At 38.9% G+C, this 72,089-nt stretch overlaps 7 protein-coding genes across 8 annotated transcripts in view; 2 read left to right on the top strand and 5 right to left on the bottom strand.

Moving 5' to 3' along the window:
* LOC130551013 (fucolectin-like) overlaps positions 1-7,851 on the bottom strand; it is a 41,068-nt gene extending 33,217 nt beyond the window's left edge. The window contains exons 1-5 of the mRNA XM_057328587.1: positions 7,815-7,851; positions 5,268-5,532; positions 4,178-4,317; positions 4,011-4,102; positions 3,779-3,859 (exon numbers count right to left, since the gene is read on the bottom strand). Of these exons, the coding sequence (XP_057184570.1) occupies positions 3,779-3,859; positions 4,011-4,102; positions 4,178-4,317; positions 5,268-5,532; positions 7,815-7,851 (615 nt within the window). The remainder of the gene's footprint in view (positions 1-3,778; positions 3,860-4,010; positions 4,103-4,177; positions 4,318-5,267; positions 5,533-7,814) is intronic.
* A 5,259-nt stretch (positions 7,852-13,110) lies between these two features.
* On the bottom strand, positions 13,111-15,988 carry slc35c1 (solute carrier family 35 member C1). Of its 2 annotated transcripts, none has more exons than XM_057336494.1 (3): positions 15,905-15,988; positions 14,621-15,126; positions 13,111-13,831 (listed from the first exon to the last, which is right to left on the bottom strand). In XM_057336494.1, exons 2-3 carry the CDS (start codon positions 15,093-15,095, stop codon positions 13,260-13,262), a joined length of 1,047 nt encoding a protein of 348 aa, XP_057192477.1. In that variant the 5' UTR covers positions 15,096-15,126; positions 15,905-15,988; the 3' UTR covers positions 13,111-13,259. The 2 variants fall into 2 exon arrangements, with proteins under 2 accessions (XP_057192477.1, XP_057192400.1); XM_057336417.1 differs by lacking the exon at positions 15,905-15,988 and adding an exon at positions 15,838-15,854.
* Positions 15,599-23,218, top strand: tollip (toll interacting protein). Its single transcript, XM_057337725.1, has 7 exons — positions 15,599-15,694; positions 16,554-16,616; positions 20,090-20,239; positions 20,803-20,985; positions 21,098-21,250; positions 22,404-22,494; positions 22,642-23,218. Exons 2-7 carry the CDS (start codon positions 16,584-16,586, stop codon positions 22,860-22,862), a joined length of 831 nt encoding a protein of 276 aa, XP_057193708.1. The 5' UTR covers positions 15,599-15,694; positions 16,554-16,583; the 3' UTR covers positions 22,863-23,218.
* A 5,521-nt stretch (positions 23,219-28,739) lies between these two features.
* LOC130553831 (mucin-2-like) lies at positions 28,740-38,722 on the bottom strand. Its single transcript, XM_057333041.1, has 11 exons — positions 36,991-38,722; positions 36,643-36,902; positions 36,283-36,451; positions 35,829-35,933; positions 35,699-35,739; positions 35,494-35,619; positions 35,196-35,291; positions 34,941-35,069; positions 34,812-34,851; positions 34,286-34,406; positions 28,740-29,118 (listed from the first exon to the last, which is right to left on the bottom strand). Exons 1-11 carry the CDS (start codon positions 37,244-37,246, stop codon positions 28,923-28,925), a joined length of 1,539 nt encoding a protein of 512 aa, XP_057189024.1. The 5' UTR covers positions 37,247-38,722; the 3' UTR covers positions 28,740-28,922.
* A 4,891-nt stretch (positions 38,723-43,613) lies between these two features.
* On the top strand, positions 43,614-48,328 carry LOC130550925 (mucin-2-like; the record flags this gene model as incomplete). The annotated part of the gene is made up of 2 exons (XM_057328489.1): positions 43,614-43,694; positions 45,572-48,328. Coding segments are annotated over exons 1-2 (2,838 nt in total), but the record flags the coding sequence as incomplete, so codon positions are not given.
* Positions 48,329-48,330: 2 nt separating this feature from the next.
* On the bottom strand, positions 48,331-60,811 carry LOC130550841 (mucin-5AC-like; the record flags this gene model as incomplete). The annotated part of the gene is made up of 30 exons (XM_057328384.1): positions 60,712-60,811; positions 60,191-60,244; positions 59,852-60,113; positions 59,163-59,277; positions 58,968-59,058; positions 58,775-58,881; positions 58,187-58,397; positions 57,887-58,012; positions 57,679-57,796; positions 57,438-57,576; positions 56,127-56,237; positions 55,876-55,945; positions 55,632-55,772; positions 55,369-55,533; positions 55,166-55,260; positions 54,959-55,085; positions 54,325-54,580; positions 54,115-54,164; positions 53,811-53,911; positions 53,250-53,401; positions 53,039-53,177; positions 52,563-52,673; positions 52,295-52,474; positions 51,968-52,204; positions 50,997-51,153; positions 50,786-50,914; positions 50,402-50,549; positions 50,232-50,275; positions 49,941-50,156; positions 48,331-48,782 (listed from the first exon to the last, which is right to left on the bottom strand). Coding segments are annotated over exons 1-30 (4,383 nt in total), but the record flags the coding sequence as incomplete, so codon positions are not given.
* Positions 60,812-65,609: 4,798 nt separating this feature from the next.
* LOC130550760 (mucin-5AC-like) overlaps positions 65,610-72,089 on the bottom strand; it is a 15,319-nt gene continuing 8,839 nt past the window's right edge. Inside the window, exons 20-38 of the mRNA XM_057328294.1 lie at positions 71,868-72,089; positions 71,570-71,751; positions 71,209-71,380; positions 70,882-71,126; positions 69,920-70,103; positions 69,597-69,780; positions 68,950-69,125; positions 68,800-68,869; positions 68,584-68,714; positions 68,355-68,389; positions 67,779-67,944; positions 67,484-67,582; positions 67,356-67,396; positions 67,134-67,256; positions 66,560-66,658; positions 66,335-66,463; positions 66,206-66,245; positions 65,991-66,114; positions 65,610-65,864 (exon numbers count right to left, since the gene is read on the bottom strand). The exon at positions 71,868-72,089 is cut by the window's right edge and continues 25 nt beyond it. Of these exons, the coding sequence (XP_057184277.1) occupies positions 65,654-65,864; positions 65,991-66,114; positions 66,206-66,245; positions 66,335-66,463; positions 66,560-66,658; positions 67,134-67,256; positions 67,356-67,396; positions 67,484-67,582; positions 67,779-67,944; positions 68,355-68,389; positions 68,584-68,714; positions 68,800-68,869; positions 68,950-69,125; positions 69,597-69,780; positions 69,920-70,103; positions 70,882-71,126; positions 71,209-71,380; positions 71,570-71,751; positions 71,868-72,089 (2,633 nt within the window). The 3' untranslated portion in view covers positions 65,610-65,653. The remainder of the gene's footprint in view (positions 65,865-65,990; positions 66,115-66,205; positions 66,246-66,334; positions 66,464-66,559; positions 66,659-67,133; positions 67,257-67,355; positions 67,397-67,483; positions 67,583-67,778; positions 67,945-68,354; positions 68,390-68,583; positions 68,715-68,799; positions 68,870-68,949; positions 69,126-69,596; positions 69,781-69,919; positions 70,104-70,881; positions 71,127-71,208; positions 71,381-71,569; positions 71,752-71,867) is intronic.

Here is a 72,089-nt window from a genome sequence, read left to right as displayed (position 1 = left end):
GATTTTTCCTCTGAGTTTTGCCTAAATTATTATTTTGTAGTATTATTCGGGGGACAGACACAGTCTCTATGCATTTGGAAGCAGTAACGTTTATAACAGATGAGTGGGAGGAACACATTATGGTTAAAGTTTTGACTTACCGCTGGGAGACGTAGTCAAGCGGTGCATAGCGTCTTTGAGATGTTGTCAGACAGAAGAACCGCTCCGATGCTGCTGGGGTGCAGGCCGTCAGGGCGGAAGAGCCTAGGTCGCTCCCAGAACAGATCAAAATTATTAACAAAGAGCAGCTTCTGTTCAATACACATTGTAGCAAAGTTTCATTTCTTCAGTGTTGTCACATGAAAAGATGTAATAAAATATTTACAAAAATGTGAGGGGTGTACTCACTTCTGTTACATACCATATACTTCAAATGCATATTCCAGACTTTCTTATTGCTTTTGGCTGAAAGTGCACGTTGTTTGTTTTCCAGAAATGACTATTTCACGATAAATATTCTTTCATGCAGTGGGAATGCTTTAGCTGATGTCGGACATAGCAAAAAGGGGCGGGCTTTACGAAGGGTCAATTGTTCCTTTAAATATATTTGAGGAATTTCTTTAAAAAAAACAGTCTAATCCGAATACATTTTGAAGATGTGTGTTTTATGTCTGTGTAATGATCCATATCTGCTCATCACATCTCTGTCTAACTTGTTTAGTTTCTCAAATTGAATAATAATCATCATAAAATTGACACATGTTAAGTTTTCAACACTAAAAGTGAGAGATTGTTTCATGTTTGCTTTGCTCCATGCTCTCAGTTTACTGTTTATTCATAACTTTGGATTTGCTGAATGTGCAGTTATGTTAATAAAATCAATTTCTTTAATAAACGTGAGGGGTATAAACAATACATTGTTCTCAATCTTGTGTTTGAATGTTGGATAAAATGTTAGATGTTTTGCACTTTTTACTAATCAAATGTTCAATGAACCATGTTCAACCACTTTTATTTAGTAAACATGCTGAATTAAAGGTCGACTTTGTGCATTAGAATATGGTCCCGTGGTTTGTGCTTTATGTTTTTAAATGAGTGCACATCAAATACACAAATAACCCAAAACACTGAAACTGGCAGCTCTTTATTATTTATAATGCAATGATTACTGTGAATGAGATACAACTGAGATTGTACAGTATCACAATAAACGAGTTGATATAAATGTGTTGTTTTTTACTCACTTGACTCTGGATGAAACAGTCTGCTAAATTAATAATGTGTAATTTTTTCTCAAAGTTATCGGAGGAATAAAATATCCTGTAGTCATTTATTCTTAATTTATTGAATAAATTAACATTGCCAGATCATCAGAAGCAGTGTTAAATTGTGTTGTATAATATAAAAAGAGCTCCTTCTGGTGGCAGAGAGTTATAAACAGAACACGTACATACATATGTTTATGATTAACAAAGTAATAAATTGCAATGAAAAGACTACCTATGCCTGACGGTGCATCGCTCTGGCCGCCATGCCAACAACGCTGTAGTAGAAAGATTTGTGGACGCTCTGACGATCGAATGTTTGGTCTTGTTAACTTTGTTTAAAGGGGCCGCAAAGCAAAAAAACATGTTGATCTTGTGCAGACAGACCACAAGTGGGGTATAAGTTATCCTCATGAAATATTTTAAATGTGAAAGAAATTAATCAATTGAACAAACTTAACAATTATAGTTACATGTTTGATAATGAAATAAACCAATTAAAAGCCATTGATGTGGTGTGGCTTTTGTGTTCATGGTTAAGTGAACATAAATTACTGGGAAACCCGTCACAGCAATGATTAACCTCTCCTCCATTTTGCTTGGGAACTAATGTTGTCGGAACCAAAGTTTACATGACTACGTTCTCTGGAATCCTCTCAAGCGAAGCACTTCTACTTTCTGATTGGTTGCGACTGAACCTCGTCATAGCTCATTACCATAAAGTTGACCTGACGTCAACTCTCCTCGACGCCCACACCTTCCAAGAGGCGCTGCGCCGCTTCTCACTGGATCTCACATTGAAAATGACTGACTTCCGGCGAATTTGATGCTCTCGCCGGCGTCTGATGCATAAGGCACACTTTCCTGAAAACACTTCAGCAAGTTCAAAGTCGTCATCTGATTGGTTGACTTTTACAGGATTTCCGGGAGACGTGCGTGTCGCGTTCTATAACCGTCTGATCTAAGAATTAAGCTGTCGTGTTTCCAACAGTTGCAATAAGAAACATTTCATTCTTAAAAGTATGCGAGGTTCACGGCATAATCTTACAATCATTGTTGTTGCTGTTCACTTTTGACACGTCCGTGAATGTACACCGGTCTGTAACTGCGGGGTCATTTCCACGCCTCTAGACATGACGCGGCACAAAACCAAACGTGATTGGTTGCTTCACCTGTCAGTCATATCGCCTCTTGGACAGGCCTATACCAGTTACCAGATGCCTCAATCTATATGACAAAACTTGAATGTATTATGAAATTCTTCTGCTAACAAGACAATTGGTTTGCTGTATGTTGTATTTTTCGGTGGACTCATTTTCTGAACATTTTATACAGTATGGCCAGACCCCAGGCTTCAGTGGGCCGTGAGTCTGAATATATGCCAGTGATGTAAAGAAATGAAATAAACAATCAGAAATGCATACCAAAAGCTCAGTGTATAATGAATGTTAATAACATAGTTATGTTGAAATTCTGATCATGTTTTTAACAAAGCTAAAGCATTTCATTTTGTGAAAAAGTTGAGGAGATTGTTACTGTGAGAATGCTCGGACAGCTTGAAATGATCGCAGAGACAAAGAAGGTGGGCAAATCCCAAAGTCTAAATACACAAACAATAAATAAAAAGATAAATACAATTACAGCATGTATAATGTTCTATAACGTGCATTAGAATGGGTTGTGAGCGTGTACACTTATGCTAAACACACTGGAACATCAAAAATACCAACATTTCTCATTCATCTTTTTTAAGCAATGCTGTTTGTAAATCATCCAAAGAAACAGAATCAGTGATGAGATACATTAGCATTGAGTCCTCAGTGTCTGTCTGATAAAGAAATAAAGAAATCAATATGATTCTGTTCTTATTTTTACCTAATGCGCTTTCTAATGATATGTTGACATTATAAAACAGCAAAAAGGTTTATAGTCATTATAGATCAATCTAAGCAGAAATATATTAAAAGTGAATAATTATTTTAATCATGAAGGCCAGAAGAATGTAAATAAAAATTGCATTGACCTTTTATAAATGTAGAGTGCTTATCTGCAGATTACTCATGTCCTTCACTGCAACCTGTAAATTAAACAATTTTGATAATGCCATCACACTGGTTTTCTAAAAGGGACAGTTCACCCAAAAAATTCAATTCTGTCTTTATTTACTCGCCCTCAGGTTGTTCCAAACCTGTATACATTTCTTTGTTCTGTTAAACACAAAGGAAGATATTTGGAAGAGTGTCAGTAACCAAACAGATCTCATCCGCTATTGACTCCTATAGCATTTATTTTCCCTCCTGGCAGTCAATGGGGGATGAGAAGTGTTTGGTTACCGAAATTCTTGCAAATATCTTCCTTTGTGTTGAGCAGAAAAGAAATTTATACAGTACATGTTTGAAACAATCCGAGGGTGAGTAAATGAAGACAGGATTTTGATTTTTGGGTGAACTAGCCCTTTCAGAAATATGTATACAAACTAAAATGACTAAGTGAAGTATATCACAGCATGCAGACTCACGTTTTACATTTTTCACCTCTTTCACTTCTTTTTCAGGGAGCTGAGACCACTGCACTGTCACATTTTTTAATCCTCTGTTATCCAGTGCAGTTCCCAGCTAAAATGAGCATAATAATATGATATTATTAACACAATATTTAAAAAGAATAAATTATTATTATTATTAATGAACATTATTATTCATTTAATGTTTAAGTTGACACAGTTTCACAGTCATTATAAGATATGAAATGACTTGTTTCTCTCACCTGTTTAAGAAGATTGTTTCTCACTGACGGGTCACTCAAATCAGCACTGGAGCTAAACTGCATCTTAACCATCGTCTTTGCAACAGAACGACCTAACAAACATAAAATTCATACATATACTTCACAACCCACTGAATTTTGAAATAACGTCAATATTACAGATTTACCTTTACCATAGACCTCCACCTCACACATAGTAAGAATCTTGTTCTCCCCAGCAATAAACAGATTTACATACTGTCCCTCCATTTCACCACAATAGTAGGTGTAGGACTCACCTGCAGGAATATAAGAAACAACAGCACATCTAAAGAGAGAAAGAGAGAGACACATGAATGAGAAATATAGAGCTGGTATCACTTAAGATGTCATTTAGAAGTAAAAAGTAGAACAAAGTTTATTTAGGATGATTGTTCTGCTTTTGAGAAATAAACTACAATCAACTACAGTTTTGTGCCTTCCTGACCCTAACAAAAGTGTACATACATCTGTCTGACACTAGATTAAGCTATAAATATAGAAATTATGTATTTAGAGTCACTATTATCAAAACAACTGTTATTCTTGCGAGAGCCATTTCTAAACTTTGTAATATAATATCTGACATTATCTTTAAATAAACATTTTAAAGGGGTGATATGACACGAATATTATGGTTTGTTTTAGATGTAATGCAATGTGTATACATGATTTAAGGTTGAAAAACGCTGTATTTTCCACACACCGTGCATGTTTGTATCTCCTCTCTGAAACGCGCTGATTGATAACAAAGCTCATGGCTCTGAAAAGCGAGGTGTGCTGTGATTGGCCAGTTCACCAGTGCGTAGTGATTGGTGGAATACTGCAAGCGTGTGAGGGAAATGTAACGCCTCTTACCATATTTGGAACATCAGGTTCCTCTTCAATTGTACTGACAGGTACGCCCACTTTACTTGAGTATACATTTGGGCGGTCTTAGTCAAATCAGACCACCAGCTGATGTAGATTTGTGGGGGTGTGGTTACACGAGGCGTTTCAGGCAGGTCTGGGTGAGCATTCGCTTTTACATAGAATGACTCTTTTGTTCCCACACTTTCATTTGAGCAATTTTACGTGTCTAATACATGCATGGGCAACTTATAACACACCAAAGACACAGAAAAACATGTGTTCACGCCATATGACCCCTTTAAAATATTTACATCGAGCATCAATTCAACTGCATCTGCCTGGACTCTAATGAACATAAACACCGATACGACTGAAAGAGACACTCACATGGGATTGTTGTTGCCGTCTTTCTCCAGAGATTTTCCGATGCGAATCTCTGCTCCGTTTATTTCACTTGAACAGCAGATAAATCTGTTGGTGATGACGACTTTGTTCACATGATATACATCACGCAGATCCAGTCTCCACCACGGGTTATTTCCAATAACGGTTTCTGCGCACTTCTTGTCTGGATTGCCATCGATAGCTTTGTCAGCAGTCTCGTCGGTGTAGGTCGATGACTGTGTAGCAGCTCCCCCTCTTGCCAAATTTACTGGAAATGGATGAAAGATGTAAGTGATGAGTTTGGAACGACAAGAGAGTGTAGTTAGACTCTCTCTTTCAGATTCATTTGCCAGTTCTTCACCTGATGAAAGTAATTCTAAAAACAGTAAACACTGAGGCCGTCACAGGTCTTTAAAGAGTACATAACATGAGATCATGAAAATGACATTTCATGCGGTGTTTAATGTTGCAATGTTTGAAAGTAAGCAGTCTGTCAAGTTGTATGAATGAATAATAAAGTTATGGGCTTGGAAAAAATGGACTCGACTCTGAATCACTCAAACGAGTCGTCCCTAGTCCGATTCGCGAACCGCCGCGGATTTACGTCACTACATATAGTCCCCGCTTACTTTTGCTAGGACTGCGCGCGAAAACTTCACTCTTCTCCCCAAACACTGTAGCTCGTGAGCTTCATTCACAGTAGACCAATCACAGCAGACTAGACCATCTGACCAATCACATCAGACTAGGCTAGCTGAAAGGAGGGGATTAGACTGATGAATTTCTTAACTAATCATTTGAGAGTCATTCAAGAAGTAAGGTAAAAGTAACTAGCTATTGTTATGAAATAATAGTGTTTTTACACCTTCTATGGACGTAAACTTGTTGTTGGACACTCCATAAACCAAAGTAGGACCTTAAAAATCCCTAGTTATGTACTCTTTAACTAAAATATTTATTGTCATCAAAGGGGCTGTTTGGTCACAGGCACATAGTTGCTAATTTAAGCTAACACAACAAAGTGTAAAAATGAAGTGAACCTAAAATAAAAGATTCCCACCTTGTAATCCATTTGTCACTTCATGAATTGATGATAATAACGCTGCAAAAAAAACACACACTGGTGAACACAGGATTCAAATGTGTAACACCGTGTCTACACCGGACCACATAACACCGCACTGCGCCACGTCCGGTGTGGATAAAATGTTACATTATATTGTCGCATCGCGCCGCATCCGGTGTAGACACAGTGTTAGAAATGTGCTTATCTTTAAAGGTGCAGTGTGTAATTTTTGGGATGATCTATCAACAGAAATGCAATATAATATACATAACTATGTCTTCAGAGGTGTGTCAAGATCTTACATAATGAAGCGTTATGTTTTATTACCTTAGAATGAGCTATTTCTATCTACATACACCGCGGTTCCTCTTACATGAATTCACCATGTTGTTTCTACAGTAGCCCTAAACAGACAAACTGCTCTACAGAACTTGTTTCGTAAATACATTATCTCCTTCGGCAAAGAAGTGAAAACAAGACAACATCTGTCCTGTGTCTGCCACTGTAGTTCTTTCGAAAGGGAGGGGTGAAGTGAGCCGTTGGTTGCAATTCGCAGCCTCACCGCTAGATGCCACTAAAATCTTCACCTTGCTCCTTTAATGCTTATTTGAATTGCAAAAACCTTACATTGAGTGGCACTTTCATTTATTATTTTTTTAAATTACCTAAGACCTTTTAATTAAACATATTTTTTTTCACATGTAAAATCTAATGAGCACACTTTGATATTGTTGGTATTTAATAAAATATCTACATGATGATGATGATTTGTGCCATGCTTGCTGGTTTTTGTGATCTTGAGATTAAATCAGTGTATTAAATTTTTCTATTGTCCTTGAATATTTAGGTCTGCAGATTGTCAAATCATGTACAAGCAAAGGTCCAAAAAGTATTTGGACACAGATTGCTCAGAAAAGTGAATTTAGTAAATTTGTGTAAATTTCTAATGTACCTTAACTTTCCAAAAGTTGAAAGTTAAAAAATTAATTTCTATCGGGGGGATTTTTGTGGACATTTGAAGGCAGTTCCCATCACACAAGTTTAACGAGTAGCTCACTTTAATCGAGTTATTGTCATGTTAAATTAGCGTACTTAAATTTAGCGCATTAAATTTGTTTGGAGAGGCCCGAAACGTTTTGAGGCACTTTAGTTGTCAAATGTTATATGAACTCTGATAGGAAAATCTGAATTGTAAAAATCACACAGCAACCAAGAAACACAGATTCAATGACATGCAAAAAGCGCAAATGTCAATCTGGCCAATAATCTGAGAAAAATAAAGCACATACAGTAAGACTTTTTCCCTGTATTGCAAGAAGTATTTCAGATATTCCAACCACATTCCAATGGGCTGTAAATCCACGAAAGAGAACTAAATAATAACTAAATTAGACATTTTACAAATTAATTTAAATTAAATATGAATTTGTAAACCAAGAGAAATGTAAAATAACAATTGAAGGATAATACATGTTGTACTTTACCCAGTAAGATGAGCAGACACCTGTAAAGCTTTACCATGTCTGACTAAAGCTGAGACTGTCTGTCTGTCTGTCTGTCTGTCTGTCTGTCTTTAACAATGAACACTGTGACTTTTATCAGTATGATGATGACACATTCAACTGTCTCCCCTCCTCCCTGTCTCCATCACACTCATCTGTCTCTCTGCATGAACATTAGACACGTTCAGTAATTTACAATGTAAATTGCCGAGTGCAAGCAACAATCAACATGCTTTTTTTCTCTGGGTCAAACCTCGTTCAGATGTGTAATTACAAGACTTTCACATTTTTCTTTTAGCTGGAATATATACTTTATGTAAATTTAAGGAATCTTACTGATATTCTTCTGGGCCACATTTATAAAACATGTGTACGTACGGATTTCATCGTAGAGTTTGCGTATGCAAAAATCCATGTGGAAAAGTACAGACGTACGCTTGTCTGTTTTTGGAAATATAACCCATTCTTGCCGCTCGTAAAGGATTTGGATGTTGACAGGTGCTCTGATATCTGTCAATGACATTAATTAGACATCATTATAAGGTGGAGATCTAAAACTGTTCAGCTGCGTGCAATTTCAAGATCGCGTATACACGTTTTCTGTGCGTACGTACATTCTATAAATCACACATAGGCTATACGCACTTTTAGAAATGAATCAAATTTAGGACGGTTTCTATGCAACATTTTATAAATGAGGCCCCAGTTTTTACAAATTTTACTAAACTCTTTTCCTCATGCTGCATGGTTGCATAAAGACACCCATAAAAACCTTTTGTGGGGAAAAACAGAAACACTCTTAAAAATAAAGGTACTTAAAAGGTTCTTCACAGCGATGCCAATGACCATTCAGTCAAAGGTTCTTAAGTTTAAAGAACCATCTCTTTCTTATTTTTTTATAATCTGAATAACCTTTTTCCACCACAAAGAATGTTTTGTGAAACAGAAAGGTTCTTCATGGAACCACAAGGTTCCTCTACGGCATCGAAGAACCTTTTGAAGCACCTTAAGAGTGTAGTAGAGGAAAAAGGTACTGACTTTAACACAGTAAGGCCGTGTTCAGACTTGATCTCTTTTTTGAAGCTGCTAGCGTCTGTTTTACATTATAATCCTATGGAGTAAACCGTGTTTTCAAACATGTCCTGAGCGCTTTTTTAAATGCCAGCGCCGGCGTCTTTTTCTGCAGCTCAGAGCGTCTTTTAAGGTTTAAAAAACTTTTCTGAAAAAACGCCGTACGTCAAGCTCATTTTTCACAGCTAACCAATGACAGAGACCTGTCGTTTCCATAACAACATGCGAGGAAGGTGATTGGTCGAGAAGGCTCAAGCTCGAAAAAATTAAATGGCGGCCGAAACGCCCGTTGGAGCATAGTTTTGTATAAATGTAAGTTTAATTTTCACTTTCAATGACTTTTGCATTTCTAGCGATAAATTAGTTTTATAGTTTTTAAATATGTGATTAGTTATTGCAAATACGCTCTCTGTTTATAATTCAAATTGACTTCCGTTACGCTGCCAGCGTTTTGTTTTACTAAAAAAGTGCCTTTGTCAACTTTTTCTTGTCAAATAAGAAGTCAAGTCTGATCACGGCCTAAGAAAGAAATGGTTCCTTACAAAACATTTGGCTTCAGCTTCCAACAAAAATGTTTCTTCTATATAGCATTTCTGCAAAAATCCCTCTTTAGCACTTTTATTTTGTGGTCAATGTGCTCTAGCTAATCGAGTCAAATCATTTATGTTGAAAGGATCTTTGTAGACCGCTGCTGGCCTGTGGTGTTTTGTTTGGTTTCTAAATCTCCTGTCATACAGTCTGCTTTATCTTCTCATTTGCTCAATAAACTTAACTACTTCAGAAATGAAGTTCAGGGCATAATGCAAAGCAGTATTAATAAGTCCTGACACAAAGCGTGCATACTCAAATATGCGGATCGGGGTCACAGAAATTACCTGCTCACAGGAAAAATGTGTAAAAATGGGTTGAACCAGCTTGTAAAGTACCACTGATGTTACAGTGAAATTGATGGTGGTGTTGACTGGTGACCTTCTTGCATTATTTTCTCATTCAAAACATCACACAATATTCATCTGTTTTAAAAACCAGACTCTTCAACGAACCCCTTAATGCAATATTTCACTGTCTATTATATGCAAACTTTTCCACAACATTTAGCCATAAGCGAGGTCAACAAAAATCAACAAGATGCCCTTTAAATGAACCTGTTGTACAACATTTATTAAACTCTTCTATTAACACTGTAATAACCGCAATGTTTAATCTCATTATGTATTAAATCTCATTATCAAGTTTATTATTAGTCAAGTTCATATTATCAGTATACGTGTAAATAATATATGGCAGCAACACGTATTGAAAGGATCTTTAGGTCTGTTTATTTGCTGTAAAAGGATGCACACGTTGAGCCTATATTCACAAGCTGATTATATGAAATCTAAATGGTTTGTTCAAAACTGCTTCTCCAAATATTAGGGCGAAGTCAGCTAAAATAGGTCACGTATGGTAAATGACTTATAATACCATCAAATAAGCTATGATCTAATGATATTTTTATAAATTAACTTGGGTCTCTTAAATATGTATATAGATAGATAGATAGATAGATAGATAGATAGATAGATAGATAGATAGATAGATAGATAGATAGATAGATAGATAGATAGATAGATAGATAGATAGATAGATAGATAGATAGATAGATAGATAGATATGAAAAAGTGCAATTGTTTTAAAATTTAAGTTAGAGTATCAACGGGTACCTTCTTGAGCCACAGCACAACATTCAGGTAAAATGGGCCAGCTGTTTAGTACAAATGTGCCAAAAAAAGAGAACAATACTGGTAATTTTGGCTAAAATCGTTTTATTTTTAACAGTAAATTGACACTACTGTCTTTAGTGTGCCAAAGCAACAACATCATAAATGTATTTCATAAAGTACAAAGTTAATCAAAAACTAATATTTCATTAAAGGGATAGTTCACCAAAAAATCTGTCATCATTTACTCTCTCAGTTTGTACTTTCAGGTTGTTCCAAACCTGTATACAGGTCTTTGTTCTGCTAAACACAAAGGCATTTATACAGGTTTGGAACAACCTGAGGGTGAGTAAATGATGACAGAATTTGTATTTTTGGGTGAACTACTATTCCTTTAAGCAATGCAATAAAGCTGTTTCCGTAAGAAAAGTTATTCTTCTGTTATAGGTTTAGACATTTCAAGTATGAATCATTTAATGCTTGCAAGCTTCAACTATTCCTCAACATCAGCCAGAGAGTCACAAACCCAGCTAAATTTGAGTATACCCAAGAATGGAATAAGAGCAACAATTCACGGGCAAATGTTCATTGTCAAGCGAGTAGTTCTGATACAGAAAGCTGTTTTTCAACCTGAAACTTTCTATCGCTTTGCTCGCCCTCTGAGGCGTGTCATCAATACGGGTGTGTTCGCCCATTCTGAAATATAAACTGCAATGACACGTTTGTCCTCTTTCTCTTTCGCAGCAGACATTGTAAAACAAAACCTGTGAAGAATAAAGACAGACGAGAAAAGCAGGAGGACACAAGCAAACTCATATTCTCGCTTATTGCATAACATATCACTGGAATCCCTCAGCTTTAAAACTCTACAAAAAGTGCCAAACCTTTAAAGGTGTCAAATTATGATGAATCTGGGACCATATATATCGCGATTCACACTAATTATACCTGTCCAGGGTGATTCTGTGTTTTATGCACAGCTCTTCTGTGAACTACGGCTCTTTGATCAGTAGAAAGTTGTGCTCGATCTAAAAGCAGTGCGAGATTGAGCCGTTTATAACGTGCATTTGAAAAAGCAACACTCGTCAAACATCATCATTATATATTTTATTATCATGAAAATAGCTGAAAAGGTTTGAAAAACAGCTATAGAATATGACCATTGGCATTTCCTGGAACTACGTGTGTAAATCGTGGATGTAATGAGTGCACCTTTGTGAAGCTGACATAGAGTCGTTGGAACATTTGTTTTATTTATGCAAATTCTCTACAAAACTCTGGGATGACCTTTATGGTTGGCAACGTTTGAAATATGTAATACCTGACTAAAATATTTATTTTTGTCGGAATTGTGATGTCGAACTTTTGGTTAATAATATTGTGATTTTGGCCAATTACTTTATTCATAAATGCCGATTCTTTAATACCCTCCCTACACACTTTCTTACTTTTTCAGAAAGATTTAACGATCTTCGTCAAATCTTTAAAACTCGTGCATCATAAAAAAGCCCTCAAACTATGTAATCTTTTGAATGTATTTTATGGTGATTAAGCCCCTTGTACTGTATTGTATTTTTGTATTTATTTGTGTTCATTTTTCTAATTTATGTTTATTTTGCTTATTTTTGTTTTGCTGCTATTTGGAGTTCTTGGAATGTTATTAAGATTTTTTTTGTTGTTCTTTTCAAGAATGTCCCAAATGACATACTATACACTATGCACTTGTACAGTACTATGCACTCAACCATGTAGTGTATGAATTTAAGAAGGGTATTATTAAAAGTGCATCGTCCTGTTACTTAAAGTGCACTTCTTTTTTAAGAATTTTCAATTTGAACGCACTACTCTCACTATTTATACTACAAAATGGCGTAAATGTGCGATTTCGGACACACCTAACCTGTGTAAATCGTTCTTCTTCTATGTCCAATATTCAGAGTTTCTGCTTCGAGAGCGCCCTCTGGCTTTCGGATGTGGCGGCATTTATCTGTAATTCTTTGAGAAACCGAGCATAAGAATTGCACGATATATCGTCCCATTCCTTTTGCATATGAAAGCTAACTTTCATCCCTCAAACATTCATTTAAACTTGGCTACACAAAACGACCCTTGCAATTTTAGAACTTTCAGACCACTTAAACACCATATGATAATATGACAATGGTGTGTATTAGTAAGTAAGTGAAAGTGACCTATTAGTCAGATATGGTGACCCATACCCGAAATGTGACCTCTGCTTTTAACCCATCCAGAGAGTAGTGAACACACGCACAGCAAGTGGTGAACACACGTACCCCCGGAGCAGTGGGCAGCTATCACTGCAGCACCTGGGGAGCAAGTAGGGGTAAGGTGCCTTGCTCAAGCACCTCAGTCGTTACCCGCCGGCCCTGGGAATCCAACCGGCAACTTTCTGGTCACGAGTCCGACTCTCTAACCATTAGGCCACGACTGCCCCAAATTATGCGACAAGTTTAACGTGTCAGGTAAAAAATGATATTAAACAAATGTTATGAATAAACGAGCTGCTTTAATATTTTCCAACCATTCATTTAAATACGTCAAATGATCAAACAACCATATAATAGTATAAAACAGGTAGATTCACAAAACAAACTGTCTCTAAAATAAAGGCATTTTAAAGGCTTTAAAAAAACTTCTACACCCCGGAGTCTTCTTTAGTCTTTAGAGGAGTTGTGCTTTCTGTGTCCACAGGTGCTTTAATTTTCTTCATCTCAAGTCCTTTGACCCACGTGTACGCAAATGATCCAGCCAGCACCATCATATTACTGGTCCACCAGAGCACGCTCTTACTGGAGGCGTCGTACGCTACTGCCAACACCGTCTGAGCACACGCTTTGGCCGTGCCTGACACATTGTGCGTCAACGGGCTGGTGAACTTGATCTGGAGTCCTGTTACGTAACCAATGGCAAAACCGAAGACTCCACCCAAAATCATCATGCCCCAAAAATGTAAGTGTGTCAGTCGGGTAAATTGAGACAAATTTCCCACTTCACCGAATACCACAATGAGCGGTATAAAAAGCACCGAGGCGTTGAGGTTGTTGTAGTAAGAGAGCTTCCATAGATTTCCGTCCACCACAGGCATCACTTTCTTTGTGAAGATGGCATTAAGACAGACACACAGACTGGCCAGGACACCGAAAATGACGCCCGTCCAGGACAGGGAGCCGGCCACCCCTTCCTGATCCACACCAAGCCAGAAACCACCTAAGGGAAAAAAAGCAATGTCAGGATAGATTTCTAATGTGTTGTGTTAATCAATGGGATGCTCAAGATCGCTAAATGTAAATACATTAGAAAGAATAGTGCCACCAGGTTTGCTGCTTTTACAAAACATGTCAAATGGCTGATGAATATGAACTTATCCTGTTGTGTGAAAGTCATGTCTAGTTCTTGTAATTCTCAGACAAACAAACAATTTAAGTTTCTAATCGTTCAGAGTCTTATCAAATAGAGATGATCTCTTAAAAACTCAAGGTTGGGTTGAGTATTCTGTGCTTTCGTTAAAAATCTTTTGGTAGGCCATCCAGGTATTTCATTATACAGAAAAAATCACACTCTACATATCAGCATACATGTATAGCCGAATGCAGAAATAGTCATTTTAGGAAATTCTGTTGAAATGTATTGAATTTGCTCTCTAAGGTCACAATTAAACAAAATATTTCTGATAAACAATTAGACATGGCACCAATTGTAACACAATGTCGTTTTTTAAGCTCAATTTGCGCATAAACACTTCCAGGTCGCTCCAGCGCTTCACAACTCTCCGTACAAAGCCCCTCCCCCACAGCGACTGTGAGTCTTTATCGATTGATGATTGGTTGTTTCCAGGAAGGCGGGACTTCTGCGCTAGTATGGCTGCATTTTTCTCCATTCATAAACTACACTGTCTTCATGACATGTTAATATCAATAATCTGTGACACGAAAGTATTTTCTTTTTACTTATGTACCCGGCTGCAGAGAAAATAGAGCTGATGCGAATGAAACTCACCCAGAATGAATCCACAACACAGCAACGCGTAAAAAGACGTGGTCTGTTTTAGAACGAAGTACGATAAAATGACGTTAAATACAGTGGTAAGCGATCGGCCAACGGTGTAGAAGGCAACTCCCACGTGCTTCAGGCACAGGTTGTTAAATGTGATCATGCTTATAAAGACCACAGACAAAGGCAGCAACTCCCTGGACACCCTCAGATCCAGTTTCAAAGAGGGGAAATCCACGCGCCCCGGACACAGCTTGGACAGAAAATGCATGAGCCAACAAAGTCCCACGCTGACCACACACTGGAAAAACGTGACGAATATAGGTGCATCCAGCTCCTTGCTGTCTAACAGAGCGTTATTGAGAAAGACCATAGTAATGGAGATGAACCAGTACAGAGCCACGACCATTGCGATCTTGAGCGCTCTCAGAACAAACGGCTCGTCTTTGTCCTCCGGTTGCATGGGGTCTGAAAGGGCCATTCTTAATATCCTGGATCGTTTTAGTTGGATCCTGTTCATAATTCAAAAGAAAAAGAGTTAAGTCCGGTGGATTCACGTTCATTATTTCATCACAACAACATTACGCGTCGGCAGCTTCCTGAGACGTTCTGGGCGGACTGCTAGAGTTGCCAGGTCTTCGTGAAAAAGTCCCTCATTACCATACTCAAGATATGCCACAGATTGTCATTAGTCGTTATGAATAATGTTATTTTTCGTCATTGCCATTTGTATGGCTGTTGTTCAATAATTCATATACTTTATAATTAGACTTAAACATTTACTGACAAAACGTTACCTGAAATTCACTGTATTATTTAAGCATAACCGTAGTGGGCCTGTTCCTATCGAAACTATTATTTATACTAGCCGGTTTGATATACGGTCACGATTTTCAAAAAAATTGTATTAATATAATACTTTGTTCAATGTCAAATTAGCTACATCCAACGGACCTGGCAACCCTGGGAGATGACAGCTTGGCTTTTGGGTTGGATTTCCTGGTTCTATGTTCAATTTGTTCTTTTCTCTTTTCGTGCGAAAGTGTAATCGACACTGATTCTCACAACACACCGTGAGAGGTAACGTCAAAATGATATCCTTTAAAATATTTTACCTGTAGGAGTAAATTACCAACTAAATATATATCACCACGCAATGCAGGTGTCTTGTGTCATTTAACCATATTTCCACATTGTTATCCAGGTAAACAATACTACATTACCTAAACATACAGCATTGCATCTAAGGTGAAGCTTTTTTCCAGAAAATGCTTAAATCAGCAGTCTTACCTTACTGCACATCAGAAAATTGGAGCTCCTAATATTGAATCAGGAAGTGAATTTAGATTTTAAACCCCTCCTTTAACTTTAAACGTGTTCCACAGGTAAAACCACCTCATTATCATGTCTATACAACCATAGCCGGTTTTGCAGAATAAAAAACACAAACGCTGATACGACAGAGGAAGATACTGAGTGGCAAAATGAACATGGATACACCAGTGAAGTAGTTTCATTAATCCAACACAACAAGAATATGCATAAAAACAGAGCATTTTATTTTGAATGGTTTCATGTCGTTTCCATTTTGAAATAGTGTTCTGCCACCATATAGTCCACAAAACGAGCAAATGTGATATATTGTTTACAGTAACTAAATATTTATGCCACTTCAAGCTTTGATTAATGATACATATAGAATATAGAATTTTTATTCTGATATTTTATTTTATTGAGAACTACATTTCTAACCTTTTATTTCAATGTAATTCTACTTTACTACTTGAAACATCATCTGTTCTGAATCGTCTAACAGCGACTTTTATTCTGAAGTTCTCGGTGGGGCGGGGCTGGTGTGGTCACTCGCTTCCTCATTTCTCGAGCTGAGCTGACACATCGCTGTGTAATATTTGTTTTAATTGTGTCTTTATTTGAACAGCAACACATCTATATCACATCTACGGTCAACATGGCAACAACGATGAGTACGCAAAGGGGGCAGGTGAGACCTTTTTCTTACTGTGCACTGTTATAACAAGAGATGCGCGTCATTTTCCCATAATGACAATAACCATTCGGAATTTGCGCAATATTAGATCATTATATTTACAAATAAACACATGACAATACAGATGATAGACGACAATGACGATTGAAATGACAATACAACTTCACGCTGTCACATCTCACAACAACGCAAGACATAAACAATAACATGTCTGTCAGCTTTTGGATTTGATGATGATGCGCTTATCTCTTGTTTTACAAAGTGACTTTTATGTAATGCTTCGTAAAATCAGTTCGTATAAATGTGTTCTTAGAAATAACTTAAAATATAGCGTCACAGAAATTCCAATGTTAATGGGTGTAATGAGAATTGTATTGGTTTTAATGGAAACCATAATGGTATGTGGTGCGTCTCTACTGGTAATGTGTCGGGTTCGATTGGTGACATGAATGTGGTGGATAGGAGCCAATAGATCAGAAAATAAAATCCTGTTGGAATGAGACCCAAAACACACTACATACAGAAATGATGTAATGGTTTCATTGGTAAACAGCTGATGGGTCATAATGGTATTTGTAATGGAAACTAGTGTTGTAGTACTCAAGACCATCTTTTGATGGTCTTGTCTCTGTCTTGACTGTCTTTGGTCTCGGCCTTGTCTTGGTCTCAGATAGTGTTGTCACGATACTGGAATTTCTAACTTCGATTCAATACCTAAAAAAATATCGATATTCGATACCATTTTCGATACCACGGGGAATAAACTGCCATAATAAGGCCCTAATAAGCAATAGCAATATAGGCCTTTTTAAATTTTATTTGAAGTAAAATTGAACAAGACTAGACAATGAGGTATATATTTTTACATTATTTATTAATTGTTAATCTAATGTTAATTTTACGAATACATTTACTATTTAAAATCAAAGTTGTATTTGTCAGTATTAATGGACCCAGACCCTGTTGAAAAAACCAGCCTATGCTGGTTTGGTATGTTTTGATGCTGGTTTGCTGGTTTGTGCTGGTTTAAACTGGTCATATGCTGATTTAAGATGGTTCTTCGCTGGTTTAAGATCAAACCAGCATCGATCAAAACATACCTTACCCAGCATATACTGGATTTTTCAACAGGGGAGCTTACATAAATAGTTGTATTTTTTAACTAACATTTAAAAGAGATTAATAAATACTTGAACACATGTATTGCTCATTCATTGTTCATTAATGTTAGTTAATAGCCTACATTTTTATTTGGCTAAATTGGCTTTTATTCACATAGGCCCATACTGTAATCATTGATCAGCGCACATATAGACAGAAACGCAAACTTTAAACGCAAGAACTGTTGCAGAGACTCCGCACTGGACATCTTTCTAACATTAACAACTTTTAACTGGAGCGAATGAGACGAGTGGATGAATCATTGAACAGCGCACACACATGGAGCGCTATGGTAAACACTGGAGTGCAAATGTGTATCACACGCGAGAACTGTTGCGGAGACTTTACCCGCACCAGCATTATTTCAAACATCAACTTAACGAGACGAGTGGATGAAATCATTGATGAGCGCACATAAAGACAGAAACACGTGCATTAAACATGAGAACTGTTGCGGAGACTCTGTACTAACATAAACAACATATAACCAGGGCGAATGAAACGAGTGTGTGAAATTATTGATCAGCGCACATACATGGATCGCTATTAGGGATGTAACGATTCACTCAGCTCACGATGCGATGCGAGTCACGATTCTGATCTCACGATGCGATTTATTCACGATTTACTCATGATTTATTTGGAAAAAATGAGTTGGAACAACTTCCCTTGCATTATTTCTTAAATGCTTCACGTTTCTTTGTATGATAAAATAATGTTTTATTTCAAATAACAAAACTAAACTGCAATTTTATAACAAATTAATAATAGAAAAAGTCTCTTTAATATAAACAAACTAATACTGTCTGTGCTTTTCTTGGATTTTTTTGCATTTAAGAAATATCAGCATCCACGTTTAGGTTTGCAGTGAAAATAGCGGCCCCTGCTGTTCAAAAAATGTATTGCGATTCAGTTCAAGCCTCAACCGATTTGAATCGTTGCTCATTATAACCGATTTTCAACCGGCTCACGGTGAATCGTTACATCCCTAATCGCTATGGTAAACACGGGAAGCGTAACAAGCGTGCACCACGCCAGATGTGTTACTGAGACTGGCCATCTTTTCTAACATAAACACTATTTAACTGCCGCAAACGAGTCAAGTCTGTGAGAGGAGGCGGGGCTCTGTTGTTATGCGTTCACGTGCAGTGTGTGTTAACTCACTGTCGGAAAAGAGAAAGAGAGCGGGAACGCGCAGCTGATATCGATATGTGGGACATGGGTATTGGAACCGTTTCAGATTCTTCAGTATCGATACTTAAAGAAATATCGATATTTTTGACAACACTAGTCTCAGACTTAGTGGTCTGTGTATTTTATTTCAAGACCGGTCAACACCACAACTGTGGGAATTACACTAAATTGCTGGTGCATTGTCTGATTTTTGTGTTAACATCATTCATGTGATTGTCAAATTTCGGGGTTTAAAAGCATTCACCACTTGTTCCTTATTTGATTCTTCTGTTACTTGTGTTACTCTTACTGCTGGTAAGAGAGGAATGGGGGATTGTTTTAAAGAAATCTGTCAACAAAATGAACACACACAAACGCCCACAATATCCCAGATGTGATTGCAAAAAAGGTACTTGTATGAGATCTTGTTTTTTTATTTTATACAATCTGATGTGATATTGATTTTGTATAATTATGCAATAAACATCGAGTTAATAAGTGAATTAAGTTTTAGACACAATTAAACAAGTTTTTGTTCTATTTTGGCTAGTCCCAAACAAATCTGAACTTTTGTGTATTTCTGAGCAACACACAGCTGTTTTGCTATTGATTAGATAAAAAAGCAATGCTCCTAATGAAGTCACTGAATGTTTCGTTTTTGTTGAAGGTCGCAGACTTAAATTGATCTTGGGCATTCACCAATTTTTTATGTTTAGTTGTTGGAATGTTTACCTGCACAATTTTTTTATATGTTACAGTAGTGGGTGATAAAACATGGAACATAAAACATCCGACACATACATTTCTGCACAATAAATCACACAAGTTACTTCAATTATTATTTTATTATGACTTTTAGTGGTTTGTGGATCTTTTGAATGAATTTTGTGAGTGCTGGTCTTGGTCCGACTCGGTCTCTGCCCGCCTTGGTCTTGTCTTGTTCTCGGTCTCTGTTTTGGTGGTCTCGACTACAACACTAATGGAAACCATTAACAAGTTCAATTGTTTTATTTTAGAAGGGTGTACACAACTGATATACAATATACAGATACAAAATATACTGCGGTTGAATTCTTAGGATTAATTCTGAACAATATTCTCTAATCTAAAACGAATTTCTTTGCTGTTTTCAGGTCTTTGTTGGTGAATTGCCTCAGGACTTCTTGAGGATCGCACCGACTCAGCAGCAGCAGCAGGTGCAGTTAGACGCCCAGGCCGCCCGGCAGCTGCAGTTCGGAGGGTCTCTTGGAGCCGCTGGCCGTCTCAGTGTCACGGTTGTACAGGTACATCTGCATGTCCTGATTACTCATTATAATGCTTTGTCGGGTGACTTCTTTACTAAAGTTAGCCAACCATTTTCATTTCGCAAACCAGTTCCCAGAACAGCGAGTATAACTGTTAAACTTCAACAGACTTTACTGATCAGTCAGATCGAGCAGAATCATTTTGACTTCAATTTATTTATTTGAAAAAAACATTTACAGTTTAAATGACTGTTTTTTATTATAACGCTACATGTAAAGCAAGTTATTATATTTTTAGGAAAATGCTTGAAAAACACGTTTTATTCTACATCTCAACAGTTAACATTAGATTGTTTGTTTTATTTCTCTTTGTTATGTAAAACTGAATGTCCTGCTACTTTTAAGCAGCGCAATATAAGGCGTATATTATATTTTTTATGATTGATATATTTTTAATAGCCTTCAAATGGCATGTTGAGAAAATTAAACGATTTGAAAGAAATGAACCTGTCGCCGCAACTAAAATATATATTTTCATTTACAAATATAACTTTAAATCTAAAACCGGTTTATATATAAATATCAAACTCCTGTTTTCACAGGCAAAGCTCGCAAAGAACTACGGTATGACGCGCATGGACCCTTACTGCCGGATTCGACTCGGATACGCCGTCTATGAGACGCCGACAGCTCACAACGGCGCAAAGAACCCACGCTGGAACAAAGTGATTCAGTGCACCGTACCACCTGGAGTGGACTCCTTCTATCTGGAGATCTTTGATGAGGTCAGAATCGAATAAACATACTTCACGAACGTACTTGCCTTTTGTTGCTGATTTAATCGCTTGCACTGACCGGTTTGAAGTGATGATTGATGTTAATTGTGTTGATTGACAGCGGGCGTTCTCCATGGATGATCGCATCGCATGGACACACGTGACAATCCCAGAGGGTCTGCAGGAGGGCAGCGTGGTGGATGAGTGGTACAGTTTGAGCGGCAGACAGGGAGATGATAAAGAAGGCATGATTAATCTGGTCATGTCTTTTGCTGTGAGTCCTGACTTCATCAATACTTCTGTCTATGGTTCTGTAGCGGTTAAACATCAAATGATTGACTCTGGACAGTCGAAATCTAGTCAGGACGTTAGGTGTGACATTCAGTAAGTATGTCCAGTCTAAAGAGATGGCATTTGTACGAATATTTACACTTTGCGTGCACATATCTAATGTTTATTCTAGATTAGGGATGTCACGATTACCGGTTTAATGGTTTACCGTGATAATAACGTCCAAAGGTCAGTATTACCGTGTCATATTTGAATTACCGTTACACCGTACCAGTGTTACGGCTTGAAAACCCTGTCCAGCATTAAACAAAGTTATCAAGAGTATAAAGTAGATATGCAACATGAAACGTGGGTTTTGTTCATTTATGTCAGGAGAGTAAATCAGGAGTATTGCCATTCGGAACAAAATAACGCGAGACGCACCTATTTATTCACGTCTGCTCCTGTGAGTTTGTGATGACAGTGCTTCACTAATAAGGACTTTAATCCCAAAATGTGCACATTTGGGTTGTTTAATCTGAACTAGGAAACTTTTACTTCATGCCCCCAACGTGCTATGACTAATATGTTATTCAGTTTACAAGTACTTTTTCCAGAACATGTTAATAAAACCGTGATAATATTGATAACCGTGATCTGAACTTTTCACACCATTACATCGCTATTCTAGATCAGTAAGCCCCTCCCCCGTGCACATTTACAACAATTTGAGCCGCAAATTTCAAATATTGTGAAGTTAATATTCATTTCAAATGCTTGAATTGATAACGTTATTGATATTAATTGATATGGATCTTCAATGAAACCAATATTTAGCTAGATCGTGAGATAGTGTCTAAACTTTATCTTTGTATCTGGTGAAGAATTTGCGTTTCTCTTCCATTTTTCTATTATGATTTTGCCATAACACAATCGTTAGAGAGTGATAAAAGGTTGAGGTCATTATTTTTATTAACTTGTGATGGCACTGTAAGCATACGATTTTTATTCTATGTATGCAAAGATGACACAATTGTGTTTTTGCTGTTGGTTAGCATAACATTCAGACTTGTGCTGAGATGCCTGAGAAAACAACAGAATTTCTGTTTTTCATCTGTCATGTTCTCAGTCTCTGTCTCTTTCGTGTTTTGTTTAAGTCAATGCCAGCTGGAATGATGATGCCAGCGCAGCCTGTGGTTCTGATGCCGACAGTATATCAGCAGGGAGTTGGCTACGTGCCCATTGCAGGTTTGTATGTTACACATTAAGAACCCTTAAATGTTCCATAAACATAACAAGGGATGAAATTATTTTCTGTAATCGTCATTGACACGTGTCACGTGTTTTTAAAAAAGCAACAGTACAGAAGTAACCCTATTGTCATCCCGCTGCTAGGTGTTCCCGGTATGTACAACCAAAGCGTGGTTCCCATGGGGATGCCGGCTGCCCCACCCGTCGTGCCACAGAGCGCCGCCTGTAGTGAGGAGGACCTTAAAGCCCTTCAGGATATGTTCCCCAACCTAGATAAGGAGGTGATTCGTACCGTCCTGGAGGCCCAACAGGGAAACAAGGATACTGCCATAAACTCTCTGCTTCAGATGGCAGAGGAGCTGTAACCGGACAACTGCTTCCGTACCAACAATGTAGAACATTATACCAAAAATCCCTGTAAATATGCACTCGTACGTCTGTCAGCCCTTAATCGTAGCAAGTACATTTAACAAGTGTTATTGTCGTCGTTAAATCTGCATTCAAAAACAGAATGTTTTCCAGAAGGTCTTGATGATTTTTTTAATGACGTTGAGGGCAAACGTGTGTCCAGTAAGGACAGTATACCATATCTTTATTCTAGTGTTCCTGTGTCTTAAAGATGTTATGAAGATGTATGCTCTTATCTGTAGGAAATTTAGTATCATAAATGTACATGAATATAATTTATTTTGAAGATTATTAAAGAGCTCTGGGTATGTCAGGTTGCAGAGATTAATTTTCACCATATATTTCTCTTTTCTATAGTCTTAAAACCTCTCAAGACAGTCCCAGAGTTTAGTCATGATATGCCTCTAAAAAGTGGGCTTACTCGCTAGACAACAGTCAGGTTTCTGGTGGAGAACTACACTGTACAACAAGTATATTTTATTCTGCTTTTTATGTGTACTTTACTTCACACAAAATACACGTTTATAAACTGAACAGTGGGCCAATTATTCCCAATGAGGGCTATTTAAATTAACTTCAAGTATTTTTATTTGTAAGGTATTCCATGAAGCATTGTGAACATTAAAAGTGTTTTACCTCCACTAGTCAGTGGATCTCTGGAAGACGTGGTTACACAATCATGATGGATATTTAGTACTACAAAGTTTGCGATATGTGTGTCCTGAGTTTGCTGAGGAAGATGTTTGGACCGGTGTTCTGTCGATTTATGCTACCCATCGAATTTGGCTACCCTCGTGTTGTGATTGGGGGAGGGGTAATTTAGGTGTAAGGGTTGGGGGAGGGGTTAGTCCTGTTAAATCCTTGGCGTTTCAGATCCGTGGGCGTGGCTTGTTGGTTTTGACTAAATCCTTGGTGTTTCAAGTCTTACGAAACCTTTACCCTAACCTAAAGCCGAGCTGACACTACGGGACTGTGAGACAACTTGAATTGCTATGGCGCTTATACTACACAACAAAGTTCCTTCTCATCTGTCGTCGTCTTGTCATAGCTGCACGCATACTACACAACACACCGCTGACGAGGTGCACACACCACAAAACATTCGGTGAAGAGGCGGTCCCGATCATCAGCGAAAATACGTTTAATTTCATTTTCCTTCCTCCGTTTATATCATCTGCACTGTGATTGGCTGGATTAGTATGGAGCGAAAACTGTGCCTAAATTTAACAAACAAATCCAGCGTTTTGCAAACAAACGCAACCTTTTTTTGCAAAAGAAACTAAACTCTGAAACAAACAGAAAGTGTTTTACAAATACATAATGCAATTCGAGAGAAAATGCAAAGGTGTAACATATAAATGTACTGTGTTTAAATCTCACCTTTTTATGAGATTCTCTCAGCTTGATTTTCTCACAAATGTGACCGTGCAGATTTTCTCACAAATGTGACCGTGCAGATTTTCTCACAAATGCATGTGCAACAGCAGGTGGTGCTATTGAGAATTAGTTTCTATAGGAAGAAGCCATGAACATTTCCTTGCGTGCCACCCTTGCCAGTGCCAGAAACTGAATTAATTTCATTCATAAAGTTTCATTCAGTTAGTCTCATGAAATTTATTGAAACTGTTAATAATAATCAGTTGCTGTTCTTAATAATAAATAATGAATTATGCATTGGTTTTAATATACAAATAACATACAACAAACTGGATGCATTTGCAATGTTGTCACCCCTTCCACCCCATCTCATTCTCTCGTTCTTGTTTCCCAACTGTTTACATTCACAAAACAAACTACTTTTTCAAGGATATTTTCTTATAAGGGAATTTTGACATAATTTTGTGTTTATATCAGGGCTTGCTCTAGGCATGGGCAGGGGTGGGCTGAAACCCCCTAAACATCTGTCTTGCCCACCTAATGAGAATCAAAAAATAACACCAAAAATTGTTGTATTTTCTATTGGCTGAAAGCAACGTCACTCTTCACTTCACTGCTCTGGCTTTAGTTTGTAACAGAGAAGCATGCTACATGCTACAGGTGGAAGCAAAATACTGTGCAAAGGAATTTTAGACGCACTGCACAGATGTAAAATTAAGCATGTCAAATTAATTGTGCAGTACAATCAGATTCATTTCTTCGTTTTTGCGGTCTTATTTTGTGCTGTTAACAAACAGCTATTATTTGCTTGCAATATATAGGCTAGATTTTAACCTATTGACTTTCAGTAATGACTGAAAGCTCCCGCTTCAGAAATAAATGTTTCTCTCCATCTCAAACACCCCAATTCACGCTGCAGGTGGTAGCGAAAAAATGTGCAAAATAGTTCAGTTTAGGCGCGATGCGCGCTCACGATACCACATAAAAAACAGCAGACACGATATAAAGTTCATTGTGCAGTGTAATCAGATTAATTCATTCAATTCATTAAAAGAAATTAAACAGAAATCAGTGATCGTTCAGTGAATGGGGAATGTTCTTAGCCTGCTTTATTTTGTAGGCTTCTATTTATGTCCAGTTTACATAACCGCTTTATTTAATGTGTAAAACATCAATGAAATGTTGTCTGTTTTTTATATTTATATAAAAATAAATCATTTAAATCCTGCATGTATTGCAGTCATATACTGCAGTGTTTGTTGAATTCCAACAAAAGCAAACCTCAAGAGTGACTGAGCACGATAACAAACTAATTAAAAAAAATCTGGGTTATTTCATAAAACATTTTTTTACGTTTTCTAACGTTTTCTTAGTTTTGTGTTGCTTAAAACTAAATATGAACTTGTTTTTGCTGTGTTTCTGTTTTAAAAATGCAGATCATCTTTTCTGTTTTCACCTGCTTTCACCAGTTCATTTTCTCCAAATAAATAAAAATAAATTATATGAAATTTGGGAGAAATGTTGTCAAAAGTTCACAGAAATAAACAAAAATGATAATTTTACCAAATCACATTCTTATCAGAAAAAGAGGAAAATACTTTTTAAATGGACTCTTAATTTTGTCTGCAGCTATACTGTCTGTGTGGTTGGGGTATATCCCCACCCAGGATATCTGCTAGTCCACACTTCTGCACCTGGCAGGAACCGGGCCTGATTTATATTTATTTATATTTTTATATGTCAATTTTTTGTAAGATTTCAGTATAGTATTTTGCGCTCTTTCTGGGATGTGACTCGGTTGTTAGTGATTTTTCTGCATGAAAGTTGCACTGATACATATGTTTGACTTTTATACATAACAACTCATAGATAAAAAGTATTTAACATTATGTCTAAACACTATGGCATTAAAGTAGAGAGCTTTCTAGGCTATAAAAGATGGAAAAGCAAATAAATCGTCGTGACAGTTGTTTCAGTCAGTCGTCGGCTTTGTTTGGTTGCCATTAGCCTATTTAGGTTTAAAATGAATGCTGCTATTTTTTTGGCTATTTCAAGCTATTTGGGCAATTTTTGCAATAAAATAAACCAGCACAAAAAAACAGTAATATAAATCTAAGTCAAACAATTGAACTATCTGCTGTTTTGGGAGAAGTTGCATAACTGAGAAAATCTGCACGGTCACATTTGTGAGAAAATCTGCACGGTCACATTTGTGAGAAAATCAAGCTGAGAGAATCTCATAAAAAGGTGAGACTTAAACACAGTACATTTATATGTTACACCTTTGCATTTTCTCTCGAATTGCATTTTTTTTTTTTAAATTTTTTTTTTTTTTTTTTTTTTTTTTTTTTTTTTTTTAAAAAATGTTTTTTTTTTTTTTTAAATGCTGGATTTGTTTAAGTTTAGGCACAAATTTCGCTCCATAGATTAGTTCCACGTGGTCGTTTAATCGCAAACAGTTTAAAATATCAAACAGGTTTGAAAATATCGTAGCGTCTGGGATAGCTCGAGACAGATCCAGATCACGTTGCACACCTGCTTCTTAACGAGCTTCGGCGACCAAAACGAGCACCGATTTGGTTGCGATCTGAAGGTTTTGTCGCAGACCTTATAAATCTGTCCGCGACAGCAAAATCCAGCCAAAAGTCACGTAGTCAGGGGCGGAGCCAGGGGATGGCCAATGGTGGCCAAGGCCACCATAAATTAATCTTTGGCCAACCCCCCGGCCCCCCCTACCGCTTTGCCGGCAACGTTTTTGCGGAACCATTTCTGTACACAGTTGTTCCCATATGGACGCATTTCAACAACGCACCTCAAACAAGTACTTCTCCACCCAAACTGAAGGTGGCGGTAATACACTCAACTTGAATTTCAACCACCAACACAATTACAGATGAAGAAGAAGTAGTGTTGTTGTTCGCGTGTGCGCCAACGGACTTTGCGCGTGCAGTCGGAGGACTGTCTGTTTCCCGCCGCGAGAGAAGAGGTCACAGGTAAGTTAACAAGAATAATTAAGTTTATTCACTATGTTTGAAATGTTTCTTGTCTTAATGTATGTATATTATGGCTGGCGTGCTGAAGTTGAAACAGACATGGTACAGTTTGCTAAGTTAATTTAGGCTGTTAACTTAGCAGTCTGAAAGTCGCAAGCTATAAACAGTTTCACTGTGTCCGTGTCATTTAAAAGAGCGTTGTAGAAGGCCATTAAAAGTAAAGTCAACTTTCAGTGCTGATTTAGCATAATGGTGGTGGTCTGTCTGTGTCATATCCTTGAAAGAGAATTAAAATGTTTTGTTGGCAGTTGGCAGCCAAATGATAATATGCAAAGTATTGCAAAGGAATATTTTTGAAATGCTTGCCCATAATGTTAAGGTTACTATATTTTGGTTTTTCTGTGATATTGTAATGTTTGTTTGATAAAAGTGCATTCTGGTATATTCTTATGTCGTGTAAATTGTCATTATGGTGTGAGCTTTATCACCAATTAAAAAGACACCACCTTCTGCAATGCCACACTGTTTCAGATCTTTTTTTAAAATCAGTTTAGTAATACATTAAAAAGCTTATGTGGATCTTCATGATGTAATTCTACATGACAATCACTGCCTGTTTAATAAATGAGTGAGTGACTAAGAAACACTACTAGATCCACAGTGACTTGCCACATAGGAAAAAAAAGATGATATCAGTTTCTGTGCTACCCCTGTGTGCTATGGTCTCAGTCTGGCCACCCCTGTGAAAATTGTCTGGCTCCGCCACTGCACGTAGTGTGAGCTTGCCATAACGCTAACCATCTAAAGTACCTATGATTGTTAAACTTCCCATAAAACACGTTTGTGTGATGACGTCAGACTCGAAACACCTAGGATTTAGTGAGAGCGGATGGAGGTAGCAAAATTTGATAGGGTAGCATAAATTGTCAGAACACCTGATCAAGCAGGACAGTGGATCACGTTCACTAAGCATGCGCGTGTGCATGTAATCTGTGTAAATTGTTACAAACAAATCTTGATTCACCAAAATCTCTCTATATATTTTTTTTATTTCTGTATTGCAAAGATTGTTCTCCATTTTTTTACAGCTAGGACATACCTTTTATATTTTCTCTGGGAATGCTGTGTTGTCGAAAGCCCTTATATGAAGATGTTTTGGGCGTGTCCAAAACTTTGTGTGCACGCTTGCTTAGGACGAGAATGAATTCATGGGTTCGCAAGTGTTCTGAATAAGTAAGTTTTCGTGAAAATGCATATAAATACTAATTATTTTGCGCAATTATTAGTCACTGAGACCTGATGTCCAGTCAGTTTTATCAGCAACAACTACAAACAACTGCACCCCACATTTCTTAAAGGTAACTCGGTTCATTTTGTCCGAAAATCTCACATAAAAAAGACAACAGCAAACGTCAGTGTGCAATAGTTTATTAAGAACTAGTAGACTAAAAGCAGACTAAAAGAGTTTTCATTGTCATGACAGCATGGAGAGACGTCAACATTTTTAAAGCTTTTACATTTTCAGATTCACAACAATAGCACGAACAGATAGAAATATTTTTTAAATTTTGTTTACATTGCACTAGTGAAACTCGTGGGGGACAGTCATGAGAAGAACACGTGTACTGTGAAGGGTTGAAGATGATTTTACACTCTTCTTCGACGTCTCCTCAGTGATTGACTGGGGCAGTCAGAGGCTTTGCAGCCACAGGACTCGATGTAAATATACGAGTGAGGGATGTTTGATCCATCAGCGCAGGTCAAAGTCACTTCCTTTTTACTGGTTGTCATTTCTTGACAGCAGGAACAAGAATGGACGAGAGCGTTTGCCTCTGCAGAGTATCTGTTTCAAAATAAGAGAAGACGATTATAGCATGTGTAGTTTCTCTGAGGAGTAGCAAACATGTGTTGTCCAACAACATTACACTTCGGCAAACAGGCTCAACAGACATTCACAAGTAAAGTAAGTTTTCTCGATTTGCTCGTATTTCATCAATTGTTTGCATAACTTACTTTTAATGTAACAGCATTCACGTCAGAAAAGAGTGAGAAACACTTAAATAATTTGCTGTCTACACATGAGCGATGCCACACGACAAACCCATTTAGAACTTTTGTCGCACCGCATCCAGTGTGCTATAGCACTAAAAGTGGTTCTTGCTCGTAATCATATGGGGAACCACTTTAAGTGCTGTATAGGAGTGGTTCTCAAACTTTTTCGTTGTAAGGCCCCCTTTGTGTTAAGTGCATCGCTTTGCGGCCCCCCATATAAAGACGTATAATCTTAAACTTAGAATTTGTATTAAACCAAAATGCAGTATTTGTTCCGCAAATCTCTCCTATCCTCAAATCTACTGCATCAATTGGAGGTGTCCGTCTTGAAGAAATCAGGTTTGCGCATCTGAACAATCGCTCTATAAACAATAAAGCGTCTTCCATCTGTGACATTATTGTGGATAAGAATCTGGACTTTCTTTGTCTCTGTGAAACATGGCATCAGCCAAATGACTATTTGAATCTTAATATGTGTGTCTTACCATGCTACACTTACATTGATCAACCACGAACCACTGGTAAAGGTGGCGGTCTTGCTGTTATTTATAGATCTGATGTTTCCGTCACTGAAGTTACAATACCTTGCTTTTCTTCATTTGAATGTTTGGCGTTCAAATTGAATAGTTATTCACCAACTCTTGTCTTAAATATTTACCGTTCTTCAAAATGTAACCAAGCACTTTTCTCTGAATTTACTGAGCTTTTTTTTGGAGATCTTCTCCATGGTATACGCCTGAGCTTCGTGAGTTTAAAGGAACAATACAGCGTTTTTAGGAGGATCTATTGACGGAAATGCAATATAATATACAAAACTATTTCTTCAGAGGTGTATAAAGACCTTACGTAATGAACCATTAAGTTTGTAATACCTTAGAATAAGCTGTTTTTATCTACATACAGAGCGGGCCTACATATATTGAATTCGCCGCCATGTTTTGTACAGCAGCCCTAAACGGACAAACAACTCTACAACGCGCGTTTCCTCTTCCTCTCCGCTGCGGTATCGTGGTGAAACGGATCGCGGGAAGATCCGTGATCCGTACGGACCGTGCTCTCCGGTGCGGAACGCATGTGACCCGCGGATTAACTGAACGTTTATTCATCATTGAGTAAAAGAGTAAAACGCGCTCTCGCTCGCTCTCCAGATTCAGATTCAGCTCCAACTCTCTCTCTATCTCTCTCAATGATGCTCAAAACTGCTCCGTCACACAGCTAACATTACAACAACATATCTTGTTATGTTAGTATGTTACTCACGTACTGATCCGAATCAAAGCATCATCAGGGGTGATTTTGAGACGATCTTTCTCTCCAACGTCTCTCTCTGCTGGAAAGTATCTCCATAGATATCTGTGAGTATCTCTACTAAAAGTTTCAGTACCGCGGGTTTTAACGTGTCTCTGATGTAAAGTCTTTATAATATTAACACAGGTCCTAGCTCCTGCCTGACTTTTATCCTTCTTTTTAAACTTAAAATCCACAAACCTTTTATTTTATGTAATACATAAGACATCGCTCTTTCTACAGTCTTTCTAATGCCCGCAAAATCTCTTCCCTGCGTCAGCATGAGAACGACATCTTTTTGTACTGTGGTGGCCACCGTCGTGTTTGGACTGAGCGATTCGTGGCAAATCTATAATACAACGCTAGTGGCCGCTGTTAATTAAGAACTGCACCTTTAAGGCAGTTGGAGCGACAATATTGGAAATCTGGCCTAACAGTTCACAAATTTATGTATGAACAGCATCAGATTGAGTACCATAATTCCTTGAAAATTGCAAAAACAGAGTTTTATTCAATGATCATTTGTAGTGGGGTTTCTAATCCACGAGTATTGTTCATCAATAATCCCACCCAACCAATCACTAGGGTTAATTGCCTTACCACAGAGCAGTGCAATGAATCTCTTAAATATTTCTCATGCAAAATTGAGAACATTTATAATACTATTGCATCTGTCCCTGCTTCATCCGAGCTATTAGACCTGCATCCCTTTACTTCCCCTCCTCTGTTTTCAAGTTTACTGCTGTTTGTTCTGATTTTATTTCAAAATTGGTTTCAGCAATGAATCCTTCATCTTCTATACTTGATCCACTTCCTACTAGTGTTCTGAAGTGATTGTGAACACTTCACTTATTTTAGGGATTGTTCCCCCAGCACTTACAGTAGCAGCAGTCAAACCAGTTCTTAAAACATTTGGGAGTGATACTGCCGACATGTCTAATTATAGGCCTCTCTCAAACCTGCCATTTGTTGCTAAGGTTCTTGAGCGTGTGGTATTTGGTCAGCTACAAAATCATTTCTGTGCGAGCAGACTACTAGAACCTTTTCAATCAGGGTTTAGGTCTGGACACAGTACGGAGACTGCCCTTCTGAGGGTAATGAATGATCTCTGCGGTCGCGGCCTTGTGATCAGCTTGGCAGAACTGACTTTGCGAATTTGCCTATTAGGCGAGGCTGGGTATATTTCATCAAACTGATTTGTTGTGTTTTTATTAACTGTGGTTTTCCGTCTTTTGATTGCTTTAAGAAATTGCTCAAAACATATCTTTTTAGTGAAGCTTTTAAGTATAATCTTACATTTGCTGTTATTGTGTTGTCATTGTGATTGTTATATGGAGTAGTGTTGTTTTTGTTGTTTTATACTGTTGTAGTACCTTGAGTGCAAGAAAGGCGCATTACAAATAAAATGTATTATTATTATAAGAACCACTTTTAGTGCTATATAGCACCATTTATTTTAAGAGGGTATTATTTATTTATTTATTATCAAAATCAACTGGATTATTTTTTCTGGAGATTTTTATACCAACAAAAACGTTTTGTACATTTTTGATGTACCTTGTTATACCCTTACAAAAAAAGAGGTTATTCAAGTGTGCTACTACTTTACTTCTTTCAGAGGTGGACGAAGTACACAACTTCCTTACTTGAGTGAAAGTACAGATACTACTGGTCAAATATTACTCCACTACAAGTAAAAGTTGTAAAGACAGATTCTTACTTAAGTAAAAGTACAGAAGTACGTGCTTTTAAAAGTACTCAAGTATTAAAAGTAAATTTCCTTTATGTCAGTGGTGCATTGTTTTATTGTCTATACCTTATGCCCCTGAAGCAACCTACTGAACACACAGAGTAGCTCACAGTATCAGTTGTATTAAAGGAGTAGTTCACTTCAAAATTTGCCCCCATTGACCTTCCTTAGTCATTTTTATTCCTACTATGGAAAGTCAATGGGGGCAAATTTTGCAGTGAGCAACTCCTTTAAGAGCTTCATATGTTTGGCCCATATGTGTTTAGTTTAGATATAATCCTGTATGATCATTTAGCCTAATTATCCTCATTAGCCCCTAGGCCTATATGTGTTTATGAGCGGTGTTCTTTTATTTTGTATATTCCCTTTACCAGTTTTAGCAGCTATTTACCAGTAAGTAGTAAGGTTCTTGTAAATAGTAAAGTGTAGAAGCCATGTGTTTGTTGGATTTATTACCATTTGTATTACCATAATTTAACTACAAACATAAACTATAGCTAGTATAATGAAACTATGGTATGTTTAGTTGCTGTGGTTTTACTAAAGATTATTAATTGGAGTATGGTTCCTATATTTAGAAAATGGTAAATTTGTGGATACTGTGGTTTTACTGCAAATACCATCCCTGCTGGAAAAAAAAACAATGAATTTTTGAATTAGAATGAGATTTTTAAATTAAATTCCTCTTTGTAGTGTGTTTGGGGTTTTATTCCAATAGGATTTACTATCCCACCAATAGAATCCATCACATACAAGTAGACAACAAGTATCCATAGAACAATTCCCATTATAAACATTAAATCCATTACATGTTATGTTGTATTTTGGGCAGGGTTCTATTGTTTTTATTTCAACAGGAATACTTCAACTATAGTTACTTCAGTAAAAACATCATTCATTTTCCAAATCGCTTTAAATGATACAGCAGCAGATCAGAAGTTAACATGCACGTGTATCTCAAGGTGTATGTGATGCTTATTTACCGTTTAGCCGTTATGCCGATCATTTTCATGACAATGTTTCTACGATCTTTGACTGATCGTAACCCACAGATGATTACGCCACACTTTAACATGTGCCTTTTTCCTCTTTTAATGTTCTATTTGCCTTTTTAGAGAGCTATCAATGGTGTAGCAGCGCCTACGTTTACATTAGTTTAGCGGGGAAGATCCCAGAGTTGCCAGATTTGCTCTAAAAATTCTGCCAAATGGCCATTTAAAGCTTGAAAAAGCTAGAAAATCTGAAATACTTGGCAACAGTAAAAGGTCCTGGCAGATCGCAGATAAATTGCGCACACAGGAAACCCCACTGCATAGAAACCATTTTCTACTTTTGGACCTTTTTATAAACGTAGTGGATTAAAAAGTATGATATTTGTCTTTCAAATGTAGTGAAGTTAAAGTACAAGTACTCAGAAAAAGTAATACTCAAGTGAAAGACCAGATACTCAAAAAGTGTACTTAAGTACTGTACTCAGGTAAATTTACTTCGTTACTGTCCACCTCTGACTTCTTTTAATCTAAAACTAAAATACTTTAAAATACGTACTTTATTAAAAATAGAAATGCTGCAGTTTAAGTATGCTGAACTCTACAGTATATTGAACTTGGCGTATACTTATTTTTTGTAAACTAGCTGTTTGCATTGGTTTTAGAAAAGCTACAAATGAAGAGTTTGGTTCCAAAATGAGATAACTCCGTATAAAATAACACGTTTTTTTTTATTGTGCATTCCAATTAATATCAATCAAGCTCCAGTTGGTTTGTTTTGATTTAAGCCATAATAACTTAAAAAATACAGCTAACTAACACAATAAAACACAACAAAAACAGTTATCTCATTTTGGACCCAAACTCTTCAAATGTTGAACAAGAAGCATGTGTATTGAGAGATGCAGCTCAGTTGTGATGTCATTACTCACAAGGAGGAAGTGGCGCACAAGCCTGTACAGGAAGTTATTTCCACAGGCTGGCTGCTTGCACAGCCATTGCTAACCAGGATCGTGCTGATCTTCTGGACATTACATTTACTCTCCAGTGTACCTGGGAGAAATTGGAAATGATCAGACTTAAAGACAACATCCTGTAATTATGGAAACAGTTATAGTGTTTATATTAATGCTACCAGAATTTACTTGGTGTTCACTTCATCAAATACAAAATCTGTGAGAACAGATTTCATTTGCCCACAAAAATATTTTGGTAACACTTTACAATATGGTTAAATGTATATTTGTTAACATTAGTTAATGATTTAGCTAACATAAGCTAACAATAACAACAATACTTGTAGAGCATTTATTAATTACAGTTCATGTTAATAAATAATAAATGCATCATTCATATTAGCTAATGCTTCTGCTTATCATAACAAATACGTTTAACTCATTTTGAATTATCTTTCCAAACATCTCAGCTGCGACTCTATTAGAAAAGTATTTTCCTTACAAGTTTGACAGCAGCCATCTGCATCCAATGTCTCTGTTCCCTGTAGTAAAAAAGAAACACAACATTGATGTATATATTACCATACATTTTCAAGTGATACAAACACATTGTCTTGTGAATGTTACTTACAGGGACACAGTCTTCAGCATTGAAGGCAGGACAGGTGGTCTTACTCTCAACTGTCATTGACTGTCCATTGACTCGTTCACATGTGTATTTCACACATTTGTCATCAACTGATTGCCATGTCTGGTTAACCTGTTAAACAGAGATTTTTCAGGAAATAGGTAACAGTAAATCGTTCATTTGATTAATGATTCACATTATAATGGTAAAAACAGGACAGATACCAACTTGGTAAAAATAAACACTTAAGTAACTCACTGGGATGGTGTGTGTGATGTTATCAAGCGAAACCACACAATCGGTGCTAACACACACTCCGCAGCATTGACCAGGAGTCATTTGGTACTCATGACCCTTAAGAACAGGAGAGGGAGAAAGACATCACACTTCCTGGCCACTATCCAGCTAACAAATGTTCCAAGAAATTTTTCTAACATTCCCATTACATTATGAAAACGTTATTTCTAAATAATACACAAAATGTAGTAAATCTATATCAGGCACATCTGCTGTTTGTATTTTATGACACGTATGTTTTGCTGGGTTTGTTTTGTACCTCTGGACAGACCATGTTGCAGTCAGCCATCACACACTCTGGAACAAGCAGTTGTGTTTCAGGGTCGACATTCCGACCACAGTAACAAAGCGTACAAGGGTCATCACTTGGCATAGGTGAGCCGGGCTAGAGAGACAAGTGTCAGGTATTTTAGATGTCTTTTAAAAATGTATACTTCTGTATAGAGGCGATATCAATATTTTACCTGATACACCGTGGTATTATAGACACAGACTTCCATTGGTGCTGTGAAGATTAAGATGGCAATGAGGTTACATTTTTGTCTTGTAAACAGTCAAACAGCATCAACTGTGAGCGACTGGTTGTACACTCACCGCAGTAATACTGTGGACAGCAGCTTTCTGCATTAACATTGTAGGATGGCATAAAGCCTGGTGGGCAGAGGAACGTGGCCATAGGGCACAGGCTCTTATTGCAATCTGTAGAATAATTTTAAACAGAATTAATTTCTGTAAATGACAGCAAGAGAGATTTTTTAAATATATTGGAAAGTTTCTGAACACTCAATGGACCATTAATCAATGTGGAAGCCATTTTATATTCATGTAAAAGAAAATTAGGCATACACTTACAGTCTATTTAATTTGTTTTATTCACACCGCTGGTACACAAAAGTGCACCTTATTAAATGGATTGATTTCTCACTGTGTCATTTTCACTTTCATACAGTATAATTAGATATGGCATCTACATTGACTAAAGTCCAAAGAAGTCACTGATGTGGTCATAAATGTTTGGTTTGGACTGATACTTTTCAAGATCACTTACTGCATTCATAGGTCTCACAGCAGTCGACCGTCGTATTGACAAGCGCTTGTCCAGGCTCATCACAAGTAACAGGTGGTAAAGAAGGACAGGTCACAGGCTGGCAACGGACAGTCAGTGTCTCACTCTCGCACTTACAGATTTCACATCCATTCTGCCAAGTGTCATTGGCCTGAAAAGCCAATAAAAACTTCATCAGGGCAAAATGTTATTCCAATTTTACTGAGCCAATGTTAGAATACAGTGAGACATAATCCATGCAAAAAAAGATGTATCCGTATCCAGGACGTGACATCGCTTTCATAACAATTTTTTTTTTTTAAAACAACAAAGTTGAGAAACAATGGAACGTAAAAGGTTTACCTGTCTCGGTGGGTCAAGAGCAGAACAACTAGGCCCAAAAGTTGTAGTTGATGTTTCCATAGTTGGATTAGTAGATATCAGTGTGACAGGCTGTGTTGGGTTCTTGTTTGTTGTTGAAGAAGAAGAAGGGGTGGTTGTAAAGTGTGTAGAGGGTGAAGGAGTGCCGCAAGATGTTGAAATCTTCACAATATGACATGTCGCATTACAGTATGCCGTAAAGCACCAACCCAAGCCATCAGTTACATTATATATTATATGACCTGGAATAAAGAGAAGTTAACATTATTTTTAGAGATTATCTCTCTAAACTATTACAATTTTTCCAAAAATGCAAATATGTGGTTGTACCTGACTGAAAATCTGTGCCATTTACAAAGCAGCAAACACTTGAAGTTGATGAAATAACAGAAGATGTAGACACTGGAACTTTTCCAGTGAAAGATGGTAATGTTTGTGTAATGGGTGCAATTGATGTCCCCATAGTTGTGGGGGAGATGAAAACTTTTGGAGTGGTACTTGTGAAGGCTGTTTCGGAGACAGGTGTGATGGATGTTCTGTGAAGTGTTGTGGTGTTGTAAACTACAGTCGTACTTTCCTCAACCATAACAGTAGTGGATGGTATGCTTGGTGTGCTGGTTGCAAGAGTTGTTTCAGCTTTGATTGGTTTTGTTGTTGAAGATACCCCCTCAGTGGTGATCTCAGCTTCAGTGGAGGATTCAGCTCTTGTAGTTGTTGACACAACTGTAGTCACTGGCACAGCCGTTGTCTCTGTAACTGTTATTGGTTGTGTGGATGTTACAACTGGTAATGAGGTCTGTGTTGATGGAACAGATGTTGACAATTCAGATGATGTTGATGTGATTTCTTCAGCAGTTGTTGTAGCTGTTGTTGTTGGTTGACTTGTTAGTTCAGTTGTCACCACCTTTGGTGGTCTTGTGGTGGTGGACACAGGTGTCTGAGATGTGGTTGTTTCATTTTCTGTTACAGTCTCTGTTGTTCTTGGTTCTCCAGTGGTTTGAGTAGTGGTCACTGATGTAGAGGTTGTTGCAGCTCTGCTTGTCTCTGTGGATGATGGGACAGTGGTGCTTTCTTTCACAAGCAGTGTAGTGGTTGGGATGCTTGGTGTGGTTGTTGCAAGAGTTGTTTCAGCTTTGATTGGTTTTGTTGTTGAAGATACCCCCTCAGTGGTGATCTCAGCTTCAGTGGAGGATTCAGCTCTTGTTGTTGTTGACACAACTGTAGTGACTGGCACAGCTGTTGTCTCTGTTACTGTTGTTGGTTGTGTGGATGTTACAACTGGTAATGAGGTCTGTGTTGCTGGAACAGAAGATGTTGACAATTCAGATGATGTTGATGTGATTTCTTCAGCAGTTGTTGTAGCTGTGGTTGTTGGTTGGCTTGTTAGTTCAGTTGTCACCACCTTTGGTGGTCTAGTGGTGGTGGACACAGGTGTCTGAGATGTGGTTGTTTCATTTTCTGTTACAGTCTCTGTTGTTCTTGGTTCTCCAGTTGTTTGAGTAGTGGTCACTGATGTAGAGGTTGTTGCAGCTCTGCTTGTCTCTGTGGATGATGGGGCAGTGGTGCTTTCTTTCACAAGCAGAGTAGTGGTTGGGATGCTTGGTGTGGTTGTTGCAAGAGTTGTTTCAGCTTTGATTGGTTTTGTTGTTGAAGAGACTCCCTCAGTGGTAATCTCAGCTTCAGTGGAGGATTCAGGTTTAGTTGATGACACAACTGTACTCAATGGCACAGATGTTGTCTCGGTTACTGTTGTTGGTTGTGTGGATATTACAACTGGTAATGAGGTCTGTGTTGCTGGAACAGAAGATGTTGACAATTCAGATGATGTTGATGTGATTTCTTCAGCAGTTGTTGTAGCTGTGGTTGTTGGTTGGCTTGTTAGTTCAGTTGTCACCACCTTTGGTGGTCTAGTGGTGGTGGACACAGGTGTCTGAGATGTGGTTGTTTCATTTTCTGTTACAGTCTCTGTTGTTCTTGGCTCTCCAGTTGTTTGAGTAGTGGTCACTGATGTAGAGGTTGTTGCAGCTCTGCTTGTCTCTGTGGATGGTGGGACAGTGGTGCTTTCTTTCACANACTGGAGACAACTGGACTAACAAGTCAACCAACAACAGTAACCGAGACAACAGCTGTGCCATTGAGTACAGTTGTGTCAACAACTATAAAACCTGAATCCTCCACTGAAGCTGAGATCACCACTGAGGGAGTATCTTCAACAACAAAACCAATCAAAGCTGAAACAACTCTTGCAACAACCACACCAAGCATCCCAACCACTACACTGCTTGAGAAAGAAAGCACCACTGTCCCATCATCCACAGAGACAAGCAGAGCTGCAACAACCTCTACATCAGTGACCACTACTCAAACAACTGGAGAGCCAAGAACAACAGAGACTGTAACAGAAAATGAAACAACCACATCTCAGACACCTGTGTCCACCACCACTAGACCACCAAAGGTGGTGACAACTGAACTAACAAGCCAACCAACAACCACAGCTACAACAACTGCTGAAGAAATCACATCTACATCATCTGAATTGTCAACATCTTCTGTTCCAGCAACACAGACCTCATTACCAGTTGTAACATCCACACAACCAACAACAGTAACAGAGACAACAGCTGTGCCAGTGACTACAGTTGTGTCAACAACAACAAGAGCTGAATCCTCCACTGAAGCTGAGATCACCACTGAGGGAGTATCTTCAACAACAAAACCAATCAAAGCTGAAACAACTCTTGCAACAACCACACCAAGCATCCCAACCACTACACTGCTTGTGAAAGAAAGCACCACTGTCCCATCATCCACAGAGACAAGCAGAGCTGCAACAACCTCTACATCAGTGACCACTACTCAAACAACTGGAGAGCCAAGAACAACAGAGACTGTAACAGAAAATGAAACAACCACATCTCAGACACCTGTGTCCACCACCACTAGACCACCAAAGGTGGTGACAACTGAACTAACAAGCCAACCAACAACCACAGCTACAACAACTGCTGAAGAAATCACATCTACATCATCTGAATTGTCAACATCTTCTGTTCCAGCAACACAGACCTCATTACCAGTTGTAACATCCACACAACCAACAACAGTAACAGAGACAACAGCTGTGCCAGTCACTACAGTTGTGTCAACAACAACAAGAGCTGAATCCTCCACTGAAGCTGAGATCACCACTGAGGGAGTATCTTCAACAACAAAACCAATCAAAGCTGAAACAACTCTTGCAACAACCACACCAAGCATCCCAACCACTACACTGCTTGTGAAAGAAAGCACCACTGTCCCATCATCCACAGAGACAAGCAGAGCTGCAACAACCTCTACATCAGTGACCACTACTCAAACAACTGGAGAGCCAAGAACAACAGAGACTGTAACAGAAAATGAAACAACCACATCTCAGACACCTGTGTCCACCACCACTAGACCACCAAAGGTGGTGACAACTGAACTAACAAGCCAACCAACAACCACAGCTACAACAACTGCTGAAGAAATCACATCTACATCATCTGAATTGTCAACATCTTCTGTTCCAGCAACACAGACCTCATTACCAGTTGTAACATCCACACAACCAACAACAGTAACAGAGACAACAGCTGTGCCAGTGACTACAGTTGTGTCAACAACAACAAGAGCTGAATCCTCCACTGAAGCTGAGATCACCACTGAGGGAGTATCTTCAACAACAAAACCAATCAAAGCTGAAACAACTCTTGCAACAACCACACCAAGCATCCCAACCACTACACTGCTTGTGAAAGAAAGCACCACTGTCCCACCATCCACAGAGACAAGCAGAGCTGCAACAACCTCTACATCAGTGACCACTACTCAAACAACTGGAGAGCCAAGAACAACAGAGACTGTAACAGAAAATGAAACAACCACATCTCAGACACCTGTGTCCACCACCACTAGACCACCAAAGGTGGTGACAACTGAACTAACAAGCCAACCAACAACCACAGCTACAACAACTGCTGAAGAAATCACATCAACATCATCTGAATTGTCAACATCTTCTGTTCCAGCAACACAGACCTCATTACCAGTTGTAACATCCACACAACCAACAACAGTAACAGAGACAACAGCTGTGCCAGTGACTACAGTTGTGTCAACAACTACAAGAGCTGAATCCTCCACTGAAGCTGAGATCACCACTGAGGGAGTATCTTCAACAACAAAACCAATCAAACTGAAACAACTCTTCAACAACCACACCAAGCATCCCAACCACTACACTGCTTGGAAAGAAGCACCACCTGTCCCACCTTCCACGAGACAAGCAGAGCTGCAACAACCTCGTCATCAGTGACACACTACTCAAACAACGGAAGAACCAAGAACAACAGAGACTGTAACAGAAAAGAAACAACCACATCTCAGACACCTGTGTCCACCACCACTAGACCACCAAGGGATTGACCTGACTCAAAGCCAAAACCGAACAACAACTGTAGAATCACACTCACGAAATGATTTCTTGTCATCCCAGACCAACCTCTAACTCAACAACAACAGGAACAAGACAACAGCTGTGGTCACTACAGTCACACTCCACTTGTCCACTGGAGCTGAGATCACCATCTGAGGGGAGTTCTTAAAACACAATCAAGCGAAAAAACCTTCACCACACTCCAACCACAACTCGGAGAAAAACCATGTCCCCATCCACGACACAAGCTGCACCTCAAAGACAACTCAAACAACTAGCCAAAACGAAACAAAATGAAACATCTCAAACCCTGTCACACACTTAACCACCAGGGGTGTACATGACATACCACACCCAGTACACAACCAAGAGTCAATCACTGCACTGATTGTAACTTGTTCAAAAAGCCATACATTGACCAAACACCAACACACTACAGACACTCGCCATCAGCAGTTGTGTCACATCAAATGAACCATGACAGCAGATACCCTGGGAGTTCCAAAACACCCTAAGTGCCTTGGAACACAGCATCCAACACTACACTGCTAAAGAAGCCTACCATGCAGAGCAAGTGACACTACTTGACCACTACTCAAACAACTTGAGAGAGCCAGACACAGAGACGTAACAAAGCACAGACCTTGTTAACCACTGGACCACAATGTGAACACGAATAAAAACACCAACAAGTACAACAACCTGAAATCACCATCCCTCCTAATTGCACCACCTTTCAAACCAGACCTTTACATTGTAATATAAACAACAACACTCAACAAACACTTGCAGGAACAGTGTGGGCCAACCAAGACTGGATCCCTTGGTGAGATCACCACTGAGGGGATAGCTAAAAACACAAGCACACACCTCCAACAACCACACCAAGCCACTACCGCTGTAGTGGGGGAACACACTACCCATCACCAAAAGGGCCTGAACACAAGGGACCATTTCACAATGACAAGAACAACAGACTTACAATACAAACCATCTCAACACCTGTGTCCCACCACTAGACCACCAAAATGAGACAACTGGACTAACAAGCAACCAACAACCACAGGCTCCAAACTTCAGATGATCTCTTCCTGATGTAACACTTGCCAGCACCAGACCTCATTACCAAGTTGTAACATCCCAACAACAACGTACAGGAGACAACAGCGTGCTGACTACAGTGCATCACAAAGAGTCAATATCTCACAAGCTGAGATCTGAGGGTCTCAAAAAAACCACAACTGAACATTGCACCACGATCCCACCACCATATAGAACACTTGTCCCATCACAACGAAGTGCCACCTTATAGTGCATACAAAACTGGAAGACAACACAGAGCGTAACAGAAATGCAACCATCTCAACACCTGCACACACAGCCCAAGTTGAGACGAATAAAGTCCCCAACTACCAATGCTTAGAGTCCAACAACACGAGTCACACGTCACAAAGACTCTCATCTTAACAATCACAAACCAAACAATCAAGACAACGTCGTGCAGATTACAGTGCAACAATTAAAACTAATCTACTGCTGGTCCACACTGAGGTATCAACACAAACCATCAAGACTGAACAATTTCACCACACCAGCAACCAACCACTACACTGCTTGTGAAAGAAAGCACCACTGTCCCACCATCCACAGAGACAAGCAGAGCTGCAACAACCTCTACATCAGTGACCACTACTCAAACAACTGGAGAGCCAAGAACAACAGAGACTGTAACAGAAAATGAAACAACCACATCTCAGACACCTGTGTCCACCACCACTAGACCACCAAAGGTGGTGACAACTGAACTAACAAGCCAACCAACAACCACAGCTACAACAACTGCTGAAGAAATCACATCAACATCATCTGAATTGTCAACATCTTCTGTTCCAGCAACACAGACCTCATTACCAGTTGTAACATCCACACAACCAACAACAGTAACAGAGACAACAGCTGTGCCAGTGACTACAGTTGTGTCAACAACTACAAGAGCTGAATCCTCCACTGAAGCTGAGATCACCACTGAGGGAGTATCTTCAACAACAAAACCAATCAAAGCTGAAACAACTCTTGCAACAACCACACCAAGCATCCCAACCACTACACTGCTTGTGAAAGAAAGCACCACTGTCCCACCATCCACAGAGACAAGCAGAGCTGCAACAACCTCTACATCAGTGACCACTACTCAAACAACTGGAGAGCCAAGAACAACAGAGACTGTAACAGAAAATGAAACAACCACATCTCAGACACCTGTGTCCACCACCACTAGACCACCAAAGGTGGTGACAACTGAACTCAAGAACCACACAGCTACCAACGAAGAAATCATCACACATGTCAATTCTTCCACACACAGACCATACCATTGTACACAAACATACCGAGACAAACTGTGCATGAAGTGCACAACTAACCAACCTCATGCTGAGTACACTGAGGACTTCCAAAACATACTGAAAAACTCTTGAACCAAGATCCACACATGCTTAAACCCTGCTCTCAAGAGCAGCGAGGACAACTCTACATCATGACCACTACAACACTGGGAACCAAACACAGAGATGTACAGAAATGAAACACATTCAACACTGCACCCATACCACAGTGTGCAACTGATAACCCAACAACCAGCACACACTGCTAAGAAATCACATCACACACGAATTGTCAACACTTTGCCAGAACAGACCCATACCAGGAACAACAAAACAGTAGTGCAACAGCTGTGCCAGATACAGGTTGTGCTACAACAATCCACAAGACCTGAATCCTCCCACTGGAAGCTGAGCATCACCACTGGGGGAGGTATCTTCAACAACAAAACCAATCAAAGCTGAAAACAACTCCTTGCAAACAACCACACCAAGCATCCCAAACCACTACCACTGCTTTGAGAAAGAAAGCACCACTGTCGCCATCAATCCACAGAGACAGAGCAGAGCTGCAACAAACCCTCTACTCAGTGAGACCACTACTCACAACCACTGGAGAGACAAAGAACAACAGAGGACTGTAAACAGAAAAATGAAACAACCCACATCTCCAGGACACCTGTGTCCACCACCACACAGCACCACAAAGGTGGAGTGAGCAACTGAACTAACAAGCTCAAACCAACAACAACAGGCTACAACAACTGCTGACACAAAGAAATCACATCACTGATTCATCTGAAATTTGGTCAACACTTCTGTTCCATGCAACAACAGGACCTCACTTTACCAGGTTGTAAATCCACCTACCAACCAACAAACAGTAACAGAGACAATAGTCTTTGCCAATATTGTACCAGTTTGGTCACAACAACAAGGAGCTGAGAATCCTCCACACTGAAGCTGAAGCTCCACCACTGAGGGGTTCTTTCAAACAACAAAACCAATTCAAAGCGTGAAACAACTCTTTGCAACAACCACACCAACCATCCCAACCACTACACTAGCTTGTGAAAGAAAAGCACCACTGTCCCCCATCATCCACAGTAGACAAGCAGAGCTGCAACAACCTCTACATCAGTGAACCACTGACTCAAACAACTGGAGAGCCAAGAACAACAGACGACTGTAACAGAAAAATGAAAACAACCACATCTCAGCACACCTGTGTGTCCCACCACCACAGACCCACCAAAGGTGGTGACAACTGAACTAACAAGCCAAACCAACAACCACAGCTACAACAACTGCTGAAGACAATCACATCTACATCATCTGAATTTGTCCAACATCTTCTGTTCCAGCAACACAGACCTCATTACCAGTTGTAACATCCACACAACCAACAACAGTCTACAGAGACAACAGCTGTGCCAGGTCACTACAGTTGTGTCAACAAACACAAGACTGAATCCTCCACTGAAGCTGAGATTCACCACTGAGGGAGTTATCTTCAACAACAAAACCAATCAAAGCTGAAAACACTCTTGCAACAACCACACCAAGCATCCCAACCACTACACTGCTTGATGAAAAGAAAGCACCAACTGCTCCCATCATACCACAGAGGACAAGCAGAGCTGCAACAACCTCTACATCAGTGACCACTACTCAAACCTGGAGAGCCAAGAACAACAGAGACTGTAACAGAAAATGAAACAACCCATCTCAGGACACCTGTGTCCACCACCACAAGACCACCAAAAGGGTGGTGACAACTGAAACTAACAAGCAACCAACAACACAGCTACAACAACTGCTGAAGAAATCACATCTACATCATCTGAATTGTCAACACTCTGCTTTTCCAGCAACAACAGACCTCATTACCAAGTTGTAACATTCACACAACCAACAACAGTACGAGAGACAACGCTGTGTGCCAGTGAGCTACAGTTTGTCGTCAACAACAACAAAGCTGAATCCTCCACTGAAGCTGAGTATACCACTGAGGGGGAGTATCTTCAACAACAAAACCAATCAAAGCTGAAACAACTCTTGCAACCAGACCACACCAAGCATTCCCACCACTACACTGCTTGTGAAAGAAAGCACCACTGTCCCACCATCCACAGAGACAAGCAGAGCTGCAACAACCTCTACATCAGTGACCACTACTCAAACAACTGGAGAGCCAAGAACAACAGAGACTGTAACAGAAAATGAAACAACCACATCTCAGACACCTGTGTCCACCACCACTAGACCACCAAAGGTGGTGACAACTGAACTAACAAGCCAACCAACAACCACAGCTACAACAACTGCTGAAGAAATCACATCAACATCATCTGAATTGTCAACATCTTCTGTTCCAGCAACACAGACCTCATTACCAGTTGTAACATCCACACAACCAACAACAGTAACAGAGACAACAGCTGTGCCAGTGACTACAGTTGTGTCAACAACTACAAGAGCTGAATCCTCCACTGAAGCTGAGATCACCACTGAGGGAGTATCTTCAACAACAAAACCAATCAAAGCTGAAACAACTCTTGCAACAACCACACCAAGCATCCCAACCACTACACTGCTTGTGAAAGAAAGCACCACTGTCCCACCATCCACAGAGACAAGCAGAGCTGCAACAACCTCTACATCAGTGACCACTACTCAAACAACTGGAGAGCCAAGAACAACAGAGACTGTAACAGAAAATGAAACAACCACATCTCAGACACCTGTGTCCACCACCACTAGACCACCAAAGGTGGTGACAACTGAACTAACAAGCCAACCAACAACCACAGCTACAACAACTGCTGAAGAAATCACATCAACATCATCTGAATTGTCAACATCTTCTGTTCCAGCAACACAGACCTCATTACCAGTTGTAACATCCACACAACCAACAACAGTAACAGAGACAACAGCTGTGCCAGTGACTACAGTTGTGTCAACAACTACAAGAGCTGAATCCTCCACTGAAGCTGAGATCACCACTGAGGGAGTATCTTCAACAACAAAACCAATCAAAGCTGAAACAACTCTTGCAACAACCACACCAAGCATCCCAACCACTACACTGCTTGTGAAAGAAAGCACCACTGTCCCACCATCCACAGAGACAAGCAGAGCTGCAACAACCTCTACATCAGTGACCACTACTCAAACAACTGGAGAGCCAAGAACAACAGAGACTGTAACAGAAAATGAAACAACCACATCTCAGACACCTGTGTCCACCACCACTAGACCACCAAAGGTGGTGACAACTGAACTAACAAGCCAACCAACAACCACAGCTACAACAACTGCTGAAGAAATCACATCAACATCATCTGAATTGTCAACATCTTCTGTTCCAGCAACACAGACCTCATTACCAGTTGTAACATCCACACAACCAACAACAGTAACAGAGACAACAGCTGTGCCAGTGACTACAGTTGTGTCAACAACTACAAGAGCTGAATCCTCCACTGAAGCTGAGATCACCACTGAGGGAGTATCTTCAACAACAAAACCAATCAAAGCTGAAACAACTCTTGCAACAACCACACCAAGCATCCCAACCACTACACTGCTTGTGAAAGAAAGCACCACTGTCCCACCATCCACAGAGACAAGCAGAGCTGCAACAACCTCTACATCAGTGACCACTACTCAAACAACTGGAGAGCCAAGAACAACAGAGACTGTAACAGAAAATGAAACAACCACATCTCAGACACCTGTGTCCACCACCACTAGACCACCAAAGGTGGTGACAACTGAACTAACAAGCCAACCAACAACCACAGCTACAACAACTGCTGAAGAAATCACATCAACATCATCTGAATTGTCAACATCTTCTGTTCCAGCAACACAGACCTCATTACCAGTTGTAATATCCACACAACCAACAACAGTAACCGAGACAACATCTGTGCCATTGAGTACAGTTGTGTCATCAACTAAACCTGAATCCTCCACTGAAGCTGAGATTACCACTGAGGGAGTCTCTTCAACAACAAAACCAATCAAAGCTGAAACAACTCTTGCAACAACCACACCAAGCATCCCAACCACTACTCTGCTTGTGAAAGAAAGCACCACTGCCCCATCATCCACAGAGACAAGCAGAGCTGCAACAACCTCTACATCAGTGACCACTACTCAAACAACTGGAGAACCAAGAACAACAGAGACTGTAACAGAAAATGAAACAACCACATCTCAGACACCTGTGTCCACCACCACTAGACCACCAAAGGTGGTGACAACTGAACTAACAAGCCAACCAACAACCACAGCTACAACAACTGCTGAAGAAATCACATCAACATCATCTGAATTGTCAACATCTTCTGTTCCAGCAACACAGACCTCATTACCAGTTGTAACATCCACACAACCAACAACAGTAACAGAGACAACAGCTGTGCCAGTCACTACAGTTGTGTCAACAACAACAAGAGCTGAATCCTCCACTGAAGCTGAGATCACCACTGAGGGGGTATCTTCAACAACAAAACCAATCAAAGCTGAAACAACTCTTGCAACAACCACACCAAGCATCCCAACCACTACACTGCTTGTGAAAGAAAGCACCACTGTCCCATCATCCACAGAGACAAGCAGAGCTGCAACAACCTCTACATCAGTGACCACTACTCAAACCACTGGAGAACCAAGAACAACAGAGACTGTAACAGAAAATGAAACAACCACATCTCAGACACCTGTGTCCACCACCACAAGACCACCAAAGGTGGTGACAACTGAACTAACAAGTCAACCAACAACAACAGCTACAACAACTGCTGAAGAAATCACATCAACATCATCTGAATTGTTTGGTGGTCTAGTGGTGGAAGACACAGTCTCTGTTGTTCTCTGTTCCTCAGTTGTCTCTAGTGTGGATGTAGATGTTGCAGAACTTGTTGTGAATATTTCCCCAGTGATGGTTGCAAGTGTTTTTGTAATAGGTGCAATTGAAGTTTTTGATGTAGTCATGCTTGTATTTTCCATCTCTGTGGAACTTTCAGTTTCTGTTTTTGGTGCTGTTGTGGACAGTGTTGATGTTGATTTTGGTGATAATGTAGTATTTATTGATAATTGTTTTTCAGTTGAATATTTGGGCTCCTTAGTAGAAGCAGTTACAATAGCTTCAGTTGTTGCTGGTTGACTTGTATTCCCACTTGTAGCCATCGTGTCTGGCTTCCTGGATGTGGAGAAAATGCCTTGAGATGTGGTTGTGTGTTCTTCTGTTTCAGGTGAAGTATTTTCTGTGTAAATCAAAGAAAAGAAAATATTAAGCTATGAAATTCAAGAAAATCCTTTAACAACCATTGATTGGTTAAAGGGATAGTTCATCCAAAAATGAAAAATTCACTCACGCTCATGTCATTTCGTATCTATATAAATTACTTTGTTCCGATGAACACAAAGAAAGATATTTGGAAGAATGTTAGTCATTTTCAGTTTCGGGACATTGTCTACCTTAGTAGGAAGAATTAAATGGTAGTCAAAGGTGCCCGAGAGCTCTTTGTTTTCTTTAATTCTTCTAAATATCTGTCATTAAATCCACAGGTGTGGAGAACCCAATTGCAGGCAGCGGGGGATGAGGGGTTAACAAAGACTTTATTTCAAACAATAAACACAAAACAAAAACCCACAATGGGGGAAAACATAATACAATAAGATAATAACAGTACGTAAACTAACTAAACACTAAACTAAACAACACTTGACATAGACTAAACTTAACACTTAATATGACAGGAGAAAACGGCAACAAGAGGCACAGGCAATACGGAGAACATCAGAACACTGAACGCAACCAACGACACCATATACAATGACCGAGCAACAAGACAATGAAACATGAGGGCATTTTAAAGGGAAGACAAACGAAGGGTAATCAACGAGGGCAGGTGGGAAACATTAGACACGGCAGGGAAGCAGTACATGAAACGAGAGGGGCGGGGCCAATGACAAGACACGAGAAAGCACTTGAGATGTAAAAATGTAAACAACTCATGGCTTTCTCACATAAAACAAGGGATCCTGCCGTGATTCTGCTACAAGATCAAGAAAGACATGACAAGATGGGGCAGAATCACGACAATACCATTGTGTTCAACAGAACAAAAAACAATTCTACTATGGTAGTGGATGATGACCCAGAACTGAATATGGCTATCATTCTTCCAAATATCTTTCTCCGTGTTCATTGGAACAAAGTAATTTATATAGGTACGAAATTACATGAACGTGAGTAAATGATGACAGAATTTTCATTTTTGGATGAACTATGCCTTTAAAATACATGTTTAGTATTGACATGATTGAAGATTGAAATAGTAAATTGTTTTTAATTATAAAGAGAAAATAAAAGTAGCAATATGCAAGAGTGAGAATAAACATCAGAAACAAAGAAAAACCTGGTGTGCTGAAGACAAAAACAGTTGTTGGGATTGGTGTTGTAGTCGGGGGGGAGGAAGTTGTTGGAACACCAGTTGTCTCACAAGGCATAAAAGTTCTCTCTATAGTTCCATTGGCTGAACATATGGCTGTGATACAACTTCCCAGTCCATCCGTTGTGTGATAAATGATGTCATTATAGCGGTACTGTACATCATTGTAAATGCATGTGCATGCTGTAAATAAAGTATGAGAAAGTCATCTCCTTTTGGCATTTATAATATTTAAACTAAAACTACACAAAATCTCACCATAAACATCAAAGTCACATATAATGCCAAACTCAGAGCAGGTGCTGCATGGGGAAGGAAATGGATGAATAGGTTAATTTTAAGTGTATATCAAAACATTGATATATATATAGAAAACATATCATATTGATTGACAGACAAAAGATGGGTAAAAGAAAATACAGACACACCATGACTGACAGTTGTCTGTGGTTGGCACCTGCTGGCCTGTCTCATAATGTATCAGTCCATCATAGCAGCCACAATCTTCCTGTACGACACATTTCATGTTATCCTCATCAAAAATAGGCTGCTCCGGAGGGCATTGAGGATAGCAACCTAAAACAGGTCAAAAGTAAATAATTCATTAACATTCAGAAAACACAAGTAGATTTTCTGAACATATCTCATTGTGTTTTTCTGACTTGTGTGATCACGACATTTGTTACCCAGATATCAGGACCTTTAAGTTTAACCAGATTGTTTCATGCTCTAGAGCTTTAGATCCAAGTCAAACTCTTTGAATAGTATACATTTAGGCTATTCCTCTAATGGAAGCCATTATGAGCTCTCACCTTCAAGCGCTGGTATTTGACTTGAGCAATTTCCAGACGGGTTTCTGCAGGTGTGCATACACGGAGCTCCGCAAGGTTTGTAGTGCCACTCGCATTCACCAGGTGGGTTGTAATAATCACAGAACAGCGCTGCGATACAAATAAGTTTTACATCTCTGCTTTACACAACATCTATTGACGATGGAACAGCTGCAGTACATCGGTGACTCACGGCATATTTTTGGAGTTCTCCAGACGACGCAGGCTCCGGCTTCATTACAGGCTTGAGAGTAAGCGGCTACAGTCGTACAGAAACATTCATAATCTCCACCGCTGTCACAAGCGCAAGAGTCTCTCACACAAGCGTCGTAGAATGAAGATGGATCCACCTTTGACGAAAGACAAATATATTAAGACTGCAATTTCTTTCTTTTTGAATAAGCATCAAGAGCCAGTTTTTAAACGTATTTTCATGTACTTAGGTTACGGTTTGCAGCTTTAAATGGTACTACCTTAATAAGGACTTCGATTGTATCAACACAAAACCACAGACGAAAGAGTCGTGTACAGATTTTGAACCACATGAGGGTGATATGACACGGCTGAAACGAATATTATCGTCTGTTTCAGATGTAATGTAATGTGTATACAGGATTTAAGAACGCTGTGTTTTCCACACACCGTGCATGTTTGTATCTCCTCTCTGAAACGCGCTGATTGTTGACAAAGCTCATGGCTCTGAAAAGTGAGGTGTGCTATGATTGGCCAGTTCACCAGTGCGTAGTGATTGGTGGAATACTGCAAGCGTGTGAGGGAAATGTAACGCCTCTGACCATATTTGGAACATCAGGTTCCTCTTCAATTGTGCTGACAGGAACGCCCACCTTACTTGCGAATACATTTGGGCGGTCTTAGTCAAATCAGACCACCAACTGACGTAGATTTGTGGGGGTGTGGCTACACGAGGCGTTTCAGGCAGGTCTGGGTGAGCATTCGCTTTTAGATAGAATGACTCTTTTGTTCCCACACTTTCATTTCTGAAATTTCACGTGTCTAATACATGCATGAGCAACTTATAACACACCAAAGACAGAAAAACACGTGTTCGCGCCATATGACCCCTTTAAATGATGACAGAATTTTTATTTTTGGATGAAGTGTTCCCTTAATATGAGTGTAAAGTTTAGAGTTTGTTGTAAGCACCTGTGGATGACAGGCTGAGAAGACACTGCTGGTTATTATACTGCACTGTTTCTGTGCCCAAGCCTCCCTGTAGGGATTATGTACACAAGGATCCTCGGTGAGAGTTGCATCCGGGCCACTTGAAAGCTTCCAACTATTTCCAAAAGCCAGGACATCGACGGCAAGCGCTTGACTGCGGGTAGTGAAGTCATTGTTCGCGTTCCCGTCATAGTTTCCACACAGACCGCACACACGACCCTGTCGATAGAAAGAGAACTCTCCTCACACACACGGTACAACATGGATGTGATATCTGTGCGTTAAAAACTGACAAGCGTGATTACTCACACTGAACTCCGGACTCAGCTTGACGTGTATAGTCGTTTTTTTGTCCCATATAAGCATCAGTCCATTATTTGCTTCGATCACCATGTAAAGTCCCATGCTGCGTATCTGGTAAGGAATCTCCTCTCCGGCATCCCTCTGGACAACTTGATAGGTTCCCTCCGTCAGTCTCAGCTCATTGCTCTGTAATAAAACAGATTTATTTTCAGTGCTTATTCTTTGTTAATGAAAGCTTTGACATTGCTGCTTTGGCGACGGTACGCCGACTCACTCCGAGAAATAGCTTGATGGCCTTGGAGCAGGTGGTGCCGGTGGTTCCGCAGGGAATATTTTCAGTCACCACTCGAAACGAGCCGTTCACGTTATTGTTGCTGCAATAATCCTGCTCGTGCAATAAAAGATATTAGTCCATCTACAAGTGAAATCTGCAAATGCTTTGAACAATTTGAATTTTCGAACCACTTTGATTGTTTAAGATACAATCCATAACTTGTATTGTTGTTAAATGTTGTAAAAATAAGCAAAAAATTGACCTTATCGTACCATACGGATACATTAACTTACACATAAAGATAAGTAGGTAAAGTAACTTGCAGTTTCGTGTTTCAAACAGAAATGGCGATACAGAGGCAAAAGTTACAGATTGCAGCTTTAGAAATAATATAATTAACGATAATGTTTATTATTATTAATATATTGTACACAATTCTATATGCATCACGCCAAACACAAGTACAAGGTGAATACCTGAACCACGCTGTATTCACTGCTTCCACCAAAGACGTATCTTTTGTCATCAAACGTATGATAATGGCCGTCTCCGTAAATGCTGCATGTTCCGCTGCACTGGTGCTCGGTGCACTGCCATCTTCTCTCATTACATGTGCTATTAAGAGTAGTTCAAGCATATGATTTAAAGGAATCGTACCAAACGTATCAAATCATTACGGATACCTACCATGTATTACACTCAGCGAAAATGCTTTCCCCGGGTTGATACGCAACTCCATTGTGATAGCAGGGACACAGATCTTCAGGTATACAGTCGCCATTTCCATCGGACACCAGTCCAGAGGGACACACACACCCGGACACACACTCTGTGCTGATCTGCAATTATTATATGACACCAGTCATCATATAGATGCTTACAGTATATCCTCGCAGTGCATTCAATCTACACAAATGTTTTTATTATGCGTGTTCCTTTGCATTCGAAACCCATGAACTTTGCGCTTCTAACTATTGTAGTCCACACAAAACTAGGCCACATTCCACTTCGGTCTCCAGAAACTTCCCCAGCCCACTTCACTCATGAATGTGAGGGAATGTGTAAAGTAAAGCGCAACACCACCCTTCATGCAAACAACGCAAGCGATAACAAGCTGAACAGTTGGGCACAGCACAAAATATAACGTGCAATCAAAAAGAACGAGTAAATCAGATAAATAAATGACACTACAACGAGTGTTGTCTATAATGTTGATCTGTGTGAGCGTGTAAAGCAGTAGAGACTCACGCAGGCCATGTCGAATGTGTTACAGCTCTTCTGACACTCGGATCCTGTGGAACCCGAGGGCGCGCTGGAGCAGTTGAAGAACGTCATAGGTGCGACACATTCTGAAGGAAGCGATCAGAGAAATGGCTTACTTCCAAATATAAGTGGAGTGATGTCACTGATATCGACATGCATACTACAATCTGCTCACTTACACACACATGTACACACAGAGACATGACATGTACACAAACACATGTGCACAGACATACGGAGACACAAGTGTACAACCACAAAAAGGGCACGCGCGCGCACACACACATACCTTCTCCAGTGTGTCCTCCAGAGCAGCTCAGTTTTCCCTCCTCACACACACTGAAATATAAATATTTGGTGGTAAAAACACTCATTACAACAAAAGAATTACCCAATTACTGAAAAAAGAGAAAATGTGCTTTGGTTTTTAGGTCACTAGTCAGCTATGTTATTGTGATAAGATCAGTGAAGACAGACATCGAAGTCTTCATCTCCTCACCATGATCGTCCGTCTATCGAGATGACATCTCCTGGTGATATACTTTTGCCTGAATCATAACATGAGCAGTTGACAGAGGCAACACAATCCTCATTCTCATTCATGAACGTGCCGTCTGCGCAGCCGCAGCCGTCCACCGGCACAAAGGCAATCGCGCAGGTGCTGTCTGATTGACCAAGAGATCGACAGGTGCGGTCACAGCTGGTCATGTTGTAAGAGTAGACCGTGCTGACCGGACAAATCGTGGTGTACTTTTCTGAGGAGACACAAGGGGGCCAGTTTTGATGATGTTCAGTATTACTAGTCATTATATGAATGAAAAACATTCAGAAGGTTAAGAAATATTCATTTCATCTTCAGAATCGATATCGACGGATATATCACTCTGAATTAATCGGTATCGGTGAATAAATTTAGTATCGGTGCATATCTACTTTAAAATACGGTTTAAGGTCGTTTGTTTGTCTTTCAAATTTAAGGCCACCGTAATTATACTTTTGAACATGATGAAAACGAGGAACATCTCTGTCCAAAGATCCTCACATAATGTTTCATTTCTTGCGATTTAATCTCGCATTAGAGTTTGTCGACATGTTTAAGTTGGTTTATGAAATGATGTTGTGAATGAACTCACTGCAGGTGACGTCTCTCCAGCCGTCCAGCAGAATTCCTCTGGCAGCACACGCGTGTACGTATGACGACAGCGCGGCACACATGCAGTCCTCCGTCCTCTCACAGTTACAGCTGTCGTATATACAGTTCTGCAACATGTGAGACACTTTGATGAACAAACAAATATCCAAATACAATAATGAAAGACAAGAAACCTCACTGCACTTACTGCTTGATAAACATCCGGACTGACTTCAGTGTGACAGGGAGCGAAGAGTCCGGAAGGGTCTGACAGCAGGGCACACCAGTGCTGGGCATATTTCTCTGTTAAAAGGGTTTGTTTAGCATATCAATTGTTATAATATGTTCATATATATTGTAATTGTGAGATCAGTGTGGGGTTTTTTTTGTATATTTGAATTATTTTCACACCATTTTCAATGCTCAGACTGCAGGGATTCTCAAAGCTTCTCTTGATCTCAGGGCAGCTGGCTCGAGTTTTCCAGGTGTTGGCGAAATCGACGGCCGTTCCTTCTCTCAGTCCACCGATGGTCGTAAAGTCATCGGCCTCAATGTTGTTGAAATTGCCACAAAGACCTGCGAAGGGATTTGCTTTGAACTACACTGAAGAAAATTACAATATGTCTTTATTCCGTAAATGAAAGCCAAAGAAGAGCTCTGCGTTAAACAAATACCACATGTTTGTCCTTGGTACGCCGAATCCGTCGTGATGTAAACTTGCATTAATGGCACCAGCTGGATCTCTAACCGAAGCCCAATCAAATTGGCCTGAATGACGATGTAGAACGACGAGGGCTTGAAAATGCTGACGTCAGCTGAAAATACAGCAAATTGTTGGTGTGTTTTAATATGACGAAGTCTTCTCCTTATGAGAACCGTGGTTTAGTGAAATTGCTTATTTATCTACATATAGGTTACCCGTGAAAAAGGGCATCTGAGAAATGATTCTGTTGATCTCAAGATTTCCACTTGAATCCACTTTGATCACCTGCCGACACAAAAGAAAGGTTCTTGAGTAATGAGTACTACATGACTGCCACGAGTATAAAATACTGATACATATATATATATATATATATAAAATAACTCACATTTAATACTATATACCATATATATATATATATATATATATAACGATTAAGATTTAGACGTATGGTATCAGAACTCACAGTCGTTCCTTCAGACAGAGCTAAAGTAACGGCCTTCAGACAGCTCTCTGTGTCCGTCACGCCACACTTCACCAGATCCCCCTGAACTGTGAAATCTGTGTCTGTGCATTGCTGTAAACAAAAGAGACGCGTGGATGAGGTGAAAATTGTAAATACTCAATGCATTGGAAGGAAATGTAAAGATTTACATTTATTATCTTTATTAAATTGTATGATGTTGTAATCAAATCCATAGAAAACTGAACATAAAAACTAGAAATCGTCTTGACAGCTGTTTGCGTAGGTAAGTTGATTTGATGTTTTGTTTTGAGAGACCATTTCAAAATTATTTTCAGTTTTTCTGAATTTGTTATTTCTAGGTATGTGTTGAGGTAAAATTATGATTTTTTTGTAACAATATTTCTTCCAAATTTTCAAATAAAAACAATGTTTCTATTTGCAGGACATGAAAACTGGATGTCAAACATGAAACGGGTAACAACAACAGACCTCAAATACTGCAAAGAAGTTCATTTTCACTCTTACGCAATACAGTACAACAGTCATATTTCTTTATGTATTTAGGAAAACTTAAAAATGTATTTATTTACGTGATAACCTGGAGTTTGAGCACAGTTTTCATGCGTCTTGTCATGCTGTCAGTCTTTCACATCGCTGTTGGATGACTTCATGTCACTCATGTGGTTTGATTTAGTTGAAATTCAACAAATACTGAACCGACATGATCACAATACATCAAGAAATATTGATTAAATGAATATTTGGAATGGTCTCTTAATTTTCCCCTGGCTGTATGTACTGTATAATAATAATTTGAATCATGTTGTATATTTGTTATGATAATGTTTAGCACACAAATGTATGTCACCCTGGACCACAAAACCAGTCTGAAGTAGCACAGGAATATTTGTGGCAATAGCCAACATATCATTGTATGCCCGCTCTTTGGGAATTACCCGCTCACATTTGGTATCTCCTGTATGACTTTCGGCTTTCGTGTTCATCTACTCTCCGCAGCGGCATTACAGCGGTAAGCCAATAGAGAGCGTTACAACAAACCTCTTTCTTCTCATCGACGGCCTGCTACAGCGCCTCTGATGGACGACTTTAAAAGGGATTTTCTCAATATTTTGATTTGTTGCACCCTCAGATTCCAGAGTTTTAAATAGTTGTATCTCTTAAAATATACTCTGCCAAATATTGTCCTATCCTAACCAACCACACATCAATGGAATGCTCATTTATTCACCTTTCGGATGATGAACAGTATAAATCTCAATTTCTGTCAGGTGAAGGGTTTGGTTTACGTACTTTGGACAGCACATAAGTACAGTCTCCATGAAAAGTGTAGGCTTTTCCATCATACGTGGTGATATGAGATCCGCCCTCCACTGAGCATGAGTGAGGACAGTCCTTCTGAGCACAGCTCCATTCACCCTGAGCACACGTGCTACATGAAAAACATCACATATGCCATTTAAAACTAGAAAAAGCATCCGATGTCTTCTGTGAGAACATGTTCGATGAATCGAGTGATTCAAGGGAAGATTACCAGTCTCTGCAGGTGCTTGTGTAATTTTCCCCGGCAGCAAATGTTTTGCCTCCGAACACGCAGGGGCATTCATGGAGGGGTATACAGCCAGACTGGTTCATATCATCAAAAACAGTGCCTTCACGGAGATCAAACACACACAAAATCAATAACCTTTACGTTTATTGACACGTTCTTGTATGTGGGGAATCACGATGAGGTTTTGTACCCGGAGGACAGAAGCATCCATCGATACAGTGCTGTTCACACAGTTGTCCTCTCTCAGGATTCGAGCAGGTGTCCGTACACGGATTTCCACACTCTTGATGCACCATGCTGTTCGGACACGGATGAGCTGGACATACAAAACAAATGATATTCAGACACATCCATCATCGAAACATCAACTGCATGAGTTAAAAACAACCTACGTGTTATCATGATTTTACACAAGACATTCATTCTACATCACACTCATTTTCTGGCCATGTTTATAGGGGAAACTACTGAGACATCACGAGGTACTCACGGCAGAAATGGTCTGTTCTCCATTCTGCGGGTTTGCCGCCTGCGTGCACACACTGTCTGGAGTATTCAGCGATGGTTTTGCACAGACAGAAGCTTCCAGAGATGTTGCAGTGACACAAATCTTTCATGCAAACTTGGACGAAAGACTCGATGGACACCAGACCGCTGCACTCGCTGAACACTTGACTGGTGAAGACATAACGGCAAAACGTCTGTAGAGAAGGAGAAGCCCCAAACGGTCTCGTGTCAATATTAAACCAGTCAAATAAAAACAACACGTCACCTGCTAACACACAAACACTTTGTAATTGTGACTGAGCTTTTCCTCATCTAACGCTACACCCGGAAAAATGTCAAAACACTTTTTTGGAAACGAACGAGAGATTCATGTGTGGTTGTTGAGCAGAAAGAAAGACGGTGCACTTCTGTTACTATGGATTGAGAAAAGTGTCCATTCAGTATTAGAAGTCATCAAGAAGTCTGCTCTTTTGTTCCCGGAATAAAAAATACTGACATCATTGCCATTTTGATTTATATACATTGCATAGAAGCTAAACTCCTGTAGCCCAGCGTCTGTCCTCATATTTACCTCATCTCCACAGTTCTCATCGTGAGACATATCATCTTCCTCACAGATTTCTGTTGGATCATCCATCCTCCAATGGTTTCCATATTCAGACACAGTCATCGCAGATCCTGAAACAAAAGGTGTATATATTGTTCATAAACATACAGAGTAGAATTCATAGGTTAGAATTTGGTTTCATGGGACTTGAATGTACCATCGCTGATGAATTCATTGAACTGCTGGATTCCATTGAAGTCGCCACAGAGTCCACATGTTTGGTTTTTGTATTTCTCATCTAACCTGACCTGAAAACACCAAAATATTTCATCGTATTAGTTGGAAGCAGCAATGCATCCACAAGATAAGAAGCTAATAAACATTATGGCTTGTTTTTCTTGTTTTTTTTTACCATGAAAGCGTCATCTTCATTCCACATGGCAACGAGACCAAAAACCGCTTTCACCATAATATAACTGGACAACTTCTCGATTAAAACTCCAGAGCTGCTGAACGGCAGTGTCACTCTACAGAAAAACACCAAGAGTTTTTGCTTTATAAGAGTCCAAGTTGGTCTTCCGGTCCCAGTAGATAAGCTTAGATTTTAGGTTTCAGTACATAAAAGATGGTTAAAACCAATAGCAATGCTTTACCATCAGTTTATCCCTCAGCTAACATGAACTAACAATGAACAATGTTTCTACCGTATTTGCTAACGTTAAGCAAACACAATTGTTCATTGCTGCTCACTGGGTTTTAGCTAAACTTAACACTTTACATTTCATTTTTATTGGAATGTAAATGTTGAAATGAACATTAACAGAGATGAATTATATTGTTTATTATCAGTTCATTCTCACAGGAATTTATCACTTTTTTACAAGGTGGCTCATTCATACGAGTTCCTGCAACGTGAATCATACAAAACGGTACAATTGTCAGAAAAAGCGGTAATGAAGCCACACCCCTAACCCCGCCCCAAACTTCACACGAATGAAACATCGACGAGTTGCCATGAGACTGCGTTAACAAAATGAACCAAAAAGTTAACAGTGAAACAACACTTACAATGGAATTATTATTACGGTAATAAAGACTCACGTTTGTCCACCGACACTGACAGAGTCTTTGGTGATCTGGACCACGGTGCCCTCCAGTTTCATGATGATTCTGCTGATGGTTGGTTCACCGTTCATCACCCGACGTCTCAGCTGAACGTTGAAATCTTCATAGCTGTTGTGACAGTGTGAGGTGAGGATGTAGTTACAGGTGGTCGGCAGCTGAACGACGTCTCCATCGAACGTCTTGTAATGGTAGTTACCCCACGTACTACAAACCAGCTCGTTGTGTTGTGAACTCAATCCTGAAAACATTTTTTACTCTGTTATACTATGTTGGCAATGAAAAATCAACATGTTCATTTGATGTATAGATTATTACCTGAAATCATTTGGGTTACAGCAAATGGTTGGATGGTCATCGCTGGAAGAAGTGCTGGAAATTCACAGAAACATTCAGCAATTTTGAATTGTTTACAGAAACACAAAACTTGAATGATTCCGTTTGTAAAAAACACGTATATTTGGGTAGTTAAAACTAAAGAGTATTTTGCTTAGTCTGATACTATTAGAGATTTATTTAGGACAAGACTGTACCTTTAAAATAAAATAAAGACAACCGGGCGTTTAAAAATATGAAAACGCCAGATAAAATACAATGTCCATATATGTTAAAACCTGAAATAGTGTCACTCAACCCAATTAAAGGTAAATTTCTTAAAATAATTGATATTATGCATCCGTGCCCTTCAAACTTTTCTTATCCTTCAAATAAAAATCATTTCTTCCTCTAACAACGATACACACACCAAAACATCATATCCATCGCTAAAACCGGTTTTGACCGCATTCATGGTGATATTCTACAATAATAACATAAAATGCATTTACAAAAATTCTTACTGGTTTGTGTGGCGGCGAGCTCAAGAGACAGCGTTATCCATAACAGCGCTGTTCTACGTATCATGTTTAACAAACCCATGATGGTTTGTGGAGCGTCAGACTCTCCACAGGTTCAGTGAGAAACAAACACTTCTGTACGCACAGCTTTATAGGCACATACGAGTCAAGTGAAGGTGGAGTCAAGCGTTGTGTTTATCTTCAATGACAGCATAATCTAAACTGACAGATGGATGAACACCGAGGGAATTTATTACAATTCATAATAATATAAACATACATACAAAATACTTTGTAGGACATTGGACAACGACACATTCTCCTCTGTTACAGGCCTGCTGTTGTGGCGTATCATGGGTTTGGGGTTGGATATCTCATATCTCTTGAGTATTTCTAGCTATGGATGGAAGGAAAGTTATTCAGGTGTACGTATTTGGTAGAATTATGTGATATAGAGTTAAATACAAATATCTCACTTTAACTTTGACATTTACGTATTTGACTCTGCCCAAGTCTTGTTGTTTGTGTCTGAAAAATCCCAAAGTATCCCAGCATGCAATACAATCAGATGTGAATAAGTTAAATAAAAAGTGTATTTGTGGTGTCGGTGTGTGTGTTCTGCAATGTGTGAGATTGAGCAAGAGTTTGTTGGGGTGGGGTCCTTTGACTCCATTGAACTAATGATGTATAAATATTGATCCCAGCACTGAACAGAAACTACATAATACATTAATCCTGAAATAGTGACTCAGTGGTGCCAGCACTCCTTTACAAAACTCTCGTACTTTACTTTTGTCCAAAGAAAGAAAGAAAGAAAGAGTTTCTCTTATTGCTGCAGAGCGGCAGGGTTAGGTCGCGAGGCTTTCCAGGATCTGCATCCGGATCAAAGGAGAGGTCAACATCTCTCTCTCGGAAAGTGATTTCATTGAAATTATTCGATTTTAAAAACCATAAGGATGAAAATGTACTCGTCATCAACTGTTAAATCCAAATCAAAACTACTAAATGTTTCATATTGAGGTCTGGATGTGTGACCTGTCTTAACTGAATATAACTTGCCCAGAAATATCTTAAAATATATCAGTGCCATTGTTTTGTGTCGAGAAGCACACCACTAATGTATTCTTCGAAGGCATTTTTATAAAAGTGATCTTTTAAATATCTTCATGTAACTCAGGCATAGTCCTGGCTTCAGCTAAGCCTGTGAAACAGGGCCTAAATGTCAGATTTGAGCTGTAATGTAAAGCGTTCGGAAGGCTCTCGGGTTCACCGGTCCTGTCAGAGGTTATGTGCGGAAACACAGGGTTCGTTGAGAGCAGGAGCTCCGGGTGTCGTCACGGCCCCGTCATATTTCACTGTAGGTGGACTACAGGTATTATAGTAAGTCAAACGCAAACAGATGGAGCTTAATATTGGCTTTGAAATAAAACCCAATTCAGGATGCCAAAGTCAATGGCGTCATTGAAACACACATTGCCATGATCGATGGCCACCACTGTGACACCTTAAATCTGACGTGACAGATAGATTGAAAGTGTTTAAAGTAAAGCTCACTTTCGCAATACACATATAGAGAGAAATATACACTTGTTATGCACGTACACAAGGAAGGGAATCTCATCATTAGATACCCGGAGGGTTATATTTAAGGACAAAATGGAAAAACAAAATGACAAATGATCATCTGTGTCAAACACAACACTTATGAGTAGCTTATAAGAGCTCAAAACTATATGGGTGTGGTTTCCCAGACAAGGACTAGCTTAAGCCAGGACAAGGCCTTAGTTAAATTAGGATATTAAAGGATATTTAAAACATACTTTACAAAAAAACATTACTGGTGTGCATCTTGAGACAACACAATCACACGGATGTATTGCAAGATATGTCAGTGCGAGTGGTTTTCGATCAGGACACCGTCAACATTTAAGTTAGTCTGGGACTACACTGTAAAAAAACATCTTTTACGTTGACTTTTTTACACATTTTCACGTAAAACATATGAAAAAAATGTTTTTATCTATTTTTTAAATTACAGAAAAAGACCGCAAATTTAAAAGAAAAACTGGAAAACATTTTTACAGGGAAGTACATGATTTTACCGTTTATTTCTGGCATCCCAGCTGCCAGAAAATTTCCGCTTTTTAACAAGATTTTATTTTTACAGTGTATTTTTTAAATAGGGTCAAAAACTGTAAAATTAGACATATTTCTTGTAAAAGACCCCAGATTTACAAGAAAAAAAGGGAAAACAATTTATTATGCATGGGCCATTCCACAGAATTTGTGCAAATTGCTGTCCCACATAAAAAACACATTTAAAAAGCATTCAAATCTTAGTCGTTTACTAAGATCCTTCCCAGATAGCACAATCCATCTGGTTTACGTCTATTTAACGTCTGCATTTACATCTGCAAGACATCTTAAATACATAGTTTGCTCATCTGCAATATGTCTCGGAGACGTCTGAACGTCTGTAATACGTCTGCTAAAGATCTGGAGATCTGCTGCTTAAAAACATCTGCTAAACATCTTAGAAAGAGCTGTTGTACATCCGTTCTAAATCATAAATATCTTACAGACATCTTCTAGATGTCTATATGACGTCTGACAGCAGACATCTCCGAGACGTATTGCAGATGAGCAAACGATGTATTGTAGATGTCTTGCAGATGTAAATGCAGACGTCAAATAGACGTAAACCAGATGTATGTGTGCTATCAGGGTTCTATCATCTATTGAAACCAACAATAATATTTATAATATCAGCTTAATATATATATATATATATATAAATAACTATGATTTTAACTATTTCAATTTATGAAAATTATATATTTTTTTAATCATTTTTTTCCATTCTTTTTGATGTTTTTTTAAAAAGTGAAGTTCAAAAAAATATTTATTTAATATTTTATTTTTAAATGATTAAACTTTATGTCAAAAAAATGTCTCCCGTCATGTCACTAACGAAACAGTGTATGTTTGAATCCATTTAGCCACAGCCCTACATTTTTGTCAAGAATTATTACTGTGTCCCTCTCTCTAATAGCTACATGGTGAATAGATCGGTCTTATCATTTTAAAACAAATGTGTACAAAAGTCTGAAAATCTGTGTGTAACTTTAAGGAACGTCACTACCAAACATATTTTTTCTGCAATTAAGCAAACTTTTTTGGTTGTTTTTTCAGAAAATGTAGTTTTTATGTGTGTGCATCTGTTCTGAACTGTGCTTTGTAACCATGTGCTGATTAGCATCTTTGAGCTAGGTTCAAAAGTATTCAAATATTGTCATGACCAAAACAGTCATGACCGAAACGTTTCACTTGGGTATCATTGTTTCGGTAATGACAAAAGAGAACACGTAATCCTTTATTTGGGGAAATAAACAATTAAAGTTATGTAAATCATAAGTATTTTAGTATGTTTTAGTGCTGATATATTATGTGAGCTGTAGGTTTTCTATTAGATATTTACTGTCAGATGCGTGTCTGCTATATGTGCTTGCTGAGTATGTGCAACATAGTTAGTTATTTGTATTAACATAAAATGTTGAAAGTCTGATTCAGCTGTGCATATTAAATATTGAGATCGCTACCAAAACATTACCATCGCTACTGAAAATGTAGTATATTAAATGATCAACTAAGATGTTATGATAGTGTTTGGTTCAATGTATATATAAACTATGGAATCCTTAACTTTGAAATCGGTATGATCAATTGTTTGCCTTTTACAAAGAAAGATTGGATTCAAAATACAACAAATCTCATAAATTACACTTGAAATGTTGTTAAAGTTGTAACTGTTACTGATTTACATGTGAAAACATTTTTTTTAAATATCAAAAATATATTTAAAAAGTAGATTTAAACAAAATCTTAATATGTAAATGTAATTAAATTATATATTATTGTGTTTCGGTAGTGACAAATTTTGGGAGAGGAAGAATATTTCAAAATTTTCTGAAATTTCAATATGAAAATGAACTGCACAGTTACTAGAAATGTGTACCTTTGATATTATACAATTTGCATAAATAAATTAATCCTGGATTTTTTTTCAAGATGTTCCCCACTCTGATTTTGCACCAATTCTGTAGAATGGCCCATATATCCATAAATCCATTAATTGTACAGGAAAAAAATATTATTTGACTGTAAATTGCTGTCGCTCCAGCTGACCGAAAATCTCTTTATTTTTCCAGATGTTTTTTACAGTGTAAAAGCCTTTAAGCCCTGTCCGGGAAACCGCATCTATACTGTATGTCTTCATAATATACACTATATGATATTTATTTATGTATAAACCATTACTTTCAGTGATTAGTTTCTTTGAACTATTTTAAGAAAATGCTGTGACTCTTCTGCACTCACGGTACAGCGAGACAACAGACATTTAATAACATTGATAACTAAAAGTTTAAGGTCACAAGACTTAAATGTTTTTCATTTCAAAATCTTTTGATTGAAAGTGTGTGTGTCAGAAAAAAGTTGAGTTGAGAGTTTATCATCTCAGGGCGAGACCTCAAGAAGCTGCTTGGAGAAGAAATGACAAGAGACCATTTCTGAGTATTTGAAACAAACACTGACTACACTGAAGATCATCAAAGAGAACGTAGATTTCATTTCTTTTATTTCTCCTTAGTCACAAAATGTTTCTTAACGTTACATTTGTGTTATTACAATAGTTTTGCTATTATTCTAAAACGTGAAAATGAAAATGTTAAGCATGATATGATAAAAGCCATTTTGTGGTGCATAAGAGATTCTACGTCTTACAGAAATGACATTCTTTTCAAACACTCGACATGACCACTGTGCGATTTGCAAATATTTATTGAATTTTAAAACTGAAAGGAAATAATAACAGAGATGAAGAGAATGAATGCAGATAAAACTCATATAATTAACTCAAGCCATAAATAGAATAAGAGTTTAGATTTTAGCGTTGCGAGCGTTTGTGTCGCTGTTTTTTGGCCGAGAGCTGTTGATCGACACAATCCGTCTCCACACAGCCGCACGTCTCGATGAACACGTATGTGTGTATGACTTTAGATCCGTTTGGACAGAGGAGCTCTGCTTCCCGCTCTGATGTGGCCATTTCCCGACAACAAGAACATGAATGTTGCACCGCGTTGTATTTGGTGGAGTACCTGAACGTGTGTAGAAGTCATGAAATAACATTGAATAACATGTTTTTACGTCACACTCTTTCTAATGGATGTCTGTGTCCACAGTTCTAGCAAATCCGCAAAACGTGTATTGTCGTTGTAACTTACATGGAATATGTGCCACAGGATCCGTCACACGTGCCCATCTCTACTGGTGTTAACGTCTTACAGCCGTTGCTCTCCAGGTATGTTGATCTCCTGCTGACATTGCAATGCTTTGGCATGACCTCGCCTGTGAAGATGAGACGTAACATCAATATACACTTAAGTTGAACCGATTTGAACTTACTTTATGCACAATATTGAGAAAATAAAACACGCACATATAAGGCAACATCCATCAGGAGCCACGACCTGCGTTCCCTGCAAGAGCGAGAAAATAACACAACCGTTACACACACACGTGGAATAAAACCATGTGACCGTTACTGGATGTACTGTTGTCCACTCACAGGAACACATTCGGTTGGATTGAATGATGGACACATGATCTTTGCCTCTATGGTCATGAACTGCTTTCCAACCTTCACACACTCGAACTTCGTACAGTTATCACCAGGGGGCGACCACATGTCACCAGGCTGAAAACACAGGAGCATGTCATTCGGAGTCGTCTTTATCAGGTGATAATCGATTTCTTTCAATAAAAATCTAAGAAACAAACGCATGAAACTGACGTTGATGGTGTATGTGATGTTTGATTGATATACAGCGACGCAGCTCGTCTGTACACACTTCCCACAGCACTGACCGGCCACCGGCTGATACGAGTATCCCTTAAACGAAACAAACATTTATTATTTATTTAACTTTTGATCATTTATTTATTATTAATTCATTAAACGTTTCAACTTTATCAAGACTGCCTCTATGGTTTCAAAAAAAAATTTATGATTTGTAATATTGTAAAATGTTATATTCCTTTATTGTTTCGTGTGTGATTGGTGCATTACTTCTCTTCCAACTTTAATACCGTTTATGATTTAAACTTATTCTTATGCTATGACATTACATTAGTGTGAAATCGGTCAATGTGCTCAGTATGTTTGTAAAAAACAAACACAACGCTCTGAAAAGTGCACATTTTGTGTTACATTTTCCAAATTATAATTGTACACAATAAAAACACTTGAGCCGTTTATGCTTGAGCCGTTACCAGACCTACATAGGCTGTACCCTGCGTGTAACTGTATATGTGACAAAAAGGAATTGAAGTGAATTATTGAATTGGATGGCTTGTATTCCTCTTACCAGTGGACAGTATGGGTCACATTTAACAGGCTGACATTCAATAGCATGTAGTTGAGTCTTGGGATCCACATTATCACCACACACACAATTCTCACACGGGTTCGCAGGCACAACCGATCCGGGCTGAAATGAGACGGGGAATTACGTTAACTAACATCTGAATTCACTGCGTTAGGCCAAATTATGAATATATATATAATCTATTAAAAGTTGGTGTCTTACCATATATTCAGTGTTATTGAACACACAGACAGGTTTCGGCACTGTACGGTACAGAAAGTACATTTCGTTTCAATAAGTTCTGTCATTTCTCATCAAGCGAGAGGTTATTAAAGTGAATCTTTACTCACAACAGCCAGAGATCGGACAGCAGACTCCCATTGTTATCTCCGAACTGTATCCAGCAGGACACGTGAAGTTCGTACTGGGACAAAGACTGACATCACATTCTAGAAAAGTGGAGAAATAAAAACATATCTCAACAAACACCATTCGCGATCGTATCCGTTAAATTCTCTGAACACCGTGTAAATTCAACACACTGATGTGAAGGATACACATTTTGACTGTTCTTGAAGTTTTCTAACAATTTCTCGAAAATGTAGAAATCGTCATGAGTAACACTAATGAAGGGAAGTGACTCACCACAACTGGTTTTTGTGCAGCAGTTCTCTGTTTTAGTAACTTCCAACTGACCGAGCTCAATGCAGACTTGTGGTGTTTCTGTTGCACATGGATGAGCTTCACAGCGAATAGTCAAGTCTTCCATACACGTGCATATCTCACAGCCCATGATCCACGAGTCGTTAACCTTCAGATAAATGACCAGTTTAAATGAATGAAACTCACACACATCCATGATATCACTGCAATGTTAGGGCTGCGAAGCAATCTAGAATAAACGTTTGCGTTTACATAATCTATGTCTGTGTACTGTGCATATTCATTTTGTATATATAAAAAGCATACACGTACATGCATAAATTTAAGAAATATATACTGGAAAAATGAATAAACATTTATATTTAATATGTGAATATTTCCTAAATATGTTTACATGAATGTGTGAGTTTTTAAATACCAAATAAATATGCGAAGTACACAGACATAGATTATGTAAACCCAAACGTTTATTCTGGACGCGTTTAATCGCTTCACAGCCCTATTTGAAATGATTGAACAAATAAGATCAATATCTGTTTATTTGTTCCGTTTTCGTACCTTCTTCCATCCTCCATTTGGTAACAAACAAATCTCTGGAAAATTAAGAAAATTGTATGTTTACAATTCACTCTGAAAGGACACATTTCTTAACTTTAGAACTTTTTCATAAAAACCCCTGTAGTGTATGAACGATCCATGAAGACCCTTCTATTTATTGAATAAAAGCATCACATCCAGACATTCTTTAAATCTGCTTCAATAGCGACAGGTGTGAAAGTGCACTCACCGCAGGTGGGAACGCAGATATCATAAGCTGAACTCAGAAGTGTAGTGCCGTTCGGACAGTAACAACCTTCCCATGTCATGGATTCCAAAGCGCGGAAAGCGTCTCTTCTATATATATATTTCAGGTTGAATCTAACACGATGAACAAGAATAATGATTTTCACTTTCACAAATCCACACACTCGTATAACAAACGTTCAGGTTATATTTCAAATACCTCTCATCACAGGTGGGCTCCACCTCAGGTCCGCACGCTTGATACACCTGCGGCGCTTTGCATTCAAAGTCTTAACGGATGAAACAGTGACATGTTTAGACGAGAGTGATAAAGACGGCTGTGATTATGGTAATATGTTCACATACTGACCACAGACTCCATCTGTAGCGCTTCTCCAGTCCACACATACTCCTGCCAGCGCACATTCATCCGCATACGCCTGCAGGCTGGCGCATCCCATGGTCTTGTTCATGTTGCAAACGTCATAGATGCACCCTTTCACAAACGGCTTAAAAGGGACCAAATTATGGCATTTGGCGAAGATCCTGCACAGATGATCAAAGGAAGCCAACGCAATGAGCCGTCACAACATTCAACAGATTCAAGGTTATTAACTGTTGAAACTAGTTACCTGAAATACTGATTCGCTGAAAGAATGAATAATCAAGTTCCTCAATAAATGCAAACACTCAAAAACACCAGCTTTGCATTTAGGGGATACTAAGTGCTTCAATAGAATCATTAACTGAAAAATAATATGTTGACTCTGTTTAACATTCACATCCGCTCTAATCTTTAAAATCTCCAACTATTTTACGACGGCTCTAGTTCGTACGAATTCTTACAATGCGAGTCATACAAAATTGCACGATTATTAGGAAAAAGCTATAATGAAGCCACACCCCTAACCCTGTCAGTGTCACGAAAGCATAACGTTACAAACTGATAAGAATTCGCTGCGAATTGTTACGTTCTCATTGTAAGGAAGTATCATAACATTCATGTGGACTGCTCACTCGCTCTCGAAGATTTCGCAGATTTTCGGAGGTTGGCACGGTTTCGGCGTGGGCTCTGGTTTCGGTGGCGGACAAACACTGTTGCTGTTGTTGACATTCCAATGTGGAGCCATATCCTGGCAGGATGATATAACGGTGCCATTTGGCAAGCGACAATCATCTGTTTGGTTATTGTCACATGTCCCTAAAATGACGAGAGAGATGTCATGAAAACATAAAACTGCCAAACTATACTAAAATACTAAAATATCTATACTAAAAGAGTCTTTATAAATATTTTGTGTCCACGTCCTCGGTCAGGGTTTCCTGAAGTATAGACTTACCACACTGGCCCTCTGTGTTACCATGGAAGTACTGCCACGGGAGGTGGATGGAAAACATCATGCCGGTAAAAGAGATTTGCGCATTAATCGCAGGTATGACCACGAGAGACTCGATCCCGTTCTCTGTGATACGGAAATCTTCATTCTGAAACGGCAGACTGAATCTCCTGTGGTTCACATAAATCTAAGACAAAACAGAAATATAAATATGTACAGTCTCAAGGCAAACTCATCATCAACAGTCCCAATCAAGCATGTTGTAATTATTTTACACCATTAGCATCCAGGGATGACACAAAGTAGTCATGATTCTGCCTCATCATGTCATGTCTTTCTTGGTCTAGTGGCAGGATCATGACAGAGCCTCATGTTTTGTGTGGAGAGAGACATGTTATTGTTGGTTGACATAGCATGCGCTCTCTCCGGACTCGTCTTTGTCCCCGCCCCTCTCATTTCCTCGTTTAGCTTTCCATCAGTGTTTCATTCCTGACACCAGTCCCTTGTTAATTATCCTTTGTTAGTCTCCCTATTTAATGCCCTTGTGTTTGCTGTCCTGTGCTCGTTCGTTTTACTCATATGCTCTGTTTGTCTTGCCTAGTGCGATAAACTGTGGTTTACTCCCAGCCTTGTTGGAATTATACCCCGTCTTGTTGCTGTGTTTCTTTAGTCTAGTCCCAGTCGTGTTTAGTTTAATTTAGTATCTCGTTCTCTTGTTTTTTGTCCCCAAGTGGGTAGTGTTTTGGTTTCTGTTTTTGTCATTTAGTCCTGTTCTTGTTACCCCATCGTGGGCATTTGTTTTGTGTTATTATTAAAGTCTTTGTTGTCCCACCACTGCTGCCTGCTCTTGGGTTCTTCCCTTCTCGGACCGTGACACAAAGCATTCTGACTTCTAGAACAACTGTCACAGACATATTTCATAAACTGCCATTTCTGAATACAGTTAAAATGAGCTTATTTACCACATTGTTAAGAACACTGTTAGAAAGCTCCTGGGACATCAGGATCTCAAAAGATTTGTAGTAAATCGTCAGGGACTTGGGGCAGGAGAGACCGTCTTCAGCATCACAGAAAACGTTGTCAATGATAACGCTAAAATTGTACTTGGGATCAATTTCTTTGACAAGGACGTAAGAGCAGTTTCCTTGAAACGGGTAATACGTTCCATCAAATGTGATGTAATGTGGGTCTCCAAAGCCATTGCAGATACCTGAAACGATATATAAAGTGCATTTTTGAACCACGAGTTAAAAACTAAGGAAGCAAAATATCAGCACGCCACAGCGACTTACATTGGCACTCGTATTTATAACAGCATCCAGACTCGTCTGGGACTTTCACAGGTGGATATTGGTTCTCACACACAGGATACTTGACAGGTCCACACTGTACCGGCGCATGTTCTATTGTACCGTTCATGCATGTGTCAACATGGCAATTTCCTACATTAACAGATTCGCCATTCTAAAAATAAAAAAAATGTCCTGTTAATTTGTGATCGATATCATTTGAAAGTCCAATACCTGTGTCAAATGTTATTTTCAGTTGTGTTTGCTGGGTAGAATGCAATGAAAAACTAGGTATCCCCCAGTTTCCTGAAGGAAGGAAATCTAAGACACTAAAAACTTCCTCATCAGCTTGGAAAGTACCTACCCTTAGGGGAGGAACGTGATAATCACAGTTGCCTGACGTTGTAGGTGGGACTGTTGTTGGTGGGACTGTTGTTGGACAGGGTCCTTGCGTTACGACCACATCACACTTTTTCTCTTCGGTTTTGACACATTTTGCTGTATAGCACCATCCATCTCCATCAGTTTTATTATAAATGACCGATCCTGTGGAAAAAAAAAACATAGAAGGGGGACCATGACCATGACAGGAATTTTGTTCCAAAAAGAAAACAATACATAAAATACTGACACAAATCTGCAAGTTATTATGCCCACATTACCTAGCTCAAATTCATGACCATTTACTTCACAGACACACTTGTGGTGAGCTGTGCTGAGCCCCTTTGTTGAATGCGTTATAACTGACAACGTAGGCAGTGTGGGTGATTTTGGCGATGTAGTTGTGCCACACAATCCTTGGCAACAATACACTTTGATCTCATAATCAAAACACTGCTGTGTAATAAGCTGATTCTTGTTTAAGCAAACAAGTCCATCCTCAG

Source organism: Triplophysa rosa, linkage group LG1 (genome assembly GCF_024868665.1).
Source record: "Triplophysa rosa linkage group LG1, Trosa_1v2, whole genome shotgun sequence".
Classification (NCBI taxonomy): domain Eukaryota; kingdom Metazoa; phylum Chordata; class Actinopteri; order Cypriniformes; family Nemacheilidae; genus Triplophysa; species Triplophysa rosa.
The sequence above is the reverse complement of the archived record's forward strand: the minus strand, read 5'-3'. Positions and strand labels throughout refer to the sequence as shown.

Coding starts and splice junctions, on each gene's coding strand:
- slc35c1 (XM_057336417.1), bottom strand. Junction 13,832..14,620: donor GTGTTGTGGATTCATTCTGG/GTGAGTTTCATT, acceptor TTTTTCCCTTAG/GTGGTTTCTGGCTTGGTGTG.
- tollip (XM_057337725.1), top strand. CDS start 16,584: ATGGCAACAACGATGAGTACGCAAAGGGGGCAG. Junction 20,240..20,802: donor TCAGTGTCACGGTTGTACAG/GTACATCTGCAT, acceptor CTGTTTTCACAG/GCAAAGCTCGCAAAGAACTA. Junction 22,495..22,641: donor TGGCTACGTGCCCATTGCAG/GTTTGTATGTTA, acceptor TCCCGCTGCTAG/GTGTTCCCGGTATGTACAAC.
- LOC130553831 (XM_057333041.1), bottom strand. CDS start 37,246: ATGGTTGAGGAAAGTACGACTGTAGTTTACAACACCACAACACTTCAC. Junction 36,903..36,990: donor TGGCACAGATTTTCAGTCAG/GTACAACCACAT, acceptor TCTTTATTCCAG/GTCATATAATATATAATGTA. Junction 35,070..35,195: donor ACATCACACACACCATCCCA/GTGAGTTACTTA, acceptor TCTGTTTAACAG/GTTAACCAGACATGGCAATC.